The 72,089-nt window shown below is 43.1% G+C and overlaps 1 protein-coding gene across 2 annotated transcripts; it reads right to left on the bottom strand.

The window, feature by feature from the left end:
* Nucleotides 1-15,645: 15,645 nt before the first annotated feature.
* LOC109867871 (noelin) lies at nucleotides 15,646-45,406 on the bottom strand. 2 transcript variants are annotated; one of them, XM_031803087.1, is made up of 6 exons: nucleotides 44,929-45,406; nucleotides 32,678-32,827; nucleotides 32,187-32,342; nucleotides 27,289-27,508; nucleotides 20,992-21,098; nucleotides 15,646-18,094 (listed from the first exon to the last, which is right to left on the bottom strand). In XM_031803087.1, the coding sequence occupies exons 1-6, from the start codon at nucleotides 44,992-44,994 to the stop codon at nucleotides 17,420-17,422; spliced, it is 1,374 nt and encodes a 457-aa protein (XP_031658947.1). In that variant the 5' UTR covers nucleotides 44,995-45,406; the 3' UTR covers nucleotides 15,646-17,419. The 2 variants fall into 2 exon arrangements, with proteins under 2 accessions (XP_031658947.1, XP_031658946.1); XM_031803086.1 differs by lacking the exon at nucleotides 44,929-45,406 and adding an exon at nucleotides 36,448-37,189.
* Between the last annotated feature and the right edge of the window lie 26,683 nt (nucleotides 45,407-72,089).

Here is a 72,089-nt window from a genome sequence, read left to right as displayed (position 1 = left end):
TGAAGCTACCACATAGACAATCACCCACAAACAAACAGTGCAACCCAGGCTACCTAAGTATGATTCTCAATCAGAGACAACTAATGACACCTGCCTCTGATTGAGAACCATACTAGGCCGAAACATAGAAATACCCAAATCATAGAAAAACAAACATAGACTGCCCACCCAACTCACGCCCTGACCATACTAAATAAATACAAAACAAAGGAAATAAAGGTCAGAACGTGACATGGATATAGAGAAGTCATATCTATTTTAAAGGCAATGTTGCAATTAAATTTGCCAATATAAACAGAATATATAAAAAACGTGTTTATTTTTTCCCCCAGGGCTGCTAAATTTTAAAAAATGGAGTCTAGAAATCCAGGGCTTAAAAACAAAGGGGTCATTGTACGCTGATGGTTAGCCCTATTCAGTAAAATACCAAGTCCATCATTACTTTAAGGCATGAAGGTCAGTCAATATGGAACATTTCAAGAACGCTTAAAGTTTATTCAAGTGCAGTCACAAAAACCATCAAGCGCTATGATGAAACTAGCTCTCATGAGGACTGCCACAGGAATGGAAGACCCACAGCTACTTCTGCTGCCGAGGATAAGTTCAGTAGAGTTACCAGCCTCAGAAATTGCAGCTCAAATAAATGCCCTCTCTGGCGCTCGAGGGTGCCAGGCTACCCTTCTTTACAAACACCTGTCACTATCACTACGCACAGCAGCGCTCATTGGACTCATCTGGACTCATCTGGACTCCTTCACATTGTTGATAACCCCCTGTATATTTGTCTGTTCCTTGGTGGTGTTCCCTGTGTCCGCATTAATTGCTGTTATGTGTTCCTGTCCAGACGAAGTTCCTGTTCCATTTCATCTCCGTCAGCTATTAAACCTTCACTCCCTGTACCTGATGCTCATCTCCTGGGTCGATCCTTACATGATTAGGACAAATGCTTTAAGAACAAAGTAAATTCCACAAGTTAACTTTTAACAAGGCACACCTGTTAATTGAAATCCAGGTGACTGCCTCATGAAGCGAATACGCTGATTCGGTGTGCGAGTTCATTAGAACGTGCGTTGAAGATGTCGTTCCCATAGCAACGATTAAAACGTTCCCCAACCAGAAACCGTGGATTGATGGCAGCATTCGTGTGGAACTGAAGGCGCGAACCACTGCTTTTAATCAGGGCAAGGTGTCTGGTAACATGACTGAATACAAACAGTGCAGCTATTCCCTCCGCAAGGCTATCAAACAAGCTAAGCGCCAGTACAGAGACAAAGTAGAATCTCAATTCAACGGCTCAGACACAAGAGGCATGTGGCAGGGTCTACAGTCAATCACGGACTACAGGAAGAAACCCAGCCCAGTCACGGACCAGGATGTCTTGCTCCCAGGCAGACTAAACAACTTTTTTGCCCGCTTTGAGGACAATACAGTGCCACTGACACGGCCTGCAACGAAAACATGCGGTCTCTCCTTCACTGCAGCCGAAGTGAGTAAGACATTTAAACGTGTTAACCCTCGCAAGGCTGCAGGCCCAGACGGCATCCCCAGCCGCGCCCTCAGAGCATGCGCAGACCAGCTGGCCGGTGTGTTTACGGACATATTCAACCAATCCCTATACCAGTCTGCTGTTCCCACATGCTTCAAGAGGGCCACCATTGTTCCTGTTCCCAAGAAAGCTAAGGTAACTGAGCTAAACGACTACCGCCCCGTAGCACTCACATCCGTCATCATGAAGTGCTTTGAGAGACTAGTCAAGGACCATATCACCTCCACCCTACCTGACACCCTTGACCCACTCCAATTTGCTTACCGCCCAAATAGGTCCACAGACGATGCAATCTCAACCACACTGCACACTGCCCTAACCCATCTGGACAAGAGGAATACCTATGTGAGAATGCTGTTCATCGACTACAGCTCGGCATTCAACACCATAGTACCCTCCAAGCTCGTCATCAAGCTCGAGACCCTGGGTCTCGACCCCGCCCTGTGCAACTGGGTACTGGACTTCCTGACGGGCCGCCCCCAGGTGGTGAGGGTAGGCAACAACATCTCCTCCCCGCTGATCCTCAACACTGGGGCCCCACAAGGGTGCGTTCTGAGCCCTCTCCTGTACTCCCTGTTCACCCACGACTGCGTGGCCACGCACGCCTCCAACTCAATCATCAAGTTTGCGGACGACACAACAGTGGTAGGCTTGATTACCAACAACGACGAGACGGCCTACAGGGAGGAGGTGAGGGCCCTCGGAGTGTGGTGTCAGGAAAATAACCTCACACTCAACGTCAACAAAACTAAGGAGATGATTGTGGACTTCAGGAAACAGCAGAGGGAACACCCCCCCATCCACATCGATGGAACAGTAGTGGAGAGGGTAGCAAGTTTTAAGTTCCTCGGCATACACATCACAGACAAACTGAATTGGTCCACTCACACAGACAGCATCGTGAAGAAGGCGCAGCAGCGCCTCTTCAACCTCAGGAGGCTGAAGAAATTCGGTTTGTCACCAAAAGCACTCACAAACTTCTACAGATGCACAATCGAGAGCATCCTGGCGGGCTGTATCACCGCCTGGTATGGCAACTGCACCGCCCTCAACCGTAAGGCTCTCCAGGAGGGAGGGTAGTGAGGTCTGCACAACGCATCACCGGGGGCAAACTACCTGCCCTCCAGGACACCTACACCACCCGATGCTACAGGAAGGCCATAAAGATCATCAAGGACATCAACCACCCGAGCCACTGCCTGTTCACCCCGCTGTCATCCAGAAGGCGAGGTCAGTACAGGTGCATCAAAGCTGGGACCGAGAGACTGAAAAACAGCTTCTATCTCAAGGCCATCAGACTGTTAAACAGCCACCACTAACATTGAGTGGCTACTGCCAACACACTGTCAATGCCACTGACTCTACTCCAGCCACTTTAATCATGGGAATTGATGGGAAATGATGTAAATATATCACTAGCCACTTTAAACAATGCTACCTTATATAATGTTACTTACCCTACATTATTCATCTCATATGCATACGTAGATACTGTACTCTATATCATCGACTGCATCCTTATGTAATACATGTATCACTAGCCACTTTAACTATGCCACTTGGTTTACATACTCATCTCATATGTATATACTGTACTCGATATCATCTACTGTATCTTGCCTATGCTGCTCTGTACCATCACTCATTCATATATCCTTATGTACATATTCTTTATCCCCTTACACTGTGTATAAGACAGTAGTTTTTTGGGGAATTGTTAGTTAGATTACTTGTTCGTTATTACTGCATTGTCGGAACTAGAAGCACAAGCATTTCGCTACACTCGCATTAACATCTGCTAACCATGTGTATGTGACAAATAAATTTGATTTGATTTGATTTGAAGCTGGTTGAGAGAATGCCAAGCGTGTGCAACGCTGCCATCAAGGCAACGGTTGTCTACTTTGAAGAATCTCAATTATAAAATATATTTTGATTTGTTTAACACTTTTTGATTACTACCTGATTCCATATGTGTTATTTCATAGTTTTGATGTCTTCACTATTATTCTACAATGTAGAAAATAGTAAAAAGTAAAGAAAAACCCTTGAATGAGTAGTTGTGTCCAAACTTTTGATTGGGACTGTATATAAACCGGTATATATATATATATATATACTGTATATATATATATATATATATATATATACAGTATATATTCACAAAAATATGATTTGATGTGAAAAAAAAATAATTGATGTGAAGGGAAAACGATTAGCTATATTTGCGTAGCTATCCCATCTGATTGAAAAGTTGATCAAATAAAAATGCCATTAGCTATCTAGATTGAAATTGCTGGAGGAAAGTTCGCTAACATTACCATACTCACACCAACAGTCTGAGTTTACTACCGTAGCTAGCTAAATGACCTGTAGCTAGGTTTCTTGAAAATAACAACTATATAGCTAGCTATAATACTGACTATTGTGAAACTACTTCATGGCCCTGCCTGTTTATTGATGCACTGTTTACAGAAAAGGTTGGCACGAAAAATGCCCCTCAGGAGTATTGATTTAGGAGCAGTTTTGCCTTTTATATCACAATGATTGATTACATTGACAAAAGGGAGCTGGTCGTAGATCACTAGTCCTACTCTGAAGAAGCTTTGTGAATACGGGTCCGGGAATAAAACTGTTGCCCAATACCTTGCACAGCAGTCTTCACCACAAGATCCTCGAGGTATTACAGTCCATGCTTATGAACTGAATATTGCATGTGAATTTCCACTAACAAAAGTGTTCAATAGTTCAGCAACATGTGCAGTGAACATGGCCCAGGCCACTGCCTGCTGTGACATGGGCTTGGATGGTGACACACATCTTCTTCAAGCTTCCTGACTGAATACTGGGGTCTTCAGTGGTTCCAGAAGCACTGTAGTTCTGTCCTTCAGCTGTTCTTGTCTTTTAATGTTCTGTATTATGTCATGTTCTATGTGTTCCCCAGGAAGAGTAGCTGCTGATTTTGCAACAGCTAATGGGGATCCTAATAAAATAGGAAGGGCCTTACCTGAGAGTACAGCAACAGTCTCTCTGTCTCGCAGCCATTCTGTCAACATGTATTGTATGTAACCACTCAAATTCATATAAAGCTGTTACGACGTTGTTGTGCCATTCTTTAGTCATGTGGGATATATACACTGCTCCAAAAAATAAAGGGAACACTAAAATAACACATCCTAGATCTGAATGAATGAAATATTCGTACATAGTTGAATGTGGTGACAACAAAATCACACAAAAATTATCAATGGAAATCAAATTTAACAACCCATGGAGGTCTGGATTTGGAGTCACACTCAAAATTAAAGTGGAAAACCACACTACAGGCTGATCCAACTTTGATGTAATGTCCTTAAAACAAGTCAAAATGAGGCTCAGTAGTGTGTGTGGCCTCCACGTGCCTGTATGACCTCCCTACAACGCCTGGGCATGCTCCTGATGAGGTGGCGGATGGTCTCCTGAGGGATCTCCTCCCAGACCTGGACTAAAGCATCCGCCAACTCCTGGACAGTCTGTGGTGCAATGTGACGTTGGTGGATGGAGCGAGACATGACGTCCAAGATGTGCTCAATTGGATTCAGGTCTAGGGAACGGGCAGGCCAGTCCATAGCATCAATGCCTTCCTCTTGCAGGAACTGCTGACACACTCCAGCCACATGAGGTCTAGCATTGTCTTGCATTAGGAGGAACCCAGGGCCAACCGCACCAGCATATGGTCTCACAAGGGGTCTGAGGATCTCATCTCGGTACCTAATGGCAGTCAGGCTACCTCTGGCTGTGCGGCCCCCCAAATAAATGCCACCCCACACCATGACTGACCCAAACCGGTCATGCTGGAGGATGTTGCAGGCAGCAGAACGTTCTCCACTGCATCTTCAGACTGTCACCTCTGTCACATGTGCTCAGTGTGAACCTGCTTTCATCTGTGAAGAGCACAGGGCGCCAGTGGCGAATTTGCCAATCTTGGTGTTCTCTGGCAAATGCCAAACGTCCTGCACGGTGTTGGGCTGTAAGCACAACCCCCACCTGTGGACGTCGGGCCCTCATACCACCCTCATGGAGTCTGTTTCTGACCGTTTGAGCAGACACATGCACACTTGTGGCCTGCTGGAGGTCATTTTGCAGGGCTCTGGCAGTGCTCCTCCTTCTCCTCCTTGCACAAAGGCAGAGGTAGCGGTCCTGCTGCTGGGTTGTTGCCCTCCTACGGCCTCCTCCACGTCTCCTGATGTACTGGCCTGTCTCCTGGTAGCGCCTCCATGCTCTAGACACTACGCTGACAGACACAGCAAACCTTCTTGCCACAGCTCGCATTGATGTGCCATCCTGGATGAGCTGCACTACCTGAGCCACTTGTGTGGGTTGTAGACTCCGTCTCATGCTACCACTAGAGTGAAAGCACCGCCAGCATTCAAAAGTGACCAAAACATCAGCCAGGAAGCATAGGAACTGAGAAGTGGTCTGTGGTTATCACCTGCAGAACCACTCCTTTATTGGGGGTGTCTTGCTAAATGCCTATCATTTCCACCTGTTGTCTATTCCATTTGCACAAAAGCATGTGAAATGTATTGTCAATCAGTGTTGCTTCCTAAGTGGACAGTTTGAGTTCACAGAAGTGTGATTGACTTGGAGTTACATTTTGTTGTTTAAGTGTTCCCTTTGTTTTTTTGAGCAGTGTATTTTAGTTGAGACATCTGTATGATACACCTTAATAAAAAATAATTCACTCCGAACATGAGACTTACATTTTCTTTAGACCTTTTAAATCCTACGCTCTATGTGTATTTGTCTTGATGTTTAAGTTATCTCGGAAGTTAGTAAAAAATGTAACACCAACATGACAAATGCTATAAAAAAGCTATTGTTTAGTAATCTTACAATAAAAAATGGAGTTGTTAATATCAAGCTTGATTGCATTTGGTCATCCCCAAAATTTGTTCAGTGAAATTCTGCAGATAGCTGACAACAGGATGGCAGGTGTTTTGATGTGCTGCTCTAGAGTTCCATAGCCTAGAAGACTCACCTAGAGGAATGAGGGATGGACACATGTTCGTTTTGAATAAAGTCTGGGACTTTTACAGGGAGGAGAGAGCATGAATTGGAGTGAGTACAGGAAATCAAATCCAACCATTGGTCCTGGATAATACATTAGCATCATACAAGCAGACTGCTGAAGAGAAGGGGGTTTACATAGTGCATCAAGCATACCAAATATGATTGGAGCTTACTTCTCTGTGTTCTGGAGAGATCACTGGTAGTTGGTCAAAAGGCTCTGGAGGTCCTTGGACCAGTCTGTCTCTGTAGCACCTGGAGAGAGATGGATAGAGGTAGTGAGTGTGCTTGAAAGAGAGCCCTCACCCCTGACCTACCGCTGACCCAGGGTCTCCTGCCTAACCCTCTAATCAGTCTCTCTGACAGATAGTTACTCCAGGAGTAGACCGTTGTATGGTGCATAGGGATTCTCCACTTCTTATCTGAGTGTAATACTAGCTCTTGAAATTATATAATGCAATGTAAAGGAAAAAAATAATATAATGACTTACTGAAATGGAGTGCTCCCGGGCTCCCAAGTAGCGCAATGGTCTAAGGCACTGTATCTCAGTGCTAGAGGTGTCAGTACAGACCCTGGTTAGATTCCAGGCTGTGTTACAACTGACTGTGATTGGGAGTCCCATAGGGCGGGGCACAATTGGCCTAGCGTTGTCCAGGTTTGGCCGGGGTAGGCTGTCATTGTAAATAAGAATGTGTTCTTAAATGACTTGCCTAGTTAAGTAAAGGTAAAATAAAATAAATGTTTGTGCTGACAGTAATACATCCTGCCCATTTCCACAATTCCTCATCTTAAAATCTGATTTTAAACCTAAGCCTAACCTAACCACACTGATAACTTTATACCTAACCTTAAATTAATACCAAAAAGCAAGTTTGTTTTCATTAATATTTACATTTTGGAAAATGTTTACTTTGTGGCTGTGGTAACTAGAGGAAACCCAACAGAGCTGATAGAAATATGCAAGCCTCCCGAGTGGCGCAGCAGTCTAAGGCACTGCATCCCAGTGCTTGAGGCATCACTACAGACCCGGGTTCAATCCCAGACTGTGTTGCAGCCGGCCACGACAAGGAGACCAGGATGTCCTTGTCCCATCGTGCTCTAGCGACTCCTTGTGGTGGGCCGGGTGCAAGCACGCTGACTCTGGTCGCCAGTTGTACAGTGTTCCCTCCGACACGTTGGTGAAGCTGGCTTCCGGGTAAGCGATCAGTGTGTCAAGAAGCAATGCAGTATGGCAGGATTGTGTTTCAGAGGACACATGGCTCTTGACCTTTACCTCTCCTGAGTCCGTACGGGAGTTGCAAAGATGGAACAAGACTGTAACTACCAATTGGATGTCACAAAAAAAATGGTTATGTCAAAGTAGAAATTGTTAGTGAAATGATACATAGTGCCATAATATTTATAATAGCTTAACTATACATTCACATGGATTTTCCGTGATTATTTTCCCCTAACCCTACCGTCCCTCCCTTAATTGGAGTAAACTAATGTAAACTAAGAATTGTTGTCCATTAGTTTACTCCAATTAAGGGAGGGACGGTAGGGTTAGGGGAAAATAATAACGGAAAATCCATGTGAATGTATAGCTAAGCTATTATAAATATTATGGCACTAGGTATCATTTCACTAACAATTTCTACTTTGACTTAATCTATCATGACATCAATGACAAGATGTTCCTTATTTAACTGTAGTTAGCTGCAGATGCAGCCTGTGATTGAGGCTGCATCAGGCTAAGCCAAACTGCGTCCTATAGGGTGATTAGCCTAGGTAGCTAGCTAGCTAAATGATAACACTATTCATCCTAGAGTATTGACTCTATTGTTTAAATCTGAAAGTAGGCTTCCCCTCTGAGTTACATCTGCAAGCATTAACTCGCTAGTTACTGTCGTGGAAATATTATAGTCAATAATATTTCACAAATACTGGAGCCTGTGAGTTCAAATTGTCACGGCTGGCTGAAGGACTGGACCAAGGTGCAGCATGGTAAGCATACATTTTCTCTTTATTAAAAATGACGCCAACAAAGAACCGAACCGTGACGCTATGTGCCCTGAACAAAGTCAAAGTTAACTTCACACAAAACAGGTAGGGGAAAAGGGTACCTAAGTATGGTTCTCAATCAGAGACAACGATAGACAGCTGTCCCTGATTGAGAACCACACCCGGCCAAACACATAGAAATAGAAAATCATAGAACATAGAACATAGACTGCACGCCCAAATCACACCCTGACCAAACCAAAATAGAGACATAAAACGCTCTCTACGGTCAGGGAGTGACACAAATAGACTTTTACTACGACATAATAGAAGCTGAGCTGGTTCATGAAAACAACTAACTTTCCAGTCTTGGCACACACTTCTTATACATTTTCCTCCTTACGTCACACACAGTAACTCCTCTTAATGACTCATCCCCTCTGGCATTTAGCCACTGTTATCTTTTTGCCTTGCACTAATTTTAGTTTGGTTCCATATTAGGGCATGGGAACTTTAGAGACACACCAATAGTTCAAACATACAGACATGTTCTCGACTAAGACAGGTGCATGCACTCATCTTGCGGACTGTCCTGAAATGTATAGTGGTCACACATGTTCTGGAAAAATCCCAATACTACGTGAGCTAACTAGCCAACATACATTGTTTTTAACATGCCATGAACCTGCTTACTTGACAGACATTCGACAGATATTTAGCTACTGTAGCTAGGTACATAATAATGGTTTATGATAATTGCAGTTGGTTCATTATCTAGCTAGCTAACTAAACTCAGCAAAAAAATAAACGTCCTCTCACTGTAAACTGCGTTTATTTTCAGCAAACTTAACATGTGTAAATATTTGTATGAACATAACAAAACCTGAGACATAAACTGAACAAGTCCCACAGACATGTGACTAACACAAATTGAATAATGTGTCCCCGAACAAAGGGGGAGCGGCAAAATTAAAGTAACAGTTGGTATCTGGTATGGCCACCAGCTGCATTGCATCTCCTCCTCATGGACTGCACCAGATTTGCCAGTTCTTGCTGTGAGATGTTACCCCACTCTTCCACCAAGGCACCTGCAAGTTCCCGGACATTTCTGGGGGGAATGGCCCTAGCCCTCACCCTCCGATCCAACAGGTCCCAGACGTGCTCAATGGGATTTAGAGCCGGGCTCTTCGCTGGCCATGGCAGAACAATGACATTCCTGTCCTGCAGCAAATCACGCACAGGAAGAGGAGTATGGCTGGTGGCATTGTCATGCTGGAGGGTCATGTCAGGATGAGCCTTCAGGAAAGTTAACAAATGAGGGAGGAGGATGTCTTCCCTGTAACGCACAGCGTTGAGATTGCCTGCAATGTCAACAAGCTCAGTCCGATGATGCTGTGACACATCGCCCCAGACCATGTCGGACCCTCCACCTCCAAATCGATCCCGCTCCAGAATACAAGTCTTGGTGTAACGCTCATTTCGTTGTCGATAAACACGAATCCAACCATCACCCCTGGTGAGGCAAAACAACTCGTCAGTGAAGAGCACTTTTTGCCAGTCCTGTCTGGTCCAGCGACGGTGGGTTTGTGCCCATAGGCGACGTTGTTGCCGGTGATGTTTGGTGAGGGCCTACAAGCCCTCAGTCCAGCCTCTCGCAGCCTATTGCGGACAGTCTGAGCACTGATGGAGGGACTGTGCGTTCCTGGTGTAACTCGGGCAGCTGTTTTTGCCATCCTATACCTGTCCTGCAGGTGTGATTTTTGGATGTACCGATCCTGTGTAGGTGTTGTGACAAGTGGTCTGCCACGGCGAAGACGATCAGCTGTCCGTCCTGTCTCCCTGTAGCGCTGTCTTAGGAGTCTCACACTACGGACACTGTCATTTATTGCCCTGCCATATCAGTAGTACTCATTCCTCCTTGCAGCATGCTAAAGGTTTGTTCACGCAGATGAGCAGGGACCCTGAGCATCTTTCTTTTTGTGTTTTTCAGAGTCAGTAGAAAAGCCTCTTTAGTGTCCTAAGTTTTCATAACTGTAACCTTAATTGCCAACCGTCTGTAAGCTGTTAGTGTTTTAGTGACCGTTCCACAGGTGCATGTTCATTAATGATTTATGGTCCATTGAACAAGCATGGGAAACAGTGTTTAAACCCTTTACAATGAAGATCTGTGAAGTTACTTGGATATTTAAGAATTATCTTTGAAAGACAGGGTCCTGAAAAAGGGGCGTTTCTTTTTTTGCTGAGCTAAGTGTAAAACACAGCTAGCTAGCTAGCTAACCTACTAGGCCATTAACAAAAACATAGTTTTCTGACCAACTAGACAATACGTTTACATTCACTCAATTAGTATTTGGTAACATTGCCTTTAAATTGTATAACTTGGGTCAAACGTTTTGGGTAGCCTTCCACAAGCTTCCCACAATAAGTTGGATGAAATTTGGTCCATTCCTCAAGATAGAGCTGGTGTAACTGAGTCAGGTTTATCAGCCTCCTTGCATGCACACGCTTTCAGTTCTGCCCACACATTTTCTACAGGATTGAGGTCAGGGCTTTGTGATGGCCACTCCAATAACTGGGCTTTGTTGTCCTTATGCCATTTTGCCACAATTTTGGAAGTATGCTTGGGGTCATTGTCCATTTGGAAGACCCATTTGCGACCAAGCTTTAACTTCCTGACTGATGTCTTGACATGTTGCTTCCATATATCCACATAATTTTCCATCCTCATGATGCCATCTATTTTGTAAAGTGCACCAGCCCCTCCTGCAGCAAAGCACCCCGCAACATGATGCTGCCACCCCCATGCTTCACGGTTGGGAAGGTGTTATTCGGCTTGCAAGCCTCCCCCTTTCTCCTCCAAACATAATGATGGTCATTATTGCCAAACAGTTGTCACATCCTGACCATAGACAGCTTTTATTTTCTATGGTGGAGTAGGTCAGGGTGTGACTGGGGGGTGTTCTAGTTAATTATTTCTATGTGTAGTCTAGTTTTTGTATTTCTATGTTGGCCTGGTATGGTTCCCAATCAGAGGCAGCTATCTATCGTTGTCTCTGATTGGGGATCATATTTACAGTGGGGCAAAAAAGTATTTAGTCAGCCACCAATTGTGCAAGTTCTCCCACTTAAAAAGATGAGAGAGGCCTGTAATTTTCATCATAGGTACACTTCAACTATGACAGACAAAATGAGGGGAAAAAATCCAGAAAATCACATTGTAGGATTTTTAATGAGTTTATTTGCAAATTATGGTGGAAAATAAGTACCATAAATGAATCATGGTAATAAATGGCTAAAATGTTCATGCATTCCAATGCAAAATGCTAACACTAGCGGGAGCACGAGCTAGCTATCAAGCTCAACACACAGTAATTGCACACAATAAACCACCAAACTTAGCTCCACATTATCTCAAGGAACTTATGTTGAGATGCACGAACAATTGAACATCAGACATACAGGGATTCAGTCCAGAGGAGGAAAAGATCAGCAGGAAGGAAAATTGTGGAAGTGCTTATCATGATGGGGAAAGCAGGTTTCTGACCACACAGCGTGCTGGGCTCATAAACTAACTGAAACTGAAGTCCTGGGAATCAAGGCCACTGACAGGCTGAAGGAGATGTAGTGATAAGTATTTGGCGTGACCTTGACCACTAAGACACTAACAAAAGTGTGGGTCCTCTGAATGTGGGGGTCCTGCCTGACTAGAACAAACTAGAAGGGATGGCTAGAATCGGCTGACTGCAGCTGTCTGTTTTAACACTGGTGCTTCATTGTCAAAAGAAACCCACTTGCACACTTCCATCTGGTGCAGCCAGGCAGTCCAGAAGTGTTCGTCTGAATCTACGTCAAGCCTGGATAACATTCTATTTCATATTTTTATGGTGCGCGTGGAGCCCAGAAGTATATCATTGATTACATCTCCAATTTACAATGTCATATTGAAAAAATAAGTGACATATCAGACTCTTAAATATATGCATGGTTTTAAAGTGAAACATGGGCTTTAAACCAAATCCAAGCATTGGGATTCTTTAATCTGCAGGAAGAGAACATCCGATTCTACTTGACCCAGGAGGCTCCACAGATGGTACTGAGAAAACATGAACACCGCCAATCCCCATCAGTCTCTCGGAAAGTTTGATCACATAGAAAGAATCACTATAATTCATTGTTGCAATAATAGTAATAATAATTTGAAAGGGAAATGGCTTTTGAAGTGTTCTGGAATAGTTGGGAACACACTGTGAGATACATTTTTTTTTAAAGATGCTTAAAAGGATGTCTATTTTTAATGGGTTACATTGTTCTCTGTGATGTTTGATTTTAGACATACTTTATTATAACACAATTATGACACATACCGGTAATGATGTGTGGGAGATTAGTATTATAAAAGACTTGTGTTTTCCTACTGTGTATTTAATGTCCGGACAGGCAAGCAGATAGTGCATATGAAGAATAATAATCCTCTATTCTGCATCACTTATCCACATACAGGGAGTTATCAACACGAGGCAATGTATATCCAGGGAGTTATCAACACGAGGCAATGTATATCCAGGGAGTTATCAACACGAGGTAATGTATATCCAGGGAGCTATCAACACGAGGCAATGTATATCCAGGGAGTTATCAACATGAGGTAATGTATATCCAGGGAGCTATCAACACGAGGTAATGTATATCCAGGGAGCTATCAACACGAGGCAATGTATATCCAGGGAGTTAACTACATGAGGTAATGTATATCCAGGGAGCTATCAACACGAGGCAATGTATATCCAGGGAGTTATCAACACGAGGTAATGTATATCCAGGGAGCTATCAACACGAGGTAATGTATATCCAGGGAGCTATCAACAGGAGGTAATGTATATCCAGGGAGCTATCAACACGAGGTAATGTATATCCAGGGAGCTATCAACAGGAGGTAATGTATATCCAGGGAGCCATCAACAGGAGGCAATGTATATCCAGGGAGCTATCAACAGGAGGTAATGTATATCCAGGGAGCTATCAACAGGAGGTAATGTATATCCAGGGAGCCATCAACAGGAGGTAATGTATATCCAGGGAGCTATCAACACGCGGTAATGTATATCCAGGGAGCTATCAACACGAGGCAATGTATATCCAGGGAGCTATCAACACGAGGCAATGTATATCCAGGGAGTTATCAACACGAGGCAATGTATATCCAGGGAGCTATCAACAGGAGGTAATGTATATCCAGGGAGCTATCAACACGAGGCAATGTATATCCAGGGAGTTATCAACACGAGGTAATGTATATCCAGGGAGCTATCAACACGAGGTAATGTATATCCAGGGAGCTATCAACAGGAGGTAATGTATATCCAGGGAGCTATCAACACGAGGTAATGTATATCCAGGGAGCTATCAACAGGAGGTAATGTATATCCAGAGAGCCATCAACAGGAGGTAATGTATATCCAGGGAGCTATCAACAGGAGGTAATGTATATCCAGGGAGCTATCAACATGAGGCAATGTATATCCAGGGAGCTATCAACACGAGGCAATGTATATCCAGGGAGCTATCAACACGAGGCAATGTATATCCAGGGAGTTATCAACACGAGGCAATGTATATCCAGGGAGCTATCAACACGAGGCAATGTATATCCAGGGAGCTATCAACATGAGGCAATGTATATCCAGGGAGCTATCAACACTAGGCAATGTATATCCAGGGAGCTATCAACATGAGGCAATGTATATCCAGGGAGCTATCAACACGAGGCAATGTATATCCAGGGAGTTAACTACATGAGGTAATGTATATCCAGGGAGCTATCAACACGAGGCAATGTATATCCAGGGAGTTATCAACACGAGGTAATGTATATCCAGGGAGCTATCAACACGAGGTAATGTATATCCAGGGAGCTATCAACAGGAGGTAATGTATATCCAGGGAGCTATCAACACGAGGTAATGTATATCCAGGGAGCTATCAACAGGAGGTAATGTATATCCAGGGAGCCATCAACAGGAGGTAATGTATATCCAGGGAGCTATCAACAGGAGGTAATGTATATCCAGGGAGCTATCAACAGGAGGTAATGTATATCCAGGGAGCCATCAACAGGAGGTAATGTATATCCAGGGAGCTATCAACACGCGGTAATGTATATCCAGGGAGCTATCAACACGAGGTAATGTATATCCAGGGAGCTATCAACACGAGGCAATGTATATCCAGGGAGTTATCAACACGAGGCAATGTATATCCAGGGAGCTATCAACAGGAGGTAATGTATATCCAGGGAGCTATCAACACGAGGCAATGTATATCCAGGGAGTTATCAACACGAGGTAATGTATATCCAGGGAGCTATCAACACGAGGTAATGTATATCCAGGGAGCTATCAACAGGAGGTAATGTATATCCAGGGAGCTATCAACACGAGGTAATGTATATCCAGGGAGCTATCAACAGGAGGTAATGTATATCCAGGGAGCTATCAACAGGAGGTAATGTATATCCAGGGAGCTATCAACATGAGGCAATGTATATCCAGGGAGCTATCAACACGAGGCAATGTATATCCAGGGAGCTATCAACACGAGGCAATGTATATCCAGGGAGCTATCAACACGAGGCAATGTATATCCAGGGAGTTATCAACACGAGGCAATGTATATCCAGGGAGCTATCAACACGAGGCAATGTATATCCAGGGAGCTATCAACACGAGGCAATGTATATCCAGGGAGCTATCAACACGAGGCAATCTCTCTCTCTCTCTCTCTCTCTCTCTCTCTCTCTCTCTCTCTCTGTTTGATCTGAAGCAGAATGAACTCATGAAAAGACATGACCTCTCAGTATTATTCTTAGTAATACCCATGATGTGGTATTATGGTCAGTCAAGCACACAAACAAACAAAGACACACACAACAGCCTGATCCTGACAGACACATGCACTGTTACCATAACCAGGGGTCTGCAACCTGTGGTTCTACTGTAGAGCCCCGTGGGGCTCTTTAACTGCCCCTTTGTTGCTCCATGACGATCAATAATTCAAGCTGCGCTAGGAATGAGATTAGAACAAAGATTCTCTGTTTATTGACACAAATCATTAACTATCTCATCTCAGGTACAACACACATCCAGCAAAAGCACAAAAAGAGTGAAAAGCCATTGTCCTCTGCAAGTTTTTAAAAAACATTTAAACAGCATTATCCTTTGCTAGCTGAGTGGGAGGGGGAGATACATTTAACAGCATTACCCTCGACTAAAAGGCATACTTTAGTTAACAGAATAGGGTGATGATAATTCAGTTGAAGAGAGAAGAGCCGTAGGACTGAACCCAGGTCTCCAGGATACATTACTTGATATATTATATTGTTCTGTATTCTTCTGAAAGAAATGAGCTGGATATGAGATTCCTCATATGAGGTTCCTCCCACACGGTCCAACTAAACATAGACAGAGAAGCAAAGCCGGTGCCAACAGCAAGGGGGTGATACAAGAACATTAAAAAAGCCTCCGACTGCAAAAATAAACGTTCTAAAAACAAACAAGTGAAAAAGCAAACATTTTTGCAACCAACCCCCCCACATCCCTCTCTTTTATAGGTACAGCATCATATAGCAAAAAGACATTCAGAAGGTAGCAGACCAGAATGGTAAAAAACACTCATGCAAATCAAGGCTGTTTTACACAGAGTCACAAACAACAGGAAAGTCTTTGGCCGGGATTCAATCCAAGAGGCACGCTGTGGCGCAGTTGACAACACGGCTTTTAAAGCCAATGTTCCCGCGTTTGCAGAGATTGCATTCACTGAAAACGCTGCTGATATTGACTCAATTGGAAATTCCCTTTAAAACGTCAAGCGCGCTACTACACAGCTTTGATTGAATTCCGACCTACTTCTTGTACAGTACAACAGTGTGCCCCAACAGTCAGTGCCTTCAGGGAGCGTATTCAAAAATCGTCTCAGGGTAAGAGTGCTGATCTCGGATCCGACTTGCCCTTTAAATCATAATGAATAAGAGGGGGAACCTGATCCTAAATCGGTATTCCTACTCTGAGACACTTTGTGAACACAGGCCCAGGTCTTCTCATGGATGTTGATGATGTTGTTGTTAACTTGTTTACAGACTTCTTTATTTGCTACTGAAGGGATAAAAGGGATAGAATGTGTGTGTGTGTGTGTGTGACAGACGGTGGTTGTAGGCTCTGTGGTCTTCTGCACACCATATGCTGGTTCACCCCACCATTCTCCAAATAATGTCCCAGTTCTCCCAATTTTACCCCTTATCTGTCCAAAGGGCAAGGTTCTCCCTCTCTCTGTCCGGGGGCCAATGGGGGGTCCTGGTTGGCAAACAGTTTATAACCAATCCCATAGTCCTTTGCTAGGACCCCAATGATCCCCATAGAGTAAAGTCCAGGAGAGAGAAGGGAGGTACTTCCTGACAGTACTTCCAGAGACAGACCCAGAGCCGCAGAGACAATCTTCCATGATAGTTACTAGACATTATTTAAAAAAGAAAGGCGTGATATTTTTTTGGCATCTGTTATTTTCAGTCCAATATATAGTTTTGAACTCTAGATGTATCATGTTCCCTTCCTTTTTAGTAAACAGTTCTCTTTTTAATTTCAATCGATGTGCACATTAATTCACGTTGTAGTTCCAGTCATGGTTGATGTAATCTCTCTAAAGACAGTCTTATGATATTACATACTACATATGCTGCTCTTTCCATACAGTCTTTCTCTTATAGATATACAGTATATTCAAATATTCAAATATAGGATGATCTCTCTCTCTCTATTCTCTATATAGTATATTGTAAATAGTCTCCATGGTTACAATTCCTGTGAGCTGATGACATGGAACAGTGTGACATTGTACAGAACCTGGTGTCCATTGTTCCATGCGTAGAGCGCACGGTCCCGAGGGTTGTAGTCAAGCATGGAGATATGGGAGTACTTGTTCTGGAAGGCGATGTCTATGTACTCGTACGTGGAGGAGTTAGTGCTGTAGGCGTAGTATACCTTGGTCCCTCCAGAGTAACCGTTGGTAACATAGAGAGTACCACAGATCATGAAGGCTTCGCCAGCGCTCCTCTTGGGGTGGTTGGTGGTCCAGCTCTTGATGATCTGAAGCGTGCTGGGGTTGAGCTTGCTGATGACGATGTTTCCAGCGTTCTGATTGGTGGCATAGACAGCCCAGAGCCCACCCTCGTCCACCATGAGGTCGATGTCGGAGTGGCCGCCCCAGGCATAGTGATACATGTTGTTGTAGCCGGCGTTGTCCAGCTGGCGTGACTTGCTAATGGCGGAGGTCTTGAAGTCAAACTTGATAATGATGTGGCTCTGGAATTTGTTGAAGTAAATGGAGCCGTTGTAGACCACCTGACCAGTCCCGGACCACGGGTGGGGGAGGCGGTGAGACGTGAAGTTGTCCGTCGTCATGAAGTCCGCCATGGACTTGTACTCCCGCACGAAGCGGTTGTTGTGGTAACCGTCCATGTACCACACCTAACAGACGGAGATACAGACGAGTAGAGAGGAGAGAGTAAATATTAACTTATAGTCAGTAGCAACTTTATAATACAAACAAGATAAAACACACCCTACAGTCATGTTAAAACCCTCCTATCAAACTCCTCAATGCACCATTATGTAGATGGGCGCTATATACATGTGGATCACGCATCATTTCACACTGTAAATCAAATCACGCTGTCAACAGAAAGCCTAATTAAATGGGATGCTTGACTCGGAGCAGAGCAGGGAGCAGTGCTCCTGCCTTCTGCTTCAGAATACAAACAGTCAGGAATGACAGGCAACTGCAGGTGGAGGCAGGCCGGGGCCCAGCCCCACAGGGATAATGTGGATCATCCCGGATAAAAGGCTGCCTAGACCATTTCCTCATTGTTTTTTTAACTCGGCAAGTCAGTTAAGAAAAAAATCTTATTTTCATAGACGGCCTAAGAACAGTGGGTTAAGTGCCTTGTTCTGGGGCAGAAAGACAGATGTTTTACATTGTCAGCTCAGGGATTTGATCTTGCAACCTTTTGGTTACAAGTCCAATGCGCTAACCCCTAGGCTACCTGATGCCCCATTTGCTCCATCCCCTCTTCTTCCAACCCTCCAAGTTCTGACACACCTCAACTTTCCCATTCCCCCTCCTGACAATCTGATTAGCTAATGGATCTTTGAGAGCCCGGATGTAAGGGCCTTAAGGGTCCAGGAAACACCATCACCAACCTTTAATGTTCTCCTCTTACAGAGAGAGAGAGAGAGAGAGAGACCCACACAAACAGACCCCCCCGAGCCCCAGTCCTAACCAAATTATGAGAAAGCAAAAAAAGAACTATATGACACTGGAAAGAATCAACCAAGAAACAGAGCAAACAATAATCCTATCTGGCCCTAAACAGAGAGTACACCGTGGCAGAATAACTGACCACCGTGACTGACCCCAAGTTAAGAAAATCCTTGACTATGTACAGACTCAGTGAGCATAGCCTTGCTATTGAGAGAGGCTCTCGCCATGTGCACACTGCCCACAAAATGAGGTGGAAACTGAGCTACACTTCCTAACCTCCTGACAAATATATGAGATACATATAAAATTAAACATTGATAAACTCCCATATCTGTTAAGCGAAATACCTCTGTTTGCAATCACAACAGCAAGATTTGTGGCCCGTTGCCATGAGAAAAGGGCAACAAGTGGAGCACAAACAACATTGTAAATACAACCTATATTTATCTGTCTTCCTGGTACCATTAGAACACATTACACATGGTCTCATGGATACATGGCACACATGCATAGCACATATTTGACCATCCAGCTTAGCTACCTTGCCTTTAAATGATTATCTTGCCTTACTGTACACTCTCAGACACTCTCACACTACCTTGTATCTCACAAGCAGCATGGTCCAACGTTACACAGAGAAACCAGAAGTATAGAGCAACACCAGAGAGACCCACATATGTAACATGTGCAGTTTTCCTTCGATGTACAGATGATATTATGACTATGACGGTCATGTATGTTTATGTTTGCGTGTGCTTTATGTATTTGTACTATAACCTCTAAACCCCAGATCTGCATACAGATCCATGTGTACATTTTAAAGTCATATAAACATTTTGGCTGACAAATAAACATCTTGGCTGACACCATCCCTTCATTAACGACCTTGCTGTCAGGGCTCGGGTGTAAACCATGCATTTATTCTCTGCATTTGCATTTTAATGTGTTTTAGTAATAAAAGCTTTGTCTGTCTATTCCTCCAACAGATGCCCAGCCCAGGAGAGCTAACTCAGACATGGCCGTTTAGTAGAAGGAACGGAACGGACGGACGGACGGACAGACGGACGGACAGACAGACAGACAGATGGATGGACGGACAGACAGACAGACGGACAGACGGACAGACAGACAGACAGACAGACAGACGGACGGACGGACGGACGGACAGACGGACGGACGGACAGACAGACATCAAAGCTTCTATTAAGGTCAGATTCTGAAGAGGCAACTCTATTATGGGTGTGTCAGGAATCTTAACAGCCTGGCCTCTTCAACTGAGTACAATTAGTCATGTCATCTGAGGAATATAGTGTCCATTCCAAAAGGCAATTTTGATCTGAGCCCTATGGGCCATGGTCAAAAGTAATGCTCTATATATGAATAGGGTGCCATTTGGGATACAGACAATGAGTATAATGTAAAACACTTAGTGTGATCTTCCAGTAGCTACCGCCGTAAAACACAGTGCCAAGGTCAGGAAATCATTACCTTAATGTAGCTGGGCTTTAGACGCTACCAAGGAAAGGAAATCATTACCTTAATGTAGCTGGGCTTTAGACGCTACCAAGGTAAGGAGATAATTACCTTAATGTAGCTGGGCTTTAGACACTACCGAGCTCAGGAAATAATTATCTTAATGTAGCTGGGCTTTAGACGCTACCGAGCTCAGTAAATCATTACCTTAATGTAGCTGGGCTTTAGACGATACCGAGGTCAGGAAATCATTACCTTAATGTAGCTGGGCTTTAGACGCTACCGAGCTCAGTAAATCATTACCTTAATGTAGCTGGGCTTTAGACGATACCGAGGTCAGTAAATCATTACCTTAATGTAGCTGGGCTTTAGACGCTACCAAGGTAAGGAAATAATTACCTTAATGTAGCTGGGCTTTAGACGATACCAAGGTAAGGAAATAATTACCTTAATGTAGCTGGGCTTTAGACGCTACCAAGGTAAGGAAATAATTATCCTTAATGTAGCTGGGCTTTAGACGATACCGAGGTGTTAAAGAGGGGTAATTGTATTTTCTCCATGTTCATGGACGGCTGAAATGTGTGTGTGTGTGTGTGTGTGTGTGTGTGTGTGTGTGTGTGTGTGTGTATACCCTGGTATCTCCTTCTGGTGCCGCAGGGTCAGTCATCCAGGATCCGAACCGGGATCCAGACGTCTTGATGGTGACAGGATCACTGATGCCCGTCAACTTCCCACACGCTGTGAAGGAATAACCAACATAGAAATACCTCTCATAGATACTGCATATCATTCTCATAGATTAAACACTGCATCTGTATGATGGCTAACATGCTCTAATAAAGAAATCATATTGTACTTACACATAATAACATCATTTACAAATTCATATTCACTTAGCCTTCATTCACAAAAGAACAATAGCATGTGTGTATTGTTGTTTGTGTCTATGTCTAGGCCTCCATCTGTCTGTCATCCTCAGAGAATAAAGGTAATGGTCTTGGGTATTCTGTGCATTATGTTTGTCTGAGCGATGGAGGGTGAGAGAGAGCGCGAGAGAGAGAGAGAGAGAGAGAGAGAGAGAGAGAGAGAGAGAGAGAGAGAGAGAGAGAGAGAGAGATGGGGAGAAATGAGGAGAGATTTGATTGTTGTTTCAGGTTATGTAGGATCGACTGAGCTCATGCTGCTGCTGCTACTTGTTCTAGGCTGTTTGAGCTGAGCGTATCGTTAATTAGGCTTGATTGAGGTGTTGATATGAAGTTGACATATCTAGCTCCTGAACGCTTAGCTGCGCCGTGTTCCCTGATGACAGCCAGGTAGTTTGATTAATGGGTTTATCATTATGAACAGATGGTTAACAACCTCATTCTTGTTGTTAGATCTTAATGTTAACTAACGAACAAACAGCTTCGGTCCCGTCCCCTATTATAGTCTCTCTTCCTCTCTATGCTTTTCTCCCCCTTTCTCTCATTATCTCTCTGGCACTAATGTGGTTGTGAAATGCAATTATTCATGTCTATCTATCTTCACCCCTCACTCTTTCTCTCATCTATCTTCACCCCTCACTCTTTCTCTCATGTCTATCTATCTTCACCCCTCACTCTTTCTCTCATCTATCTTCACCCCTCACTCTTTCTCTCATGTCTATCTATCTTCACCCCTCACTCTTTCTCTCATCTATCTTCACCCCTCACTCTTTCTCTCATGTCTATCTATCTTCACCCCTCACTCTTTCTCTCATGTCTATCTATCTTCACTCTTTCTATCAAAAACTGTATTATTCTCTCACATTCTGACAGTTTTGAAAGTTAAAACTACATCATGTGTGTGTTTTGCACACTTTGATTCTGGTTTAAATTAAATGAAATATATCAAGCTGTGACTATGAGACCTCAGCAGGTTAACAGCAGCGAGACAAACACAACATCACATGAGCAAACACAACTACTATCAGCACCTTACATAATACCTCCGTGGGATTACAGACTATAGTAATAATCTGTGTTGATTTATTTCCTCTATTCACCATGTTTCTCTCTTTGGATTATGGTCGGTCTGGACCTCGGGGAGAGAGAGAGAGACGCACATGTGGTCTAATCTAATCTCCTATTGGCCTGAATATGGCTCCAGCCAACCAGAGCTAGACTACAGGGAAATCTAACCCCAAAACCATCAGTTAGTCATTCTGGAATGGAATGATGAGTTGAGGATTATGGAATCAGTGAATAAATGTAGACACATTAGAGAGGGAGCAGCCTGATCCTAGTGTGAATATAGACACATTAGAGAGGGAGCAGCCTGATCCTAGTGTGAATGTAGACACATTAGAGAGGGAGCAGCCTGATACTAGTGTGAATGTAGACACATTAGAGAGGGAGCAGCCTGATACTAGTGTGAATGTAGACACATTAGAGAGGGAGCAGCCTGATACTAGTGTGAATGTAGACACATTAGAGAGGGATCAGCCTGATCCTAGTGTGAATGTTGACACATTAGAGAGGGATCAGCCTGATCCTAGTGTGAATGTAGACACATTAGAGAGGGATCAGCCTGATCCTAGTGTGAATGTAGACACATTAGAGAGGGATCAGCCTGATCCTAGTGTGAATGTTAACACATTAGAGAGGGATCCGCCTGATCCTAGTGTGAATGTTGACACATTAGAGAGGGATCAGCCTGATCCTAGTGTGAATGTAGACACATTAGAGAGGGATCCGCCTGATCCTAGTGTGAATGTTGACACACTAGAGAGGGATCAGCCTGATACTAGTGTGAATGTAGACACATTAGAGAGGGATCCGCCTGATCCTAGTGTGAATGTAGACACATCAGAGAGGGATCAGCCTGATCCTAGTGTGAATGTTGACACATTAGAGAGGGATCCACCTGATCCTAGTGTGAATGTAGACACATTAGAGAGGGATCAGCCTGATCCTAGTGTGAATGTTGACACATTAGAGAGGGATCAGCCTGATCCTAGTGTGAATGTAGACACATTAGAGAGGGATCCGCCTGATCCTAGTGTGAATGTAGACACATTAGAGAGGGATCAGCCTGATCCTAGTGTGAATGTTGACACATTAGAGAGGGATCCGCCTGATCCTAGTGTGAATGTAGACACATTAGAGAGGGATCCGCCTGATCCTAGTGTGAATGTAGACACATTAGAGAGGGATCAGCCTGATCCTAGTGTGAATGTTGACACATTAGAGAGGGAAGGGGACAGATACATATTTCAGGTGTTACATAGAGAGCTGGGCTCAGAGAGAAGAACTATAGGATAGAGAAGGAGGAATGTCTACTGAGATATAAATAAGAGAAGGAGGGAAAGGGAGATGACAGCAGTGATGAAGTAGAACATAGCAATGACGTGACCATCCTCTCCTTTATCTCATCTGTTCTCTAAACTCTGTGAACTCTCCTGCTGGGTGACCTCTGACCGCTCCTTTATCTCATCTGATCTCTAAACTCTGTGAACTCTCCTGCTGGGTGACCTCTGACCGCTCCTTTATCTCATCTGTTCTCTAAACTCTGTGAACTCTCCTGCTGGGTGACCTCTGACCGCTCCTTTATCTCATCTGTTCTCTAAACTCTGTGAACTCTCCTGCTGGGTGACCTCTGACCGCTCCTTTATCTCATCTGATCTCTAAACTCTGTGAACTGTCTCCTGCTGAGTGACCTCTGACCTCTCCTTTATCGCATCGGATCTCTAAACTCAGTGAACTGTCTCCTGCTGTGTATGAATGAGTGAGGGGGGGACTACTTACCACGCTCTCCAGCTGTGTTTGACTAATGGCAGAATTGTGTATGTGTGTGTGTGTGTGTTTGTGAGTCTGTGTGTCTGTGAATTTCTGTGTGTGTGTCTGTGGGTCTGTGATTTTCTGTTTGTGTGTGTGTGTGTGTGTGTGTGTGTGTGTGTGTGTGTGTGTGTGTGTGTGTGTGTGTGTGTGTGTGTGTGTGTGTGTGTGTGTGTGTGTGTGTGTGTGTGTGTGTGTGTGGTAGTGGCAGGAGCGGAATATGTGGAATGGTATCAAATCAAATATATCAAACACATGGTTTCCATTTGTTTAATGGCATTCCATTTACTCCGTTCCAGCCATTCCAGCCATTTTTATGAGCCGTCCTCCCCTCAGCAACCTCCGCTGGTATGTGTTCAATTATCAAATTAACCTTTGACACATTGGCTAATTGGCTAAACAGAGACAGGCAAAAATATGGAATCATATTTTTTTGTCAGTGTAAATTGGGATTAAACAAAGGTCGGACTGTATAATATTGAGAAACAGGTGTTTTGAAACAATTGTGAGACATACATGTAATACATATTTAACTGATAGGCTGTGTAGTATTATGTCTGCTCATGACATCTGGAAAGAAGCTGTGTTCCAGTGTGTTGGGAAAGGATTGTGTTTTTCTTTTCAGGTGTTTCATGTGTGTACGTAGTGTATGTAGTGTACATATTGTACGTAGTGTATGTAGTGTCCGTAGTGTATGTAGTGTACATAGTGTATGTAGTGTATGGAGTGTATGTAGTGTATGTAGTGTACGTAGTGTATGTAGTATATGTAGTGCATGTAGTGTACGTAGTGTATGTAGTGTATGTAGTGTACGTAGTGTATGTAGTATACATAGTGTACGTAGTATACATAGTGTATGTAGTGTACGTTGTGTATGTAGTATACATAGTGTATGTAGTATAAATAGTGTACGTAGTGTACATATTGTATTTTGTATGTAGTGTATGTAGTGTACGTAGTGTATGTAGTATACATAGTGTATGTAGTGTACGTTGTGTATGTAGTATACATAGTGTATGTAGTATACATAGTGTATGTAGTGTACGTTGTGTATGTAGTATACATAGTGTATGTAGTATACATAGTGTACGTAGTGTACATATTGTATTTTGTGTACGTAGTGTATGTAGTGTATGTAGTGTACGTAGTGTATGTAGTGTATGTAGTGTACGTAGTGTATGTAGTGTGTGTAGTGTACATAGTGTATGTAGTGTACATAGTGTATGTAGTGTACGTAGTGCATGTAGTGTACGTAGTGTACGTAGTGTATGTAGTGTGTGTAGTGTACGTAGTGTATGTAGTGTATGTAGTGTATGTAGGGTACATAGTGTACGTTGTGTATGTAGTATACATAGTGTATTTAGTGTACATAGTGTATGTAGTGTCCGTAGTGTATGTAGTGTCCGTAGTGTATGTAGTGTACGTAGTGTATGTAGTGTACGTAGTGTATGTAGTGTACGTAGTGTACATAGTGTATGTAGTGTACGTAGTGCATGTAGTGTACGTAGTGTATGTAGTGTGTGTAGTGTACGTAGTGTACGTAGTGTATGTAGTGTATGTAGGGTACATAGTGTACATAGTGTACGTAGTGTATGTAGTATACATAGTGTATGTAGTGTATGTAGTGTATGTAGTGCACGTAGTGTATGTAGTGTCCGTAGTGTACGTAGTGTATGTAGTGTACGTAGTGTATGTAGTATACATAGTGTACGTAGTGTACGTAGTGTACGTAGTGTATGTAGTGTATGTAGTATACATAGTGTACGTAGTGTACGTAGTGTACGTAGTGTATGTAGTGTATGTAGTATACATAGTGTACGTAGTGTACGTAGTGTATGTAGTGTATGTAGTATACATAGTGTACGTAGTGTACGTAGTGTGTGTAGTGTACGTAGTGTATGTAGTGTATGTAGTATACATAGTGTACGTAGTGTATGTAGTGTATGTAGTATACATAGTGTACATAGTGTATGTAGTGTACGTAGTGTATGTAGTATACATAGTGTACGTAGTGTATGTAGTGTATGTAGTATACATAGTGTACGTAGTGTATGTAGTGTATGTAGTATACATAGTGTACGTAGTGTACGTAGTGTATGTAGTATACATAGTGTACATAGTGTATGTAGTGTACGTATTGTATGTAGTATACATAGTGTACGTAGTGTATGTAGTGTGTGTAGTGTACGTAGTGTACGTAGTGTATGTAGTGTATGTAGTATACATAGTGTACGTAGTGTATGTAGTGTAAGTAGTATACATAGTGTATGTAGTGTATGTAGTGTACGTAGTGTATGTAGTATACATAGTGTACATAGTGTATGTAGTGTATGTAGTATATGTAGTATACATAGTGTACGTAGTGTATGTAGTGTGTGTAGTGTACGTAGTGTACGTAGTGTATGTAGTGTATGTAGGTTACATAGTGTACATAGTGTACGTAGTGTATGTAGTATACATAGTGTATGTAGTGTACATAGTGTATGTAGTGTATGTAGTGTATGAAGTGTACGTAGTGTATGTAGTGTCCGTAGTGTACGTAGTGTATGTAGTGTATGTAGTATACATAGTGTACGTAGTGTATGTAGTGTAAGTAGTATACATAGTGTATGTAGTGTATGTAGTGTACGTAGTGTATGTAGTATACATAGTGTACATAGTGTATGTAGTGTATGTAGTATATGTAGTATACATAGTGTACGTAGTGTATGTAGTGTGTGTAGTGTACGTAGTGTACGTAGTGTATGTAGTGTATGTAGGTTACATAGTGTACATAGTGTACGTAGTGTATGTAGTATACATAGTGTATGTAGTGTACATAGTGTATGTAGTGTATGTAGTGTATGAAGTGTACGTAGTGTATGTAGTGTCCGTAGTGTACGTAGTGTATGTAGTGTATGTAGTGTACCTTCATGTAGAATGTTTCTAAGGTGTGTACTACATGTGCCTGAAGCTTTCACTCTGGTGTGTGTGTGTGTGTGTGTGTGTGTGTGTGTGTGTGTGTGTGTGTGTGTGTGTGTGTGTGTGTGTGTGTGTGTGTGTGTGTGTGTGTGTGTGTGTGTGTGTGTGTGTGTGTGTGTGTGTGTGTGTTAGAGTGTGTGTTAGAGTGTGTGTCAGAAACTTTCTCAGCCTACCTAATTTTTGCATGCATGCTCGGAGTCTCTCCTCAAGACCTGACACTCGGTTGTGGAGTTCCTCGTAGTCATAGGCTCCCATCTCCTCCTGGAGCTCGCTTAGAACTGACGTCAGATTCTGGACCTCCTCCTTAAACTGCAATACCAATTTGGCATCGGCTTTGTACTCCTCCAACACTGGTATCAACGGCCTAATCTCCTCCATTTTCGATTTTATGGCCTGAAAGGATTAAAATAAGCTGGGTTCAGTGTCATGCCTGGAGACAAAAAAGAAAAGACTCCCAAAAAGTATTTTTAAAAGTAGAAAACACCTATCTGGCCCTGACTACTCTAGCCTGGCCTACACTGACATTCTCTCACAGTAACACAATAGCCCTGTGTGTTTGTGTGTGTGTGTGTGTACAGTGTGTTTGTGTGTGTCTGAGCAAACAAATCCTGATGTGTGTTCCACCGTATTGGCGAGCAAGCAGAGGCTCCGTCCTGATGCAGACGAGCCGGTACGTTAAACACAAGCCCTCAGTACACCAGGAAACAATTGGGAAAGCTCTTTATTGGTCATCATCGTTTCAAATGCAACAGAGTTACATGCTTTTACATGTCACACACAACAAAGGGTTTCAGATTTTATTATCACTAATGTTTATAGGTACGTAGTAGTCTTTAGTAACCAAGTATGCATAGACAAAAACCAAAAGTAAACAATAATTATAATAACTGTAAACAACTAATTGTTTTCTTTTGAAAAAGCCTTTTGATGGAAATGTTCTACCAGTAACATGCAGAAATAGATCTGTGGTAGGTAGGTAGGTAGGTAGGTAGGTAGGTAGGTAGGTAAGATAGGTAGGTAGGTAGGTAGGTAGGTAGGTAGGTAGGTAGGTAGGTAGGTAGGTAGGTAGGTAGGTAGGTAGGTAGGTAAGATAGGTAGGTAGGTAGGTAGGTAGGTAGGTAGGTAGGTAGGTAGGTAGGTAGGTAAGATAGGTAGGTAGGTAGGTAGGTAAGATAGGTAGGTAGGTAGGTAAGATATGTAGGTAGGTAGGCAGGTAGGTAAGATAGGTAGGTAGGTAGGTAGGTAGGTAGGTAGGTAGGTAGGTAGGTAGGTAGGTAGGTAGGTAGGTAGGTAGGTAAGATAGGTAGGTAGGTAGGTAGGTAAGATAGGTAGGTAGGTAGGTAGGTAGGTAGGTAGGTAGGTAGGTAGGTAGGTAGGTAGGTAGGTAGGTAAGATAGGTAGGTAGGTAGGTAGGTAGGTAAGATAGGTAGGTAGGTAGGTAAGATAGGTAGGTAGGTAGGTAGGTAGGTAGGTAGGTAAGATAGGTAGGTAGGTAGGTAAGATAGGTAGGTAGGTAGGTAGGTAGGTAGGTAGGTAGGTAGGTAAGTAGGTAGGTAGGTAGGTAGGTAGGTAGGTAGGTAGATAGGTAGGTAGGTAGGCAGGTAAGATAGGTAGGTAGGTAGGTAGCCAGGTAAGATAGGTAGGTAGGTAGGTAGGTAGGTAGGTAGGTAAGATAGGTAGGTTGGTAAGATAGGTAGGTAGGTAGGTAGGTAGTAGGTAGGTAGGTAGGTAGGTAGGTAAGATAGGTCGGTAGGTAGGTAAGATAGGTAGGTAGGTAGGTAGGTAGGTAGGTAAGATAGGTAGGTAGGTAGGTAGGTAGGTAGGTAGGTAGGTAGGTAGATAGGTAGGTAGGTAAGATAGGTAGGTAGGTAGATAGGTAGGTAAGATAGGTAGGTAGGTAGGTAGGTAAGATAGGTAGGTTGGTAAGATAGGTAGGTAGGTACACTCTTGGAAAAAAGGTGCTATCTAGAACCTTAAAGGGAACTTTGGGTGTTCCCATAGGAGAACCCTTTGAATAACCATTTTTGGTTGCAGGTAGAACCCTTTTGTTTCCATGTAAAATGCTTTGGGGTTCAATGTAGAACCATTTCTACAGAGGCTTCCCTTTTGGAACCATTTTTCTAAGAATGTAGGTAGGTAGGGAAGGTAGGGAAGGTAGGTAAGGTAGGGAAGGTAGGGTAGGTAGGTAAGGTAGGGAAGGTAGGGAAGGTAGGGAAGGTAGGGTAGGTAGGTAAGGTAGGGGAGGTAGGGAAGGTAGGGAAGGTAGGTAAGGTAGGGAAGGTAGGGAAGGTAGGTAGGTAGGTAAGGTAGGGAAGGTAGGGAAGGTAGGTAGGTAGGTAGGTAGGGAAGGTAGGGAAGGTAGGGAAGGTAGGTAAGGTAGGGAAGGTAGGGAAGGTAGGTAAGGTAGGGAAGGTAGGGAAGGTAGGGAAGGTAGGTAGGGTTGGCTGGTTGGTTGGTTATTTGGGGAAAGGGGTAGGTGGGGTTTCAGGTAGGTAGAGTGGGCTGGTTGGTTATTTGAGAAAGGGGTGGGTGGGGTTTCAGGTAGGTAGAGTGGGCTGGTTGGTTATTTGAGAAAGGAGTGGGTGGGGTTTCAGGTAGGTAGAGTGGGCTGGTTGGTTATTTGAGAAAGGGGTAAGTGGGGTTTCAGGAATGGTAGAGTGGGCTGGTTGGTTATTTGAGAAAGGGGTAAGTGGGGTTTCAGGAATGGTAGAGTGGGCTGGTTGGTTATTTGAGAAAGGGGTAAGTGGGGTTTCAGGTAGGTAGAGTGGGCTGGTTGGTTATTTGAGAAAGGAGTGGGTGGGGTTTCAGGTAGGTAGAGTGGGCTGGTTGGTTATTTGAGAAAGGAGTGGGTGGGGTTTCAGGTAGGTAGAGTGGGCTGGTTGGTTATTTGAGAAAGGAGTGGGTGGAGTTTCAGGTAGGTAGAGTGGGCTGGTTGGTTATTTGAGAAAGGGGTAGGTGGGGTTTCAGGAATGGTAGAGTGGGCTGGTTGGTTATTTGAGAAAGGGGTAAGTGGGGTTTCAGGTAGGTAGAGTGGGCTGGTTGGTTATTTGAAAAAGGGGTAGGTGGGGGTTCAGGAATGGTAGAGTGGGCTGGTTGGTTATTTGGGAAAGGGGTGCGTGGAGTTTCTTAGTAGTAGTACTAATGGTGCGAAAGGTAAATCATGAACGCTCGTAAATCTCGCAGTACTGTGGTAGCCCAGTTCAGGTGGAACATGGGATTGACCTGCCTCTTCTTCTCTCTTTACATGTCCTAAAGTTAGCCCTGCAAGCAAGAAAATAACATACTGTTGACATCTAGCTCACTAACCTATCTAAGAGACACAGAACAACACACACTGGATTAGAGAGTATGTTAAGCATGCTTTGATTTTGCACTCATGATATGAATGTGGGAGGCATGCATTGGAAATGTAGACACTCAGTCAGGGATGCAGGGGGTGGAAATAGTTGTTTTGTGATTGATACTGCTGTTAATGTTGAGACTACAATACATGCTGAAGTTCAGTCTATCATCATTAGACAGGTAACTGGAGAGGAGTGGGAAAATGGATCTACAGTATTTGTCTGAGTGCCAGGAAACTTACATCAATGTGCATGTAGCTTCTGACTATGAGTGTGCTCGTAAATTTAATCTGGAGTGCCAGAGTGCGCTCAGAGCGTTGTCAGATTGTACATTAGTAAATTCAGAGCGGTTCGCTCTCGGAGCGTTCAGAGCGCACACTGGATGCTCTGGTTGAGGAGTAGGGTTGATCCGAGCGTTCAGAGCGCACACTGGATGCTCTGGTTGAGGAGTATGGTTGATCCGAGCGATCTGACCTCACAACGGCAGTCAAGCACCCAAGCTAACTGGCTAACGTTGGATAGCTTGATAGCTACTTCCAGACACAAACTAGTCAACACCTCACTCTGACCATTTTACTCGCCCTCGCAGAGCTGTTTAGGCTGTTTACATGTTATCTAGAGTGTTGGTGACTGTAACTGTGCGGCTGGCATCAATTTAATGATGCTTTTTGGCCGACGTTTACTGACGCCGCCATGTTCAACGGGTGTTGAGCGTTCGTAAATTCATCAGTTTTTCTGCGCTCTGGCGAGGTGCTCTAAATGGGAGTAGAACCAGAGTGAATTTACCAACGCTCCCTATGTGGTTTTAAAAGTTAGTTGTGACTTACTGGTGAATCTACTACCCTCTCTCATTGAGTAGTTCAATCAATCAACCAATCAACCGATCAACCAATCAATCAATCAAAGAATGTGTGGTGCTAAATTGGCATTGGTGATAATAATTTTAAAGGCAGGAGAGGGAGGAGGAGGAGGAGGAAAGGAGGAAGGAAGGTGAGCCAAGCAATAAATGAATATCTGGTTGATGATAGTTTTTGCATGTGCCCACTGAATTGTTCAATATCCCTCCAGCTCATACCCCAGAATGAATTATGGTTACTAGTGTTATTAGTAGTAGTACTAGTGTTATTAGTAGTAGTACTAGTGTTATTAGTAGTAGTACTAGTATTAGTGGAAATGGTAGTTGCGGTTGTAATAACGGTTACAAGCCAATTTTGTTGTGGAGGAAGACGACTGTTTATTTGGATATTGAATCCAAAACCTTCCTATCAAATGTCCTACCCGGGGGGTCTTTGGTTAATTCTGATACAGTCCTGATACATTACAACTCAGAGCTGTTCCTAGGGACTATAGAAAACACTCTAGGTGAGGTTGGTGATGCTGAACCATAGAAAAGGAAATATGCAGCACACCTATTGTTCAATCTCAACACTCATTCATTAACCAGTAATTATATACAGATAATAGATAAGTATTGAAAGTGCATTTTTTGAGTGCTATCTGTTGATAATCTGCGAGGATCCAGCATCTAAGTATCTTTTCAAATAACTTTAGAATAAGAATGTTGTTGATTATCATCTGATGCTGGACCATATCCTGAGTGGGCCGTGGGCACACACAAAAACCCATCCATGGAGGGTGGAGGTGGTTGTGTCAGATGAGTGGTAGTGGTCATGGTGATAGCCCCATAGCCCCAGCAGGGTGGGGTTAGGTGTGCTGGGCTGCTGCTGTACCTTGTATTGCTTGGCGATGTTCTGCTTGTGGTTCTCCTCCACCTGTCTGAACTTGGTCTCCAGACCTCTCAGCTGCACCTCCATCTTCTCCACGTACTGCAGGTCTCTCTGGGTCCGCTGGTCCAGCACCTGGATGGACTGGGTCATGTTCTGGACCTATCACAGGGGAGATCAGGGAGACATAGAAATGGGCATGAGTATACTCAATATGGCCACCGATTCATCCATCACAGAACATTGGCTTGAATGGGGATGCCCATTTTAGAAATTATATTTCTATAGCATAGTCTGTGATGTTGAACAGGTTGAGGCAGGGTGCTGCTCCCGTAGCTTGTCTGGGGATGCTGTCCATGTGTCTGTGTTTGTGTGAGTGCATGCCTGGGCTGCTGTCCAGGATGGGGGGGGGGGGGGGGGGGGGGGGGATCGCGATCTGTGAGGTACGACGTGACAGGTCATTAGTGTTGCTGTGGACATTATGTCACCATAGTTACCTTCTCCAGTAGCTGCCTCAGCTGTTTGGTGCGGGCGTCTCGTGAACACATGGACTGCTGCGGTGCCACCACAGTGCACACACACCTCCCCTCACTGTCCTGGGCTGAACTGTACACCTGCCATGACTCCTCTGGGTTCGCTGGCAACACCTGGAAGAGAGAGATGGAGGGAAGGATGGACAGAGAAAGGGAAAAAGGGAGCGAGAGATTCAGAAGCAAGAAAGAAAGTGATGTTACATAAAGTGGGAAAGAAGAGGATGAAAGAGAGAGAAAACAGGAGAGTGTTTGAGAGAGGTGAGAGAGGTGAGAGAGGAGAGAGAGGTGAGAGAGGTGAGAGAGGAGAGAGAGGAGAGAGAGGAGAGAGAGGTGAGAGAGGTGAGAGAGGAGAGAGAGGAGAGAGAGGTGAGAGAGGTGAGAGAGGTGAGAGAGGAGAGAGAGGTGAGAGGGGTGAGAGAGGAGAGAGAGGAGAGAGAGGTGAGAGAGGAGAGAGAGGAGAGAGAGGTGAGAGAGGTGAGAGAGGAGAGAGAGGAGAGAGAGGTGAGAGAGGTGAGAGAGGTGAGAGAGGAGAGAGAGGTGAGAGAGGTGAGAGAGGAGAGAGAGGTGAGAGAGGTGAGAGAGGAGAGAGAGGAGAGAGAGGAGAGAGAGGTGAGAGAGGTGAGAGAGGAGAGAGAGGAGAGAGAGGTGAGAGAGGAGAGAGTTGAGAGAGGAGAGAGAGGTGAGAGAGGTGAGAGAGGAGAGAGAGGTGAGAGAGGTGAGAGAGGTGAGAGAGGTGAGAGAGGAGAGAGAGGTGAGAGAGGAGAGAGAGGAGAGAGAGGTGAGAGAGGTGAGAGAGGAGAGAGAGGAGAGAGAGGTGAGAGAGGTGAGAGAGGTGAGAGAGGAGAGAGAGGTGAGAGAGGTGAGAGAGGTGAGAGAGAAGAGAGAGGTGAGAGAGGTGAGAGAGGAGAGAGAGGTGAGAGAGGAGAGAGAGGAGAGAGAGGTGAGAGAGGAGAGAGTTGAGAGAGGAGAGAGAGGTGAGAGAGGAGAGAGAGGAGAGAGGAGAGAGAGGAGAGAGAGGAGAGAGTTGAGAGAGGAGAGAGAGGTGAGAGAGGAGAGAGAGGAGAGAGTTGAGAGAGGAGAGAGAGGTGAGAGAGGAGAGAGGTGAGAGAGGAGAGAGAGGAGAGAGTTGAGAGAGGAGAGAGAGGTGAGAGAGGAGAGAGGTGAGAGTGGAGAGAGAGGAGAGAGAGGAGAGAGTTGAGAGAGGAGAGAGAGGTGAGAGAGGTGAGAGAGGAGAGAGAGGTGAGAGAGGTGAGAGAGGTGAGAGAGGTGAGAGAGGAGAGAGTTGAGAGAGGAGAGAGAGGTGAGAGAGGTGAGAGAGGAGAGAGAGGTGAGAGAGGTGAGAGAGGTGAGAGAGGTGAGAGAGGTGAGAGAGGAGAGAGAGGTGAGAGAGGTGAGAGAGGTGAGAGAGGTGAGAGAGGTGAGAGAGGTGAGAGAGGAGAGAGAGGAGAGAGTTGAGAGAGGAGAGAGAGGTGAGAGAGGAGAGAGAGGAGAGAGAGGTGAGAGAGGTGAGAGAGGTGAGAGAGGAGAGAGAGGTGAGAGAGGTGAGAGAGGAGAGGAAGGGATAAAAAGAGATGAGGGGATGAAAGAAAAAAAAAAAGAGAAAACAGATGAGACAAGAGAATAACAAAAGCATTCATCCTATAATCCAATTGTCAGGGATTTGTTGAATAAAGTATTGTACCCCATCCCTCCTCGCCTGCTCTCTGACTGAATAGGCTTATCTTAGCAGTACGTTTCAATCACACGGTGTATGCTTGTGGTGACGTGTCGCACCCGTTGGAGTGGTGGAGTGGAGTCGTGTGTTAAACCCTCACTACTACATAGATACAGCCAGAGCTTACATAATGTCAGTCTGTCTGTGGGATGCACACGCACGCAGGATTGCGCACGGCGCCATCTGGCCATGATGAGAACCGTTAAACTCCTCCCGCCCTGCTCCAGCAAATTATAACATGCCATCAGAGGGGAACCTCAGCCTATAGAACTGGTCGAGACTTGTCCAAATACTCATCTATGTGCATTATCAAAGTTATTGGTGGCCAATTATAAAACAACACGAATAGAAGGTGTGAGATTGTCAAAACTAAAAAATCAACACAGTCCAATCAGTCCACATTGAGACTGGGCTAAGACTGGCTGTAGTGACACTTCCCTCCTATTCAGTCTCTTAAGACATAGAATATCTGCCTGATTCATCTGAAATATTAGCACTTCCATTACCACTGTACATAAACGCCAACGGCATCCTGATCCTGAATCGACACACTCATCCACAATCTATTGTTTCACTGTAGCCTACATCATGACCATCCTATTTCAATAGTGAACATTGATCTAAGTGCATTGTGATGTTTTTGGCGTACTACTGAGAGTCATAGGATATAGTGCTTGGATACTGTTTTCATCATCCCTGTACATACTATCCTATAAATTCACCAATAATGTACTTAAAATGTGGTAAATTAATTGAAAATAAAACTATGTGAATGTTTAAAACCAACTGGAAACCTTTCCATATTCACTTCACAGGGGCATTGAGTGAATATAGTGACAAGGTGGATGCTGGATTACTAGGTAGAGTATGTACTGTAGTACTCTACTACACTAGCTTATCCAGTCATTAGGAGTATATCACCATGAAAGGCAAATTCGTTTGGAGGAATCTTTTATCAATAATCCCGCGGGAGTACAGATTAGAGAAAGCAAAGCACTCCACCCGACTGATCTTTATTACGATGTAATAACGCAACATTTTGTCCATCTGATCATCACATAATAAACTAAAATGACTATGTAGGCACGGGGATCTGTATTCATTATAGCACAGCCTTTGCATTGAAGTAGATAGTACTGGGTTTTTTAAATGACTCGATTGAAATAGTATATGTCGTGATCCAATAGCTTTTTGCCAAAAATGTAACCCATGAAGCCGTGGGTTTTATGAATGGTTTCATAGTCAACCTTAATACGTAAAATATCTCACAAAGTATGAGACGATTTATATTTCATTAAAATCATAACAATTTACTTTGATTAACCAAAAAGTCAGATTGTGCTTGACAAAGACACAAGAAGACAAGATGCAATATGCCCCGCGTAATAAAATGACCTTTTTTTTTCTCTGGTGCGCCCTTCATTCGATAATCAGAGACCCCGCTGAACGGAGGTTGCCTGGCTGCCGGGGACAAAGAGGAACCCAGCTGACTTCACTGGAAAGGTCTGGATGACAAAATTTCATTTTCACAAAATGTTTACCTTGCAGCGTTTTATCAATGGCAGCATCCAAGCAAACTCATTGTCGCTCTCCGTCTCCACCGCGCGCCCTTGTTCTCCTCCACTTCTCACAACGCAGCGCGCTCCCACACCCCTCCTCGAACATACAGTAAGATACAACAAGGCTATCTCGCTCCCCGTCTCTATATCTATCCCGCGAGTGATCAACATGAGAGAGGCGATATTAATCATGCATCTGAAATTCGATTTTCTCTAAGATCTGACAAGCATCCAGGCGCTGAAAACATAAGCAGCACAACAGAAATACTAGTGACCCTGTCAAGCAACAAATATGAGATTTTGGTGGAGGCAATAGCCTAGTAGGCCTAAATAAACTTTTAATAATTCATTAACCAACCAAATAAAATCCTCTATCCAGGTAAAAATTGGTAGCAAAAACAGTAATTTTTTATGCAGACAAAATGAACCCGCGGGAAGCGTAAAGTAGCGGTGCCACTTACTCCGGTGCTCCTGTCCGGGTAGCCTGCCCTCTCCGCGGTGAGCTTGGTGGTGTTGAGCCCAACTAGAGAGGGCAGAGTCTGCGACATCCAGTTCGTGATCATCGCCATGGTGCTCAGCACAACGCCGATCTTCAACAACGGCACCGACATCTCTGCACTCTGCGTTTAACCCAAACCAGCTTCATTCTATTGGAGCACAATCCGGCGAGAAACGAGCAAGGCAATCCATGTTGCCTAGTGAAGCCATAGCCTTCTGGTGTACCACCCGTAGCCCCGGTTTGGTCGGTTGTTCCTTGGACATTACTGGTGAAAGGCTAAAGGGTTCGGAGTTTGGAAAAAGCCCGGAGGTTTGCAGGTTTGGATCAGATTAATGATAATAAACCCTCGATGTCGAATCTGACAGTCCCGAAAGCCGGGAGAAAGTGTGATTGAGGAGCGGTTCAGAGAGAAAATAAAATGTATCTGGATGGGTATCTCTTTCTCTCTCTGTGCTGTCCCGCGCTCTGTTGGTGTTCCCGTTCTCCGTTCCTCTTTAGTTCACGCCCTCCGTCCGCCTCCTGCCTCGCTCCTTGATTAAGTGCAGTGAATACACACAGGCTGTTCCAAAAGGCTGAGGGAGGGAGGAGATGCCTACGGATCTGTGGCAGCACGAGCAACGCGCAACGGTGATGTCAGCCATGTTCATCTTGCCTGCTGCTCGAGACGCCCTTCCCCGTGTCACCGGGGGTCGGTGGCTGCCTGGCTGGTATTATCTCGGATTGCGAGTTATTATCCCCGGGGGGATTGGGCAAAGAGCAGTTTCGGGTAAGGTCGCGCCACTCGTCCGGTCGCAAGAAGCTGAGTGGTTAATTTTCCAGGCCGGGCAGGTGATATTTTTCTCACCCCACCCCCGTGGAGCGCGAGCTGTTGGGGTACGGAGAATAACTCAACTTGACGTTAATTTAATGAACAACCCCATGTAATTAAAGTCCGTTATTATTTGATTTAATGAAGGTGAGCTAGGCAATAAGGATCATATATAGATATATATGGGGCCGTAGGTAGCCTGGTGGTCAGCCTAGTGGTTAGAGCGTTGGGCCAGTAACCGAAAGGTTGGTGCATCGAATCCCGGAACAGACAAGGCAAGCATCTGTCCTTCTGCTCCTGAACAAGGAAGTTAACCTACTGTTCCTACTGTAGGGCGTAATTGTAAATAAGAATTTGTTCTTCACTGGTTTGCTTTGTTAAATAAAAAATATACACGCATAATAGGGCATGCAATATGGATAACGGGCAACGTATCATCCCAAATGCATTAATACACGTCATACATGTCTTTATTTAAAAAATCCCTACAGCGCACACCTGTCATCATCAGCACTGCATTCGAGTATAAAATAAAATTGAAGAGATGTATGGCCTATGTGAAAGACTCTGGCGCCATCATGTGGCTGCTTTCGGTATTGCTTGTAAACCTAAGGGACAGTCGTCATAATATTGTTCGTTAAATAGCCGCGCGACATCACATGAATGTCACAACCCAATTTAAGTGTGTTTGAATAAATGCGTCACCAAAGGCTTTCTGAAGGTGTTACACGCAAACTTAACAACATTCATGTTCAGCTGGATTATGGATCTCTCTCTCTTTCAACCCACCCATGAGTTTCTGTATTATACTCGGTTAGGAGGATACTGGATGAACACCAGAAAGTGAGAGAGATACCATGAGAGACTGGAAGAAAGAAATCTACCACACCAGAATTGCCACAACACCAATATGACACACCATGGCCCATATTCCCAAAGCACTCAGAGTATGAGTGCTGATCCAAGATGACATGGACAGGGATACCTGGCCCTAGGTCAGCACTCATACTCTGAGACGCTTTATGAATACGGGCCCAATACCTGTCCACTTCTTTTCTCCCATCACCTTGTGAATATTTTGAATCCTCCCTTTAATAATTAGAATAATTTTACTCAATACATTTTTGAATTACAAAGCAAAGCAAATCTTTCTCATGTAAAAATTGTGAAGAATCAGAGCCCCGAGCAGTGCACTGAGCAGAGCACCAAGCAGAGCACCGAACAGAGCACCAAGCAGAGCACCGAACAGAGCACCAAGCAGAGCACCGAACAGAGCACCGAACAGAGCACCAAGCAGAGCGCCGAACAGAGCACCAAGCAGAGCACCAAGCAGAGCACCAAGCAGAGCACCTAACAGAGCACCAAGCAGAGCACCAAACAGAGCACCAACCAGAGCACCGAACAGAGCATTAGAATACTTGTTTAGTTCTCCACCTATAGGCTTAGCTGTAATACTGCAAGTTATTACATCAAGAGCCCAAATATCCACAGTGCTATATGGGCTACTTCTGTCACCGCAGTAATGCAATATGCTGATATAAATAAAAGAGTCACTCTCCCATTCTCTCTCACCTTCACTCTATTTCCCCTTCCCTTTCCCACTCTCCCCCTCTGTGTCTGTCTCTTTCTCTCTCCATCCCCATTCTCTCTCACCTTCACTCTATTTCCCCTTCCCTTTCCCACTCTCCCCCTCTGTGTCTGTCTCTTTCTCTCTCCATCCCCATTCTCTCTCACCTTCACTCTATTTCCCCTTCCCTTTCCCACTCTCCCCCTCTGTGTCTGTCTCTTTCTCTCTCTTACTCTCGCTCTCTCTGAGTTTCTCTCTCCATCCCCATTCTCTCTCACCTTCACTCTATTTCCCCTTCCCTTTCCCACTCTCCCCCTCTGTGTCTGTCTCTTTCTCTCTCTTACTCTCGCTCTCTCTGAGTTTCTCTCTCCATCCCCATTCTCTCTCACCTTCACTCTATTTCCCCTTCCCTTTCCCACTCTCCCCCTCTGTGTCTGTCTCTTTCTCTCTCTTACTCTCGCTCTCTCTGAGTTTCTCTCTCCATCCCCATTCTCTCTCACCTTCACTCTATTTCCCCTTCCCTTTCCCACTCTCCCCCTCTGTGTCTGTCTCTTTCTCTCTCTTACTCTCGCTCTCTCTGAGTTTCTCTCTCCATCCCCCTTCTCTCGACCGTTCTCAGTGTACAGAACACAGCAGTTGTGACTCTGCAGGACAATTTGAGGTATCAGAAGGGGTCAGTTCACCGCTGTGCCTGCCCTCTACTGCCCTGCCCTGTCCATCCCAGCTCAATCCAACCCATCCCTTTCCTGCCCTGACCTCTTCTCCCCTGCCCAGCTCTGCTCACCCCAGCCCAGGGCCATCTCAACTCTGCCAGTCAGTTAGCATATCAGTACTAAGCACTAATACTCTACACTAACACTCTCTGGGACGATTTCCCCAACAGAAAATAAGCCTAGACCTTGAGCATGGTTTTTAGTCCATGACTAAGCTTAATCTGTGTCCGGGAAGCCCTCCCCCTGACCCTCCCCATGGACAGATCAGCTAATAGGGGATAAATCAGTGGACCAGATCAGTCAGTGGAGGACTGCTCAGTCTTGTCATGCTTGGCTGACTATTTCAGAGAGAGACATGTTTATAGGATAAATGTAAAAAGACAATATGGCCATTTCAGATCTACGTCTACGTGTACAACTGAGAAAGTACAGTTTAACATATGTACACTAGTACAACTCTGTGATGATAACTAACTTTCAGAGTTTCACTTGCATTGATTTATGAATAAATCAAATCCAAGTTGTCAATCACAGCATAATGCAATGCAGCTGCAGACACTCCATCTTTCTCTCCTTCACAAGAACTGAATTGATTATAGTGTAAACTTTTCATTATAAACACCTATTTCGCTCTCTCTCTCTCCTAGCGGGTGTAGCGGGCTTGAAGCCTTCAAGGAGCTGCCACGGGAACAGCTGGCCCTTCTCTGCATACCTGATAACATAAACCAACAACAACAACAAACACTCACTATAGTATTTCTGCTTCAACATGTTCATTAAGAAACACAACAAATACTTCCCACACTAGCTATGCTTCAAACATGAAGGAATTCTGGAATAAATACTGCCCAGATCCTCAATAAGGTCTGACTGTGGCCCAAGACCAGGATAACTCCAGGGATGAACCGCCCAGGGAAACCAATCCCCCTTGTCGCCGTCAAACCCTTCTCCACATAGTAGCTATGCTCTGAATACATGTTCATTTAAAAACTCTGGCACACATACTGCTCTAGGGGTCTGATGTGTATGCTAATATAATGACGTGTATGCTAATATAATGATGTGTATGCTAGTATAATGACGTGCATGCTAATATAATGACGTGTACGCTAATATAATGACGTGTATGCTAATATAATGATGTGTATGCTAGTATAATGACGTGTATGCTAATATAATGATGTGTATGCTAATATAATGATGTGTATGCTAATATAATGACGGGTATGCTAATATAATGACGCGCATGCCAATATAATGACGTGTATGCCAATATAATGACGTGTATGCCAATATAATGACGTGTATGCTAATATAATGACGTGTATGCTAATATAATGACGTGTATGCTAATATAATGACGTGTATGCTAATATAATGATGTGTATGCCAATATAATGACGTGTATGCTAATATAATGACGTGTATGACGTGTATGCTAATATAATGACGTGTATGCTAATATAATGACATGTATGCTAATATAATGACGTGTATGCTAATATAATGACATGTATGCTAATATAATGACGTGTATGCTAATATAATGACGTGTATGCTAATATAATGACGTGTATGCTAATATAATGCCGTGTTGGTCTAGTATAATGACGTGTATGCTAATATAATGTCGTGTATGCTAGTATAATGACGCGTATGCTAATATAATGACGTGTATGCCAATATAATGACGTAAAGGATGTGGTGGATCTTCTGATGTGTTTAAGGTAGAACATCTGTCAAGATGTGAGGACGGATGTTGGTTATATTGCCTGAAGAATTGACAGCCAGTGTGTGTATGTGTGTGTGTGTGTGTGTGTGTGTGTGTGTGTGTGTGTGTGTGTGTGTGTGTGTGTGTGTGTGTGTGTGTGTGTGTGTGTGTGTGTGTGTGTGTGTGTGTGTGTGTGTGTGTGTGCCTGCCTGTCTGTCTGTCTGTGCCTTTGTGTGTCTCTTTGTGTGGCTGAGAGAAAGTGAGTGTGTACATGAGTGTGTGATGGAGAGAAACAGAGAGAGAGATAAAACGACAGAGAGACAGAAAGATGATGTCCATCATTGTGACTTGTTGTTGTTGTGCTCCAGACCACAGCACCTGACACAAATCATCCTCCACAGTTTACAGTAGAAATAATAGATTTCATTTCAGTGCATACTGCAGACCATGTCTCTCCAACCTGTTTCTGCAGAGCTACAGTCCTGTTGGTTTTCACCTCAACCCTAATCTAGTGCATCTGATTCTAATAATTAGCTGGTTGATAAGCTGAATCAGGATACAACTGGGGTTTGAGGGAAAATCTACAGGAGGGTATCTCTCCAGGAAGAGGGTTAGAGAGTCCTGCTGTAGACTAAGGACAGTGAAATAACACAGATTGATATGTACACTGGCCACCTCAGTGACATCTCCTAAATACTTGTACGTTCCTCTAAAATAAAACAATAGCCCGCAGTGGCAATGTTTTCAGAAAGACATCTGTATCTGTCCAGGTTGTAGGGGTAAAAGTGAAGTGGGGTGACATAAATCATCACCTCTAGAGCAAGTTATGTTGAAACAGAATCTGTCCAATAAATGTGAGTCTGGCTTTGATCACAAAGAAATGTGCTGCACTTTCTATCTCTGCTCTGTTCTCTTTCTCTCTCTCTCTCTCTCTCTCTCTCTCTCTCTCTCTCTCTCTCTTTCTCTCTCTCTCTATCTATCTTTCTATCTCTGCTCTGCTCTGTTCTGTTCTCTTTCTATCTCTGCTCTGTCCCCCCCCCTCTCTCTCTCTCTCTCTTTTGCTCTCTCTCTTTCTTACTCTTTTTTCTTTATCTCGCTCTCTCTCTCTGTCCCTCTCACACACTCTCTCTGTCTATCTCCAACCCTTATTTCTCTGTCTTTCTCCCCAATCTCTCTCACTCCGACTCTTTCCAAAACACCAAATTTCCCTCTACCTCGGCATCCTTGAGTGTGATGTGTGTGGTGTTTGATGTTGTAAGGGCTCTGTTGTCGGTTAAGCTATAAATAGTGCTCCACGGTGAGTATTATAGTAGTTCTGATAATGCTGGAGGCCGGAGGGGGTTGAGGCTGTGGCCGCGGTGAGTATTATAGTGGTGCTGATAATGCTGGAGGCCGGTGGGGGTTGAGCCTGTAGCCACGATGAGTATTATAGTGGTTCTGATAATGCTGGAGGCCGGAGGGGGTTGAGGCTGTAGCCACGGTGAGTATTATAGTGGTGCTGATAATGCTGGAGGCCGGTGGGGGTTGAGCCTGTAGCCACGATGAGTATTATAGTGGTTCTGATAATGCTGGAGGCCGGAGGGGGTTGAGGCTGTAGCCACAGTGAGTATTATAGTGGTTCTGATCATGCTGGAGGCTGGTGGGGGTTGAGGCTGTAGCCACGGTGAGTATTATAGTGGTGCTGATAATGCTGGAGGCCGGTGGAGGTTGAGGCTGTAGCCACGGTGAGTATTATAGTGGTTCTGATCATGCTGGAGGCCAGTGGGGGTTAAGGCTGTGGCCATGGTGAGTATTATAGTGGTTCTGATCATGCTGGAGGCCAGTGGGGGTTAAGGCTGTGGCCACGGTGAGTATTATAGTGGTTCTGATAATGCTGGAGGCCGGAGGGGGTTGAGTCTGTAGCCACAGTGAGTATTATAGTGGTTCTGATAATGCTGGAGGCTGGTTGGGGTTGAGGCTGTGGCCAGATATTGACTGACCTTGTTACAAATTACATCCATCCAAAATGCTCACGCACAGTCACACACTCAAACACACACATGCAATCATATAAACACACACACACATGCATGTACACACACACCAATGCCATCCAGGGCCACAAACTACAGTGTCAACCAAGCCCCTTACAGACAACATGCAGCACCCAAACTGTATAATGCAGGATGAAGTCCAACCTCGTATGCCTTTTCCTCTTCAATCAAGGAGATCAGAAGGGCAACATGTACAACAGAATCAGCATTACTGAGAGCTCAGCGCAGTGTTTGTGTCACAGTGTTATAGGGAGACTACAGTGATGTGTTGGTCATGGTGAAAGATGCATGGGAGAGATGAGGGCAGCAGAGTGTCTATGTGTTTTGTGGGGTCAGCTATTTCTCTCTGAGGCTGTGTGATGTACAAAACACACACCTCACTTGGCACTGACGTCAGTCCAACAACATCCTCTGAGTGATATTTTTACAGAGCTGTCCATTAACATTAATCCAATCTGAAACAAAGTACATGTTGAGGCCTGGGGTTGAATTTGTATTAAAAGGGTTTAAAAGAAATAGATAGAATATTGTGTGGTTGATGATTGTACATTGGGAAATAGATTTCCGCATAATGGACATGTTGACCGAATGATTATGTTGAACTAATGCCAATTTGTTAGCTTGTTTATGCACAGGGGGAAAGGAATGAACAGTATGTCTGTGGGAATGAACAGATACACCTGTAGTTTTAAATATATATATATCTTTTTTCATTTAAAAAATATCTGAGCAACCCTTTACGTAAACATTTGTGCTATACTTTTGGGAATGAACTTTGAACTGTAGGGTTAACTGTGCACACCATCGCTTCACAGATTGCTGGTGATTAAGACATTTGACAATAGAACAGCACTTGACTATATTCTCAACCATTACGGCCTTGGATACTTCTTAGGTGATTGGATTGATATGTCGGGGTGGATAATCGTTCATGCCAGACCAATAACATTTTATTTGGTTGGTTAGAACAAAGACCTCCTTTCTCGTCTCCATAGTCAGGTTCTCAAGCTCCACAGTCACTTCTCCTTTGGTCTTATTCAAAGGACCATGCTGTGTGCTGTGCTACTTGAAATGCAATAATATTTGACTGCTTGTTATTCGAAACAAACGACACATGCAGAATACCGATACATAATATCAGACACATCATAATGATTCGATTTAGAATGAAAAACAATAACCATTCTGACATAATCCTAACACTCACACAGATGATTTGGTTGGATGGGTTGATTTGTTATTCATTCATTACATTTTCTTATAATTTATACGTGTGTAATATATGTGTATATTTACACATTTGTGTGCATGTAGGATTTTGTACATCTCTATCCCTGCGCATTACACAGAGCCCCGTTAGAGTTAGGCTATGTGACATTCTTTGGGCGCTGCTGGCGCTATCTGCGCCCGTGTAGCATAATGTATCCACACATCATCGCCATGTAATCCCACCCGTTAATCTCTTTAAACGCGGAAACTGGCTAATTCACTTTAGCTCTGTCTAGGCTACCGAGAAGACACCGGGTACTAAAATTTTATCTCGTGCCAAGTAACTGCTCACCACAGCGTAGCTCTAATACAGTGGGGAAAATGGCGTGTGTTTAAACCTACTTGAGTGAGTTCTGTGCCCATCAACACGAGGACGATAAGACTCAGGATCTTGCTCGAGGGCTGCATCTCTTTCCTCCGGGTGTGTGGAACCAACGCTCTCACATGCAGATCTGTCCCTTTGCGTCCCCCGCACGGAAGTCCTCTCCTCTCCGCTCCCTCGTAGCGCTGATCCGTAGCTCGTATCCCTCAGCAACCAAATAGTAGAAAGCGAGAAATCGGTATTACGGAATCAGAGTCTCTTAGCATATTTATTTCATCTCGGCTCCTCCGTCTTGGTGTTTCTGTTCGTTCTTCTTTTATTTCTTCCTCTCTAATCGCCACAACGGGTTCTAATAAACATTTGCGAAGGGAAACGTTGGTTTATAATACGGGAATCAGCACTGGTTACTCAGATATTGCCAAAACTTTGCCTCCCTGCCTGGAGTCGCCGAATAAGCGATGGGTGTAAAATGAGAGAGCGCGGAGCTGTCCACGGTGCTGAAACAGGAAGTGATGTGGCAGAGCGTGGGAAATTCAAGCAAGACAACATGGAGCGCGCCAGAGAGATAGGAATAATATTCTATGATTTTTATGATTGAAAAAACATGACCCTTTTTCAATTCTAGTATTTATACTGAACAAAAATATAAACTTAACACGTCAAAGTGGTCCCATGTTTCATGAACTGAAATAAAAGATCTAAGAAATGTTCCATATGCACAAAAAGCTTATTTCTCTCAAATGTTGTGCACAAATGTGTTTACATCCCTGTTCGTGAGCATTTCTCCTTTGCCAAGATAATTCATCCACATGACAGGCATATCAAGAAACGGATTAAACAGCATGATCATTACATGGACTATTTACATTGACCCCCCTCTTGTTTGTTTTTACACTGATGCTACTGGCTGTTTATTATCTATGCATAGTCACTTTACAAATGACCTCGACTAACATGTAGACACACACATTGACTCAGTACTGGTACCCCCTGTATATAGCCTCATTGTTGTTGTTAAGTCATTTTCTTGTTACTTAAAAAAAATGGTATAAATGTTTTTTATTTTATTTTATTTAGTAAATATTTCCTTAACTCTATTTCTTAAACTGTATTGTTTGTTAAGGGCTTGTAAGTAAGCATTTCACAGTAAGGTCTACACACATATTGCATTCGGCACATGTGACAAATAACATTTGATTTGAGATGCGCCTTGTACTGGGGACAATAAAAGGCCACTCTAAAGTTTGTCACACAACACAATGCCACAGATATCTCAAGTTTTGGCATGCTGACTGAAGGAATGTCCACCAGAGCTGTTGCTGGAGCATTGAATTTTCATTTCTCTACCATAAGCCAACATAGTTTTAGAGAATTTGGCAGTAGGTTCGACCAGCCTCATAACCACAGACTACATGTAACCACGCCAGCCCAGGACCTCCACACCTGGTTTAGTCTGAGACCAGCCACACAGACAGCTCATGAAACTGTGTTTGCACAGCTGAAGAATTTCTGCACAAACTGTCAGAAACCATCTCAGGAAAGCTCATCTGTGTTCTTTGTCCTCACCAGGGTTTTGACCTGACTACAGTTCGAAACTTCAGTGGGCAAATGCTCAACTTCAATAGCCACTAGCACGCTGGATGAATCCCGGTTTCAACTGTACGGGGCAGATGGCAGACAGTGTGTATGGCGTCATGTGGGTGAGCGGTTTGCTGATGCCAACGTTGTGAACATGGTGTCGGTGGGGTTATGGTATGGGCAGGCATAAGCTACAGACAACAAACACAATTGCATTTCATCTATGGCAATTTAAATGCACAGAGATACCGTGATGAGATCCTGATGCCCATTGTTTTGCCAGTCATCCGCTGCCATCACCTCATGTTTCAGCATGATAATGCACAATTGCCCCCAAAAAATGTGGCAAGGATCTGTCATGCTTCCTGGGAGAAAACATGTCCCAGTTCTTCCATAGCCTGCATACTCACCAGTCATGTCACCTATTGAGCATGTTTGGGATGCTCTCGATCGATGTGTACGACAGCATGTTCCAGTTCCCATCAATTTCCAACAACATCGCACAGCCACGTAGAAAAAGGAGGAAGGGAAACGCTGCTAAGATACACAATAGTAGTTTGGTAGACAGAAGGTGCTCTTTGGTAAAAGGGGTACATTGGCCATCAAAAAGAAAGGAGGACCAAGGCACTCTTCATATAATTAATGAACATGCCATTATTTGTATGGCATGTTCAATGGGAACAAAGTTTAAAAACTCTGATGCGTTTCGGCTGCATGGCCTTCGTCAGGGAGTAACATCGCACAGCCATTGAAGGAGTGGTACAACATTCCACTGGCCGCAATCAACAGCCTGGTCAACTCTAGGCAAAGGAGATGTGTCGTGCTGCATGAGGCAAATGGAGGTCACACCAGATACTGACTGGTTTTCTGATCCACCCCCTACCTTTATTTTACCAAAAAGATGCATATCTGTATTCCCAGTCATGTGAAATCCATATTAGAGCCTAATTTATTTATTTCCATTGCCTGATTTCCTTATATGAACTGTAACTCAGTAAAATCTTGAAATTGGGTCATGTTGGTTAAAACATGTGTTTAGTGTAATTTATATGTTGGTCACAGCCCTATTAAAATACATCTGGCCTGTTTGTGGTCTAGACTAGAGAGCCTATTTAGTCCATTATGTTCTTTGATTTGACTCAAATTCCACAATTATTGTACTGTATTTATTTGACATTCACATACACCTCTGTTCATTGACGATAAAATAATACATGATATATGATGATCAATAAGGCTGGAATGGTGTTGTGGTTTCCAAATGGAGAAATTGATCAGCCACTAATGGCAGTAACAGTGGCTTCATCCTGTGTGGTATATACTGTACTTAAGCAATAAGGCCTGAGGAGGTGTGGTATATGGCCTGGACACAGCCGTGGTATATTGGCCATATATTGCAAACCCCCAAGGTGCCTTAATGCTATTATAAACTGGTTACCAACATAATCGAGCATAAAAGTAAATGTTTTGTCATACCCATAGTATATGGTCTGATATACCACGTCTGTCAGCTAGTCAGCATTCAGGGCTCAAACTACCCAGTTTATAATTAGCTACAACTACAGCCTGTTCTCAATATGCTTTACCCCACTGCACAATACAGGGATATCTATGTTTATGAAGTTGACAGCAACCTTAGTTGGGTTTGAAAGTGTACATTTTTAATTTGAGTGTCCTCCTCTCCCTGCCCACATGTGCTATACAGTGATATACAGTGATATACAGTGCTATACAGAATATACAGTGCTATACAGTGCTATACAGTGATATACAGTGCTATACAGTGATATAGAGTGCTACACAGTGCTATACAGTGCTACACAGTGCTATACAGTGATATAGAGTGCTACACAGTGCTATACAGTGATATACAGTGCTACACAGTGCTATACAGTGATATACAGTGCTACACAGTGCTTTACAGTGCTATACAGTGATATACAGTGATATACGGTGCTATACAGTGATATACGGTGCTATACGGTGCTACACGGTGCTATACTGTGCTATACAGTGATACAGAATGCTATACAGTGATATACGTGATATACAGTGCTATACAGTGATATCATGTACAGTGATATACTGTGCTATACAGTGCTTGACAGTGATATACAGTGCTATACAGTACTTTACAGTGATATACAGTGCTATACATGGCTTTACAGGGATATGCAGTGCTATTCAGTGCTATACAGTGCTATACAGTGATATACAGTGTTATAGTGCTGTATAAAACATATATGGCACCTTGGAAAGGGTTGCACAGCTGAAGGCCAGACGGAAGCCAATCTGAAGTAAAAGGCAAATGACAGCCCCTTTGGAGTTTGCTAAAAGGCACTTAAAGGACTCTCAGACCATGAGAAACAAGATTCTCTGGTCTGATAAAACCAAGATTGAACTCTTTGGCCTGAATTCCAAGCGTCACATCTGGAGGAAACCTGGCACCATCCCTACAGTGAAGCGTGGTGGTGGCAGCATCATGCTGTGGGGATTTTTTCAGCAGTAGAGACTGGGAGACTAGTCAGGCCCGGGGGAAAGATGAATGGAGCAAAGTACAGAGAGATCCTTGATGAAAAACTACTCCAGAGCACTCAGGACCTCGGACTGGGGGCGAAGGTTCACCTTCCAACAGGACAACGATGCTAACCACACTGCCAAAACAACACAGGAGTGGCTTCGGGACAAGTCTCTGACTCTCCTTGAGTGGCCCAGCCAGAGCCCGGTCTTGAACCCGATCAAACATCTCTGGAAAGACCTAAACATAGCTGTGCAGCAACACTCCCCATCCAACGTGACAGAGCTTGAGAGGATCTGCAGAGAAGAATGGGAAAATCTCCGCAAATACAGGTGTGCCGAGCTTATGGCGTCATACCCAAGAAGACTCATGGCTGTAATCACTGCCATAGGTCCTTCAACAAAGTACTGAGTAAAGGGTCTGAATACGTACAGTACCAGTCAAACGTTCGGACAAACCTTCTCATTCAAGGGCTTTTCTTTATTTGTACTATTTTCTACATTGTACAACTATGAAATAACCCATATGGAATCATGTAGTAACCAAAAAAGTGTAAACAAATTAAAGTATATGTTATATTGGTTGGAAAAGCATTCCAGGGGAAACTGGGGGAAACTTGAGAGAATTCCAAGAATGTGCAAAGCTGTCATCAAGGCAAAGGGTGGCTACTTTGAAGAATCTCAAATATATTTTTATTTGTTTAACACTTTTTTGGTTACTACATGTGTTCATGTGTTGTTTCACAGTTTTGATGTCTTGGGGGCCTGTGTTTGGGGGCCTGTGTTTGGGGGCCTGTGTTTGGGGGCCTGTGTGACTACCTCCATGTACTTCTTCACTTTGTTGGAACATTGAACATTCTCTCTCTGTGCCGTGCCCATTTAATTGTGTGCCTCTGTAATGGCCTCTTTTCTCTTTTCCAAAAGTAATGCGTCTGTCAATTGGGTGCCCGAGAAGTCTTTGATGCGATTCCATGGCCGCCAGGCTGCCTGTCACGACTGAATTGTATTATACACTAATAGCTTAAAGGCATGAAGCCTCAGACACACGCTCCTTAAACAGGCAAACAGCTCACAGAGGGACCCAGCTAGCTGTAGCTGGCTAAACATATACACTCAAATCCACTCTGGTTACAAAGCACTGAGCCAAAGAAATACATAGTCTCCGTCCAAATGGCACCCTATTCGGTTTATACTCTACTTTTGATCAGGTTCTGGCACTAAATAGGGAATAGGGTGCCATCTGAGATGCACACAGAGAGATATTGTACTGTAATTTAATGTGAAGAACAGGCTGCATAGACTGATGATTGTTGTCAATTTTACTACCTGGTAAGGTGGTGAAGTCAGGTTAAGATCCTATTATACTTTAACCCTCTATTGTCTTGTGGACAAAATGTTTATTTTTACTGGTGTGCTTTTGAACGGAGACTCTAGCTACAGATGGTGCCCTCAAATGAGCTAAGAGGTTAATGGGAAAACCCTCGAATAAACTGCAGCCTAAAATATATTATTGTTCACAAACGACACCAAATGGCACCCTATTCCCTGTAGTGCACTACATTTGACAAGGGCCCATATGGCTGTTGTCAAAAGTTGTGCTCTATATAGGGAATAGGGTGCCATTTGTGATGCCCCCACTGTCTGTCCAGAGTGGTTGAGCTGCTCCACTATCATTCTCTTAAAAACAGCAATACAATACATTCACTCAATCCCTACAGTCTAGATATACTGAACACATTAAATGGACCTCTCACTGTCATGGGACTTGAATAACAGAAAATAGATATTACCAATTTTGCTTCCATTATGTTGTATGAGTGGTGTGTGTGTGTGTGTGTGTGTGTGTGTGTGTGTGTGTGTGTGTGTGTGTGTGTGTGTGTGTGTGTGTGTGTGTGTGTGTGTGTGTGTGTGTGTGTGTGTGTGTGTGTGTGTGTGTGTGTGTGTGTGTGTGTGGCCTACAGTATACAGTACTGGATCAGAATGTGATTATGAAGTGTTGAAATGATGATTCTGTAAGTGATGGTAGATCAATGTGCACTAAGAGGATGTCCCAATTGCTTTACAGAGTTTGTTAATGCTCTCCAGTCCACTTGCTTTAGTCTAGCTACCGGTCCAAGACTAATCCCACTGTTGCAGGGTGCCTAGACATGATGCATTATTAAAAACCACAGTCATAGCTAGCCACAACGTCCCCCAGTCCATTACGACTGTGTGACGAAGATCCAGCCTGGTTAATATGATCCATTATTGAGCAGTTACGCCACAGTCTATTGACGTGAGAAGCGTTTAAGTGTGTGTGTGTGTGTAGATATGATCCATTATTAACAGCAGAGATCTCCTTGCGGCACCACAGAGATTCATTAGGACAGATTATTTTTATCCCAGAGTTAAAACACCTCAACCGGTGACGGTTGTGATTAGCGTGAGCTAGTGACCCAGATAGAGTTAGCGACCTGTCTCTTCACAGTCGGTGTCACGGACAAGAATCCACAGCAGGGGGGAGAAAGAGAAGGAGGAGAAAGACTATGGAAGATGAAGGTGGGGAGGAAAAGGAGGAAGATGAGGAGGAGGAAGGGGAAGAAAGGAGAACCTGAATAATGGGACAACTTCCATGGGAAATGAATAATACAACCTACAGGCTTTGAAGGAGTTGGGGAAGAGTTGGAGTGAGTTAAGTGATGGGTTCAATGTCTCTTGAGACAGACCATATACGTAGGCACCAGCAACTCCTGTGGCGGGCCGGGTGCAGTGCACGCTAACCAAGGTCGCCAGGTGTTTCCTCCAACACATTGGTGCAAGGTGTTTCCTCCAACACATTGGTGCAGCTGGCTTCCGGGTTGGATGCGCGCTGTGTTAAGAAGCAGGGTTGTGGTTGGGTTGTGTTTTGGAGGACGCATGGCTTTCGACCGTCGTCTCTCCTGAGGACGCATGGCTTTCGACCGTCGTCTCTCCTGAGCCCGTACGGGAGTTGTAGCGATGAGACAAGATAGTAATAACTAACAATTGGATACCATGAAATTGGGGAGAAAAGGAGGTAAGTATTCCTATCCAAATCTGGTGCAAAATATTCAATATTCAATATTCAATTGCACTAAATGGAAGCGAGGCCTGGGCCCAACCTGTAACTATTTTAAGCATTGGGAGAAAAGCCCAATAGAAAATCTATGAATTCTGCAGAATTGTACTAAATAACCAAAAGAAAGTATCAAATAATGCCTGCAAAAAAAGTAATCATTTGAAATGAAGCTCCAAAACATCCAAATCAAAGCACTGGAAACCCATGACCTGAACTCTGAAAAGAGTCCCTATGTCAGCTGTTAAAAACACTAAACAACACTATTATCCAAACACACAGGGAAATCAATCAAACTGTTACAGCAATGAAAACCTCCTATTTGACAAATTGGGAAAAATAAACAAAAACACAGAATAACTAAATTGCTATTTGGCCCTCAAAAGAGAATACAAATTGGCAGAATATCTCTATTCTGTCCGAGACAGATCCTGAGCGGGGCGGCAGGGTAGCCTAGTGGTTAGAGCGTTGGACGAGTAACCGGAAGGTTGCAAGTTCAAATTCCTGAGCTGACAAGGCTGACAAAGCACAAATCTGTCGTTCTGCCCCTGAACAGGCAATTAACCCACTGTTCCTAGGCCGTCATTGAAAATAAGAATTTGTTCTTTAACTGACTTGCCTAGTTAAATAAAGGTAAAATAAATTTAAAAAAAATACAGGCTCAGCGATCACCAATGAGCTATAGAAAAAGGGAGACACAAAAAGACATGGCTACCCAAAGAGGAGTGTCTATGTGGTCACTGCACCACAGGGGAGGCAGAGATGCACTTTTTCCTCTACTGTGAGAAATACTCCGAAATAAGATCAGATTTTAGCAAGGAAATTGTCACGTATACTCCCTCTCTGTCCTCTAGGTCACCAGACTGCTGATTATTACACACTCCTATCACCATCGTCACGCGCACCAGCGCTTATTGACACTCACCTAGACTCCATCACCTCCTTGATTACCTTCCCTATATACGTCACTCCCTTTGGTTCCTTCCCTATATATGTCACTCCCTTTGGTTCCTTCCCTATATATGTCACTCCCTTTGGTTCCTTCCCTATATATGTCACTCCCTTTGGTTCCTTCCCTATATATGTCACTCCCTTTGGTTCCTTCCCTATATATGTCACTCCCTTTGGTTCATTCCCTATATATGTCACTCCCTTTGGTTCCTTCCCTATATATGTCCCTCCCTTTGGTTCCTTCCCTATATATGTCACTCCCTTTGGTTCCTTCCCTATATGTGTCCCTCCCTTTGGTTCCTTCCCTATATATGTCACTCCCTTTGGTTCCTTCCCTATATGTGTCCCTCCCTTTGGTTCCTTCCCTATATATGTCACTCCCTTTGGTTCCTTCCCTATATGTGTCCCTCCCTTTGGTTCCTTCCCTATATATGTCACTCCCTTTGGTTCCTTCCCTATATATGTCACTTCCTTTGGTTCCTTCCCTATATATGTCACTCCCTTTGGTTCCTTCCCTATATGTGTCCCTCCCTTTGGTTCCTTCCCTATATATGTCACTTCCTTTGGTTCCTTCCCTATATATGTCACTCCCTTTGGTTCCTTCCCTATATATGTCACTTCCTTTGGTTCCTTCCCTATATATGTCACTCCCTTTGGTTCCTTCCCTATATATGTCACTCCCTTTGGTTCCTTCCCTATATATGTCACTTCCTTTGGTTCCTTCCCTATATGTGTCCCTCCCTTTGGTTCCTTCCCTATATATGTCACTCCCTTTGGTTCCTTCCCTATATATGTCACTTCCTTTGGTTCCTTCCCTATATATGTCACTCCCTTTGGTTCCTTCCCTATATGTGTCCCTCCCTTTGGTTCCTTCCCTATATATGTCACTTCCTTTGGTTCCTTCCCTATATATGTCACTCCCTTTGGTTCCTTCCCTATATATGTCACTCCCTTTGGTTCCTTCCCTATATATGTCACTCCCTTTGGTTCCTTCCCTATATGTGTCCCTCCTTTGGTTCCTTCCCTATATATGTCACTCCCTTTGGTTCCTTCCCTATATGTGTCCCTCCCTTTGGTTCCTTCCCTATATATGTCACTCCCTTTGGTTCCTTCCCTATATGTGTCCCTCCCTTTGGTTCCTTCCCTATATATGTCACTCCCTTTGGTTCCTTCCCTATATGTGTCCCTCCCTTTGGTTCCTTCCCTATATATGTCACTCCCTTTGGTTCCTTCCCTATATATGTCACTTCCTTTGGTTCCTTCCCTATATGTGTCCCTCCCTTTGGTTCCTTCCCTATATATGTCACTCCCTTTGGTTCCTTCCCTATATATGTCACTTCCTTTGGTTCCTTCCCTATAAATGTCACTCCCTTTGGTTCCTTCCCTATATGTGTCCCTCCCTTTGGTTCCTTCCCTATATATGTCACTTCCTTTGGTTCCTTCCCTATATATGTCACTCCCTTTGGTTCCTTCCCTATATATGTCACTTCCTTTGGTTCCTTCCCTATATATGTCACTCCCTTTGGTTCCTTCCCTATATATGTCACTCCCTTTGGTTCCTTCCCTATATATGTCACTTCCTTTGGTTCCTTCCCCAGGCATCATTGTTTCTGTTTCAGCTTCATGTCTGTGTGTTGTTCGTGTTTCTTGTTTTCTATTATGTTTTGTTCATTTTTTAAATGATTCACTCCCTGAAGAATTGCTTCCTGACTCCTGACTTCCCGACTCATGACTTCCCGACTCTTGACATCCCAACTCCTGACTTCCCGACGTTACAGAAATATCTCAATCAACTCCCAACTTCTGTTCATTTACTAATAACATAAGCTGGTAATTATTCTGGGTGAGGGAGAAATCGCAAATATTACTGCCAGACATGACCATTCATTTCTTGAAGTATTTACATTGTATATAACTGACAGTAATACATAGTGGAACCATCATCATGTACATGTTGTTGTATATAACTGACAGTAATACATAGTGGAACCATCATCATGTACATGTTGTTGTATATAACTGACAGTAATACATAGTGGAACCATCATCATGTACATGTTGTTGTATATAACTGACAGTAATACATAGTGGAACCATCATCATGTACATGTTGTTGTATATAACTGACAGTAATACATAGTGGAACCATCATCATGTACATGTTGTTGTTTACTTCTTAGCCATTCTTTCTTTTTCATAATCATATTTTTATTTAATTAAATGTATCGACTGAATATTACACAATACAACAGCAGTAGTGTTGTACCTGTATACATGATTATATGCACTGTTATTGCTACTACTAAAATGAACTGTATTTCATTATCCTCATTGCATTTTACTGTATTTACTGAAATGCTGTACCATTATACTGCTTTGGCAATATCTATACATTTCATTTCATGCCAATAAAGCAATCTGAATTTGAATTAGAGAACCTTTGTAATTCATGTCCCTCCCTGCCGGGCCGTCGGCCATTACTTTACCCTCCATCACCAACACCTCTCGGAGCTTGGCAGCCCTCTCCACGGAGATACAGCGACATACATTCAAAATATGATTCTCAGCTCTTTTATGTCTCTGAGATGTCCCATTCATGTGCCTCTGGTTCTGAGGACGCCCGTCACTTAGGCTCATGATTAATCCTGGGCTGGCAAAGTACGAGAGAGAGGAGAGAGGGAGGAAGAGAGAAAGAAAGAGAGAGGGAGAGAGAGAGAGAAAAGATGGAGAGAAAGTGTGTGTGTGGCAGACAGACAGACAGACAGACAGACAGACAGACAGACAGACAGACAGACAGACAGACAGACAGACAGACAGACAGACAGACAGACAGACAGACAGACAGACAGACAGACAGACAGAGAGAGAGAGAAAGGGAGAGGGAGAGAGTGAGAGAAATGGAGAGAGAGAGAGAGAGAGAGAGAGAGAGAGAGAGAGAGAGAGAGAGAGAGAGAGAGAGAGTGAGAGGATAGGAGAGAGAGAGAGAGGGGGGGGGGGGGGGAGGGAGATAGAGATATTAATAAAATAGAGGGAGAGGGAGAGAGAGAGAGAGAGAGAGAGAGAGAGAGAGAGTGAGAGTGAGAGAAATGGAGAGAGAGAGAGAGAGAGAGAGAGAGAGAGAGAGGGGGAGGGAGAGAGAGAGAGAGTGAGAGAAATGGAGAGAGAGAGAGAGAGAGAGGGGAGGGAGGGAGATAGAGATATTAATAAAATAGAGGGAGAGGGACAGAGAGAGAGAGAGAGAGAGAGAGAGAGAGAGAGAGAGAGAGAGAGAGAGAGAGAGAGAGAGAGGGGGGGGGGGGGGGGATAGAGATATTAATAAAATAGAGGGAGAGGGACAGAGAGAGCTCCAGCTCCATAAAAGTGGGATTGAACAACGGGACTGGACAGAGGGCCCACAGGGGAAGGGCATCTCATGTCTCAGTCCTAATGACTCCGCTAATCATTCTCATTTTAGCTGGGCTTCAGAACTCATGGGCGAGAGGATGAAGGAAAGAAGGAAGGGGAAAGAGGAATGGGTTTTATGTCTTTGTTTTTGGCACTGGGTTGTCTCTATTTTTCTGTCCGTTGGGCAAGTTTAATAGGCTTGTTGTTGTTGGATTTTTACACAGTAGAGGACATTGGGGGAAATGAGAGCTCACTAGGTCATAGGACAGAAGTGTTGTTGACAGAGATGTTTATGAGGCTGATTATGTTGTCCTCTGGGCTGTTTGTAGAGGTGTTGATGACAGAGATGTTTATGAGGCTGGTTATGTTGTCCTCTGGGCTGTTTGTAGAGGTGTTGATGACAGAGATGTTTATGAGGCTGGTTATGTTGTGCTCTGGGCTGTTTGTAGAGGTGTTGATGACAGAGATGTTTATGAGGCTGGTTATGTTGTCCTCTGGGCTGTTTGTAGAGGTGTTGATGACAGAGATGTTTATGAGGCTGGTTATGTTGTGCTCTGGGCTGTTTGTAGAGGTGTTGATGACAGAGATGTTTATGAGGCTGGTTATGTTATGCTCTGGGCTGTTTGCAGAGGTGTTGATGAGAGAGATGTTCATGAGGCTGGTTATGTTGTGCTCCAGGCTGATTGTAGAGTTGTGGTCACACTAAAAATGGAAGAGGCATTTACTCTCAGACAGAAGCATCTCTCTCTCTATCTATGTATCCCCTCACTATCGCTCTCTCTCACACATGCATGCACGCATACACAGCTACACACACACACACACACACACACACACACACACACACACACACACACACACACACACACACACACACACACACACACACACACACACACACACACACACACACTCTAGCAGTCATTGACAATGATAGCGGTGCTGTTTCTCTCTTTCACTGTGCGTGGTGCTTGCTGTCGTCTGTGCTGAACACAAATGGCTTATTTACAAACAAACACAAAGTTTAGTCTCGCAAGTCAGACAATGAAATGTAAAATATTACATGTACCCCAAGGCAGCGTGAGTAAGTAAGACTGGTATTGAGGCTACACATGGTTAGTAGTCATTATAAACTGGGTGGTTCGAGCCCTGAATGCTGATTGTCTGACAGCTGTGGAATATCAGATCGTATACCAGGGATATAACAAAACGTTTATTTTTAATGCTCTAATTAGGTTGGTAACCAGTTTATAATAGCAATAAGGCACCTCAGGGGTTGTGTCGTGCCTAAGAACAGACCTTAGCCGTGGTATGTTGATCATTTACAACACCGTCTTGGGCCTTATTGCTTAATTAACACACACATGGTTGGTATTCATTAACACACACATGGTTGGTAGTCATTAACACACACATGGTTTGTAATCATTAATACACACATGGTTGGTAGTCATTAACACACACATGGTTTGTAATCATTAATACACACATGGTTGGTAGTCATTAACACACACATGGTTGGTATTCATTAACACACACATGGTTTGTAATCATTAACACACACATGGTTTGTAATCATTAATACACAGATGGTTTGTAATCATTAACACACACATGGTTGGTAGTCATTAATATACAGATGGTTTGTAATCATTAATACACAGATGGTTTGTAATCATTAACACACATGGTTGGTAGTCATTAATATACAGATGGTTTGTAATCATTAACACACACATGGTTGGTAGTCATTAATATACAGATGGTTAGTAATCATTAATACACAGATGGTTGGTAATCATTAACACACACGGTTGGTAGTTATTAATACACAGATGGTTTGTAATCATTACTACACAGATGGTTGGTAGTCATTAATACACAGATGGTTTGTAATCATTAACACACACATGGTTGGTAGTCATTAATACACAGATGGTTGGTAGTCATTAATACACAGATGGTATGTAATCATTAATACACAGATGGTTGGTAGTCATTAATACACAGATGGTTTGTAATCATTAACACACACATGGTTGGTAGTCATTAACACACAGATGGTTGGTAGTCATTAATACACAGATGGTTTGTAATCATTAACACACACATGGTTTGTAATCATTAACACACACATGGTTTGTAATCATTAATACACAGATGGTTGGTAGTCGTTAATACACAGATGGTTTGTAATCATTAACACACACATGGTTGGTAGTCATTAATACACACATGGTTGGTAGTCATTAATACACAGATGGTTGGTAGTCATTAATATACAGATGGTTTGTAATCATTAATACACAGATGGTTTGTAATCATTAACACACACATGGTTGGTAGAAATAACCATACAGATGGTTTGTAATCATTAATACACAGATGGTTTGTAATCATTAACACACAGATGGTTGGTAGTCATTAATACACAGATGGTTTGTAATCATTAACACACACATGGTTGGTAGACATTAATACACAGATGGTTGGTAGTCATTAAAACACAGATGGTTGGTAGTCATTAAAACACAGATGGTTTGTAATCAACACACACATGGTTGGTAGTCATTAACACACTCATCCATTAGCAGCAGACTCTTCCCATGGTGGTCGTGTCTGTAGGCCAGCCCTCAGGCCCTGTTCAACTGCCTAACTGCTGTGATTTACTCTAACTAATGCAGGCATTTATACTAATGCACTCAACCACTCACCAACAGAGTCATACACACACACACACACAAACACACAAAGAAGAAGCACACACACACACACACACACATTGTCATAAATACTTTTCTTTGTCATAAAAAAGCAGAGCCAGTCATGTTCACTGGCAGTCACACAAACACCAACACAGACCCAGAAAAGCAGCCCAAAGCCTCCCCTCTAATCCTCTGAATGGCCATTATGTGGCCACTACTGTCATAAATGGTCTCTGTGTTGGGATAATTTGGTCATTTATGAAGGACTATAATCCATCTGACTGGTGTTAGAGTAGCAGCTTAACATGCTGTTTGGTAACTGAAGCTTGCACCTTCACTCACTCTCTCTCTCTCTTTCTCTCTCTCTCTCTCACTCTGTATCCCCTCGTGACGATCCATTCCATTCCACTCCACTCCCCTTCCATTTTATTATCTTTCTATCCATACATTTGATCTCCTCTTTGCTAGACATGCTTAAGACCATTTCTTCAGACCATTATGTTTGTCCGCGAACATTTATAATTTGTGTTTGAACAGGGATCTGTGTGTGTCTTTGTATGGATGACGTACTGTGTGTTCAGGGCTCGAACCACCCAGTTTATAATGACTACTAACCATGTGTAGCCTCAATACCAGTCTTACTTACTCACGCTGCCTTGGGGTACATGTAATATTTTACATTTCATTGTCTGACTTGCGAGACTAAACTTTGTGTTTGTTTGTAAATAAGCCATTTGTGTTCAGCACAGACGACAGCAAGCACCACGCACAGTGAAAGAGAGAAACAGCACCGCTATCATTGTCAATGACTGCTAGAGTGTGTGTGTGTGTGTGTGTGTGTGTGTGTGTGTGTGTGTGTGTGTGTGTGTGTGTGTGTGTGTGTGTGTGTGTGTGTGTGTGCATCTATCTATTTCTGTGTGTTTGTTAACCAGCATCCAGGAAGTGAGTAGCAGTGAGAAGCCAGGGGACCTCCCTCACATACAGATCACTGCATAATCATCCAGATATATGCAATATTGATGAGATGGGGGTATTTAGGTCAGAATAGAATAATGCAGGAAACAAACAAAAATATATAGAGAGAAACAGACAGAGATAGAAAATGAGAGAATGAGAAAGAGAAAGAAACAGACTAGAATAGACAGGAGGCATAAACAGAGAAAGAGGGGGATAAATAGAGGAAATAAAGTAGATGTGTGTGAGAGAGAGAGAGAGAGAGAGAGAGAGAGAGAGAGAGAGAGAGAGAGAGAGAGAGAGTGAGAGTAAGAGTGGTTCGGTGATGCTGGCTCTCTCTCTCCTTCTCTCTCTCTCTCTTGTCTTTGTGTCAAAACTGATTACATATCTGTGTCTGTGGTTGGGAAACATCTCTATCATTTAGAGGCGAGAGCTGCTCTTTCTTTGGCTATGGACTTACAACCCCCCTGCATTGCCAGATATGCACATTTATTAATCATGGCTCATGAGTTCTGAGCTCTGCCACTCTGCCTGCATTTCCTGCTCAGCCCATTGGGTTGCCAGAATCTCAGATCTCTTAATTACTCTTGCATAGCACAGGACACAGACACAGACGGCTCTTATCATAGAACTGAATGTGTTCCATTTAAAGTGTTGATGTAATATCAGGTGCTGTTTATGTTTCTTACTGGGTTGGATGTTACTTGCAGTCTTGCTTGGTGAAGTCTTGGTTGCTGTCAATATTTAGTACAGTATGTGATCCATGTGATGGGTTTCAAAGTCCTTACATTCCCTATGGGTTTTCTATTGCATGTGTTGGCCTTACGAACATTGAAGTTGTGGTAGTGCTCCCCCTTCTTGCCTTTATACAATGCCAGCCTGCTACTTAGACACACAAGATAACGCACTACTTGTCATGACAAACAAATAGCTTTCTCAATCAGTTGTGATCAGGGGTGGGGATGGAATTGGTTTTGTTAGGCTGTTATATTCCCACTACTCTATGCATACATCACACAATTATTAAACCATAGCTTACGCTGCCCATGATTTCAATTATTATTATTATTGCATTTTTTTATTGGTCACTGGGCCAGCTATCAAAACTTGTAGTAAGCATGGTTGAATTACCAACCAGGGTGGGGCCCATTGATCATCAGTTATCATATTCAAAACTACAAACCTATCGCAAATGTGTTGAATTGCAGGAAATTAGCTGCAAAACTGAATTTTTGTCTCCACCCCAAGGCTAAATGAATTACATGAAATTAGTTATAAAATGTATAATGTTTTATTTTACCTTTCTTTCTTTTTTCTACATTCCACAAAAAAACAGAAACAAACTTAATCATACGAACGACAACTCACAGACACCCACAAATAATGACCACATCTCCTCTGCCCAGACCCACATGCTCACCTCCCCATCCCTAGTGTCTGCATTATTGTTTGCCACTTGGTCTTAAATTGTACCAACTTGTTCTTCTCAGTCGCCCATGCTATTTCAATATTTCAATAATACATCATCAGATTTTTCCATTGTGTCGTTGATGGCGGATTGACTTCCAAGATCTCGTCACGGTATCTCTGTGCATTCAACTGCCATCGATAAAATGAAATTGTGTTCGTTTCCCTTGGCTTATGCCTGCCCATACCATAACCTCACTACCACCATAGGGCGCTCTGTTCACAACATTGACATCAGCAAACCGCTCACCCACACAATGCCATACACGTGGTCTGTGATTTTGAGGTCGGTTGGCGGGTTATGGTAGAGAAATGAACATTAAATTATCTGGCAACAGCTCTGGTGGACATTCCTGCAGTCAACATGCCAATTGCATGCTCTCTGCATTGTATTTTGAAACAAAATCTCATTTTATAGTTGCCTTTTTTCGTCCCCAGCACAAGGTGCACGTTCGTAGTGATCTTGCTGTTTAATCAGCTTCTTGATATGCCACTCCTGTCTGATTATCTTGTAAAATGAGAACTGTTCACTAATAAGGAAATAAACACATTTGTGCACCAAATTTGAGAGAAATAAGCTTTTTGTGAATATGGAACATTTCGGGGATATTTTATTTCAGCTCCTGAAACACTTTACATGTTGCGTTTTTATTTTTTACAGTGTTTTTGAAACTACCCACATTGGTCAGTCCAAAATGACTTTTTAATTATGTAATGGAAATAAATGTATTTGCTCTTACTAAGTCATTTATGGTTTCTATGCCTTTAGTTTTTCATGTGGGACAATTTAATTCTGAAAAGCTATCCAAGGATTATTCCATAAGGTTGTGTTTCTATGGAGGGATATTTCTTTTTGTAAAATACGTTTCATTTTCTTCTATATCATTATAATATTCTTAACTATGACGTTGTTAATGTTCTTAGCGTAAAAATAGACAGCTAAAAAGATTCTGGGGATGAGCATGCACATCTTCAATATATACCCATCAATATATACCCATATACCCATATTCCTCTTTAGTTCATTCAAATATATGTTGCAAGTAAAAGCCTTGGGTAGTGAGTTGATACAATTTCAAATCTGGAAGGTTAAAACCACCCTCAGATTTAGGAAGACGTAAAACTTTCCTTTTTATTCTATTAATTGTATTTGCCTATAACGAGTTTGTTATGATTGAGTATACTTTTTTGAAGAATGCCTTCGGTGGAGTAATTAGAAAGTAGATACACAAACTTTGGCAGCCATGCCATTCTAAAGAGGTTAATTCTACCTGTAAGATTTATGGGAAGATATTCAATATAATTAGGTCTCAAATCAAATAAAGAAAATGTGTCACATGCGCCAAATACAACACCTTCACCTTACAGTGAAATGCTGACTTACGAGCCCCTAACCGACAGTGCAGTTTTTAAAAATACAGATAAGAGTAAGAGATACAAATAACAAGTAATTAAAGAGGAGCAAAAAATATATATATATATATACAGGGGGGTGCCGGTACAGAGTCAATGTGCGGGGGCACCGGTTAGTTGAGGTATTATGTACATGTAGGTAGAGTTATTTAAAGTGACTATGCATAGATGACAACAGATAGTGGCAGTGGTGTGGAGAGGGGCGGAGGGGGGCAATGTGAAGAGTCTGGGTAGCCATTTGACTAGATGTTTAGGAGTCTTATGGCTTGGGGGTAGAGGCTGTTTAGAAGCCTCTTGGACCTAGACATTGCGTTCCGGCACCACTTGCCATGTGGCAGCAGAGAGAACAGTCTATGACTAGGGTGGCTGGAGTCTTTGACAATTTTCAGGGCCTTCCTCTGACACCGCCTGGTATAGAGGTCCTGGATGTCAGGAAGCTTTGATGTACTGGGCCGTTCGCACTACCCTCTGTAGTGCCTTGCGGTCAGAGACCGAGCAGTTGCCAAACCAGGCATTGATGCAACCAGTCAGGATGGTGCAGCTGTAAAACCTTTTGAGGATCTAAGGACCCATGCCAAATCTTTTCAGTCTCCTGAGGAGGAATACGTTTTGTCTGCTTTCGTATTGTTGAGTAATGGAATAAAGTGATCTTTTTATATGTTTGTCACTTTGGTCACTTATTAAGCATCCTAAATATTTAATATTTTTTGTAGTCCACTTTGCTGTAAATTGTGAGTTATTCTTTTATTTTCCCTATCGCCATTTCTTTTTAGCAAAGGGGTCATTGAGTTTTCAATACTGGTCTGGTATATGAGGAGATCAACTGCAAAAAATAGTTTATATTCATGTTTACTATTATTATTATGTTTTTTTTATTTCAGCTGGAAAAATGAAAGCTTCCAAAGTTTTGAATGGAAAGGCCATTCAAGATGACTGACAGACTTTTCAGCATTATTGGTAAATCTTTATCTTGTTTTTTTGCATATTGTATTAAACTGAAACATGTTTTTGTTTTTGGCTGTAAGTGAATAAACCCTCTGTAATGGGTGCGTACTGGCGGCAGAACAGTCAGGCGCTGGAGAGCAAGGAGCAGTTTAATAATAAAAAACACTGTAAAATAGAACAAACAATCAATGGGTAACAAAACCCGTCACACACCAGCATACGTGCACAAGCACTACAAATAAACAATTCCAGACAAGGTCTTGGGGGGGAAAGGTCTTGGGGGGGAACAGAGGGTTAAATACACAACAAGTAATGATGGAATTGAAACGAGGTGTGTGAGAAGACAAGACAGGGGTCCAACATGTCCAACATGTCCTCCACCGGAACCCAGCATCTCTCCTCCGGACCATACCACTCCCAGTCCACGAGGTACTGAAGGCCCCTTGCCCGACACCTCGAATCTCGTATGGAACGAACGGTGTACGCCAGGGCCCCCTCGATGTCCAGAGGGGGCGGAGGAACCTCCCGCCCCTCAGAGTCCTGGAGCGGGCCAGCCACCACCGGCCTGAGGAGAGACACATGGAACGAGGGGTTAATACAGTCATCGGAGGGAAGCTGTTACCTGTAACTCACCTCGTTCAGTCTCCTCAGGACTTTAAATGGCCCCACAAAACGCGGAACCAGCTTCCGGCAGGGCAGGGTGAGGGGCAGGGCAGGTGAAGTGACATGTGTTATCATTTTGTCCAAAAATGTTGAATAGAATTCATGGCGAAACCATCCATTCCTGGTGCTTTTATCCGTGCAAATGTTTTAACAGTATCTAATATTTCTTCTTGCGTGATCTCTGTTTTTAATTATCATTTTTTGTCTGCTGATAGTAGTTTAGCTTAGTTGTTGAGTCTAAGAAGGCTACAGGATCCATCCCTCTGTTGACATGTTCTCAACTGGCAGCTTCATTAAATAGTAACCACAAAACACCAGTCTCAACATCAACGGTGAAGAGGCGACTCTGGGATGCTGGCCTTCTAGGCAGAGTTCCTCTGTCCAGTGTCTGTGTTCTTTGCCCATCTTAATCTTTTATTTTTATTGGTCGGTCTGAGATATGGCTTTTTCTTTGCAACTCTGCCTAGAAGACAGACATTTCAAAATTTACAAGGCCGTGAAGCCAGACGGATTACCAGGACGTGTATTATTACCAGGACGTGTATTATTACCAGGACGTGTATTATTACCAGGACGTGTATTATTACCAGGACGTGTATTATTACCAGGACGTGTATTATTAGCAGGACGTGTATTATTACCAGGACGTGTATTATTACCAGGACGTGTATTATTACCAGGACGTGTATTATTACCAGGACTTGTATTATTACCAGGACGTGTATTATTAGCAGGACGTGTATTATTACCAGGACGTGTATTATTACCAGGACGTGTATTATTACCAGGACTTGTATTATTACCAGGACGTGTATTATTACCAGGACGTGTATTATTACCAGGACGTGTATTATTACCAGGACGTGTATTATTACCAGGACGTGTATTATTACCAGGACGTGTATTATTACCAGGACGTGTATTATTACCAGGACGTGTATTATTACCAGGACGTGTATTATTACCAGGACGTGTATTATTACCAGGACGTGTATTATTAGCAGGACGTGTATTATTACCAGGACGTGTATTATTACCAGGACGTGTATTATTACCAGGACGTGTATTATTACCAGGACGTGTATTATTACCAGGACGTGTATTATTACCAGGACGTGTATTATTAGCAGGACGTGTATTATTACCAGGACGTGTATTATTACCAGGACGTGTATTATTACCAGGACGTGTATTATTACCAGGACTTGTATTATTACCAGGACGTGTATTATTAGCAGGACGTGTATTATTACCAGGACGTGTATTATTACCAGGACGTGTATTATTACCAGGACTTGTATTATTACCAGGACGTGTATTATTACCAGGACGTGTATTATTACCAGGACGTGTATTATTACCAGGACGTGTATTATTACCAGGACGTGTATTATTACCAGGACGTGTATTATTACCGGCAAGTGTCTTCACTGACATTCTCAACCTCTCCCTGTCCAAGTCTGTAATACCAACATGTTTCAAGCAGACCACCATAGTCCCTGTGCCCAAGAACCCTCAGGTAACCTGCCTAAATTATTTGATTTGATTTATAGTGATATCAGAGAATGATCCGATATCACTATATCATTAATTTTTGTATTCAGTAAATTATTGTGTACTCAATCATTTGGAAATAAAATTGTAGTCAATTCTTGAATAGCTTTCTTACTTTGAGAAAAAATAATAGTATTTTGTAGTTGGGAATAGTAATCTCCAGGTGTCCTGTAGATTATTTGTAGAGATGACATTTATCAGCCTCTTTGGAGGCTCTCTAAATGTGACTTTTTTTTACTACGTCTGTCTGTCCTGTCAAATGTGTGATTTTGGTCACCTGCTAAAATAATACTTTCTGTCTGGATTTGATCTAACATAGCTTGAATTCTGTCTAAAAAAAATCAGATTTGCCCCTGTTGGGATGGTCAATGAAATCAATGTGTATTTTTCATCATGTAAGGTACAATTCAACATCAGAAAATGGCCTTCTTGATCTATATTCTAGGATATAAGGGAAAACGGTGTATTCTTATTTATAAAATATATATATATAAAGCAAAGTACACCTGTAGTTGAGGCACCATGCCTTTTAATGGCCTTTAACTCCAACTCTTATCCTAATGTACCAAAGACTATGGATGCATACAGTACATTGTACATACATTGTACATACTTTTACATACATTGTACATTGGGCGCCCTGAAGCCTTCTTCACAACAATTGAACCGCTCTCCTTGAAGTTCTTGATGATCCGATAAATGGGTTGATTTAGGTGCAATCTTACTGGCAGCAATATCCTTGCCTGTGAAGCCCTTTTTGTGCAAAGCAATGATGACGGCTCATGTTTCCTTGCAGGTAACCATGATTGACAGAGAAAGAACAATGATTCCAAGCACCACCCTCCTTTTGAGGGTGGTGCTTGGAACCACTAGGCAGGGTAGCCTAGTGGTTAAAGCGTTGGGCTAGTAACCAAAAGGTTGCAAGTTTGAATCCCCGAGCTGACAAGGTAAAGATCTGTCATTCTGCTCCTGAACAAGGCAGTTAACCCACCCTGGGCCGTCATTGAAAATAATATATTTTTCTTAACTGACTTGCCGAGATAAATAAAGGTTAAAAAAAAACATACACCCTCTCTCATTCTCCAGTTCATATACACCGACACACATACACCCTCTCTCATTCTGCGGTTCATATACACCGACACACATACACCCTCTCTCATTCTCTGGTTCATATACACCGACACACATACACCCTGTCTCATTCTCCAGTTCATATACACCGACACACATACACCCTCTCTCATTCTCCGGTTCATATACACCGACACACATACACCCTCTCTCATTCTGCGGTTCATATACACCGACACACATACACCCTCTCTCATTCTCTGGTTCATATACACCGACACACATACACCCTGTCTCATTCTCTGGTTCATATACACCGACACACATACACCCTCTCTCATTCTCCGGTTCATATACACCGACACACATACACCCTCTCTCATTCTCTGGTTCATATACACCGACACACATACACCCTCTCTCATTCTCTGGTTCATATACACTGACACACATACACCCTGTCTCATTCTCCGGTTCATATACACCGACACACATACACCCTCTCTCATTCTCCGGTTCATATACACCGACACACATACACCCTCTCTCATTCTCCGGTTCATATACACCGACACACATACACCCTCTCTCATTCTCCGGTTCATATACACCGACACACATATACCCTCTCTCATTCTCCGGTTCATATACACCGACACACATACACCCTCTCTCATTCTCCGGTTCATTGGGGAGGGCGAAGGAATATAGTCTCAATTTACCATATGCTGGTCTTGGGCATCACTGTGTGTAGCCTAGTGTTGTTATCATTTTTTTCTGCTTCTGCCACTCTCTTTCAACCAGAAAGTTTTCCTGTTTATGTCTTCATTGGCGCTTCTCTGTGTTCCCTTCCATACCCATAGTACGGCAGGGAATTGGAGTTGAGACTTGATTTCCTTTTCGTCCAGTGACTGCTGCAGCCCCTCATGATGAATTCCACTTTTTTGTGACCCCGTCAAAGTTGCCAATCCCTGAACTTGGTTGTTAATGAAAGTTGGTCCTGAGGAAAACCTGATTTGTTCCTGAAAGTAAAAATTGACACCTCATTTCAGTTAGGTGGTGATTTGAATGCAGCTCATGATTCCAGTGCAGTGCTCTGGAGTTCAGTTATACACTGTTTCAAAGTACATCAAAGTAAGCACTCAGTTTATTCCTCATTTATTTCCTGCCTCATGCAGAAACAACTCAATATGAGTGCTCTTACCTGGTTTGGGATAGGGGAGCGGCTTACTGTATCTGCAGAGCTTCACTGTGGTTCCATCCCAAATGGTATTCTATTCTCTATCTAGTGCACTACTTTTGACCAGGGCCCATAGCCCATCTACTGCCCTATAAAGAAAACATGGTGCTATTTGGGACACATTCTGTGTGACTATCTGAAATCAAGGAAGGGATTCTACCCAGACCAAGTTACACTTTGTGATATTGTAGCTTAAAAATCTGAGGGAAAATTCTTATTACTTAGTTCAAGAATTTTGTTTATATACAGTACTTCCGAACAGTGAATTCTAGGTGAATCGACATCCCTTAATATATCATATTTCTCCATAAGCCACGAGTGCATGTCTATTTACTGTTAAGCATAATTATATTACCATGACTCCGGCTCTGTCTCCAAGTTAATACAGAATGTAACCTCTCTCTCTCTCTCACGGACGGACGGACGGACGGACAGACATGTTAAACTTGTTAAAAACCCCGGTACTTCTTTTTATAATACTAATATTACAATATTTCCGCTGGGTTGCCATAGGCAACTTGTGCAGCCGGTCAAAAGAGCATTACTGAAAAGTAATGGTGGCACACTAAGGTAAAATCACTGTTTGATGCATTTTGATCATATGATGCTGCCTTTTGTGTCATATGATGCAAAATACATCATACAAGGATGATTTCTGTATTTTGAAAGCAAAACATTTTGGGACTATGTCAGCAATGGACAAAACAAATACCAAAATATTGTTTTTGGGTGCAGTTTTCCTTTAAAACCTCTTAGGCAGTATTTTCACGTCAGGATGAAAAGCGTGCCCAAGGTAAACTGCCTGTTACTCAGGCCCAGAGGCTAGGATGTGCATATAATAGTAGATTTGGTAGGCTTGGATAGAAAACACTCTAAAGTTTCCAAAACGGTTAAAATAATGTCTGTGAGTATAACAGAACTGGTATGGCATGCGAAAACCTGAGGAAAATCCATCCAGGAAGTGCTATTATTTTGAAATACCTGTTTTTCCATTGAAAGCCTATCCACCATACAAAGACTTATGACCTAGTTCACGAGCCCTATGGCTGCGCCTACTTGTGCCCAGTCTTTAGGCATTGTTTCAGGCTTTTACTCTGAAAAATGAGGGAGCAACACCACTTTCAATGAGAAGACAGTGGAAATTTCCAGACATGAGTCCATCACATGACTGGGAGCGCGCCTTTCTTGTTTTTCCTATTGATGAAGCTTTTGTCTGGTTGAAATATGATCGATTATTTATGACAAAAACAACCTGAGGAGGAAAATAATAGCAGGCAGCGGAGGTTAATAAACCCAGCGAATTAAACTAATAGGACACAGGTGTAGAGAAAAACCAGACTACATAAACAAAAAGGAAAAATGGATCGGTGGCAGCTAGTAGGCCGGCAACGACGACCACCGAGCACCGCCCGAACAGGGTGAGGAGCCACCTTCGGTGGAATTCGTGACAGCTGCTAACTGTTTGTAATGATTTGTCTGTGGGCGCTGTTCTCAGATAATCACATGGTTTGCTTTCGCCGTAAAGCCTTTCTGAAATCTGACACAACGGTTGGGTTAACAAGAAGTGTATCTTTAACCTGGTGTATAACATTTGTATATTTTATGTATGTTTATTATGAGAATTTCTGTTTTGTTTAGTTTCACTCTCTGCAATTTCACCCGATGTTATTTGAGATAGTGGATTACTGAACAAAAGGCGCTAACAAAACAAAGGTTTTTGGATATAAAGAGGGACTTGATCGAACAAAACAAACATTTATTGGGTAACTGGGAGTTTTGTGAGTGTACCATATGAAGATCATCAAAGGTAAGTGATTAATTTTATTGCTATTTCTGACTTTTGTTACTTGTCTACTTGGCTGGTTACTGTTTGCAATGATTTGTCTGCTGGGCGCTGTTCCCAGATAATCGCATGGTTTGCTTTCACCGTAAAGTATTTTTGAAATCTGACAACGTGGTTGGATTAACAAGAAGTTCATCTTTAAAAAGATGTATAACACTTGTAATGTTTCATAAATTTTTATAATGGGTATTTCTGTTTTTGAATTTGGCGAGCTGCAATTTCACTGGATGTTGACCAGGTGGGACGGTAGAGTCTCACATCCCCTAGAGAGGTTTTAAGAGCACGCACACATGGACACACACATTTAAATCGTATCCACAAGACATTCTCTTCAGTCATGCTATTCGTGTTGCCTGTGGAACATGTATCCAAATGCACATGGAGAGCTGGACTGAATCCAAATTATATTTCCCCAGTAATATCATCCATCTCTAGAAGGCCACACACACACACACACACACACCACACACCACACACACACACACAAATACAACCAGACAGACACACGCTTCCTTATGCATTGTTGTCATCCATCTGTATTCTGCCACACTCATAGTTAAATAAATACACCCTCACATAGCACACATTAAATTAAATGAGTTTTCCTTGCCCAGAGGATGATAATGATGCCTTTTCATTCTATGTGTTTGTTTTGTGGCTGCCCCAGGCAGTGCAGTACTACAGTCAGAAGGAAGTGAATGTCAGACAGAAGGACAACACCTCTCTCTATCCATAGACAAATACTAAAGCAACCTGCCTACAGATGTAGGATCTTAATTTGATAACTCTTTTGTTGTTGAGAATTTTCCTGCACAGCAGGGAATGCAAACTTGTAGTGTATTTGAGTTTTAAAAAGCATTCTAAAGTTTGTGATTTACACAGTGAAATTTCAGAATTTATTTGCCTTAACGAAAAATTATAATCCACGTAATAATTCACATTTGCTGTGGCTGACGGATTATTTTCCTTTTGTAGCAAACTGGCTCAAATTAAGATCCTACATCTGTATCTACTATGAATACCAACTATATGTGTGTAAAACACTGTACTCATCGAGGGACCTTTCACCTTTGAACTATGAACAAAGGCATTATTGTCTTCCTGTGCCCGTGCTTCCCTGAGTCATAACAGTGTTAGGCGGCCTTGCAGTTTGGTGGTTTGTTCCTTTACATCACAGTGGCTCATTTCCTTTTTCTATACCCTAAGGATTGGTGTTTTATCTTATATTGTAGTTGCATACCTCAGCCCTCGCTCACTCTCTCCCTCTCTCTCTCTCCTGCCATTAGATGTATGTGGTAACTAAGGCAGTCACTGTTCAGTATTTCCCTCTGAACGGGACACATACTCAGTGATGAAGTATGATGACGGTTGCAATATCCAATAGGCTTATGTGTTTTTGTTTAACAATGAATAATACTGTTTCATTGAATTTCCATTGTCGTCCATGGTGAAGTGATTAAAAATATCCGTTACATATCCAGCTTGGCTCTCAGTTCATGTGTGACTGGCCCATGTTTGAAGCCAGGTCCTCTGCACTACAATACTGTGTTAGCCCACTGAGTAAAAACCCATGTATTAGCTTGGAGAGCTAACACAAGTCTTCAAGTCTCATGCAAGGTTATTCATCACAGAAGCTGGTATACTAGGCACAGGAGGCTGGTGAGGGGAGGACACTCATATGAATGGCTGGAATAGAGAGAATGGATTGGAATCAAATACACTGTGGTGGGAAAAGTACACAATTGTCATACTTAAGTCAAAGTAAAGATACCTTAATAGAAAATGACTCAAGTAGAGGTAAAAGTCACCCAGTAAAATAC

Source organism: Oncorhynchus kisutch, linkage group LG23 (assembly GCF_002021735.2).
Source record: "Oncorhynchus kisutch isolate 150728-3 linkage group LG23, Okis_V2, whole genome shotgun sequence".
Taxonomy (NCBI): Eukaryota; Metazoa; Chordata; class Actinopteri; order Salmoniformes; family Salmonidae; genus Oncorhynchus; species Oncorhynchus kisutch.
The sequence above is the reverse complement of the archived record's forward strand: the minus strand, read 5'-3'. Positions and strand labels throughout refer to the sequence as shown.

What these genes read in the sequence shown, in the direction of transcription:
- LOC109867871 (XM_031803086.1), bottom strand. Translation starts at nt 36,597, where the DNA reads ATGTCGGTGCCGTTGTTGAAGATCGGCGTTGTGCTGAGCACCATGGCG. An exon ending in AGCATGCATGCAAAAATTAG is followed by an intron (nt 21,099 to 27,288) that starts GTAGGCTGAGAA and finishes ATTCCTTCACAG; the next exon opens with CGTGTGGGAAGTTGACGGGC. An exon ending in CACCAGAAGGAGATACCAGG is followed by an intron (nt 18,095 to 20,991) that starts GTATACACACAC and finishes TCCGTCTGTTAG; the next exon opens with GTGTGGTACATGGACGGTTA.